The sequence below is a fragment of the Strix aluco genome, chromosome 8, assembly GCF_031877795.1.
Source record: "Strix aluco isolate bStrAlu1 chromosome 8, bStrAlu1.hap1, whole genome shotgun sequence".
Lineage (NCBI taxonomy): Eukaryota > Metazoa > Chordata > Aves > Strigiformes > Strigidae > Strix > Strix aluco.
The window spans coordinates 3392501-3450212 of NC_133938.1; the positions used below are offsets into that span (position 1 = coordinate 3392501).

Here is a 57712-nt window from a genome sequence, read left to right on the forward strand (position 1 = left end):
GAGTGATACAGATATATTTGTGAGAAGTAGCTAACAGCCATGTATATTCGAATGGTAGTAATAGGAGGGAGGACCCACTGGACACAGAGCTAGGATGATCCCTGTCTGTCCAGCTGTCTCAATAGGAGAGGAAATACTGTCAGTCCCATTTTACAGATTGAAAAGTGAGATTTAGATTAAGTGTCTTGCTGAAATTCACAAAGGCAATCTTTGATACCACTTTGGGTCTTGCATCCTATTTCAGTCTCTTAACATAACTACTCTTCCCTTCAGTTATTATAAGTCCTTCATCCATTTATTTGACTTTTCTGAATATTGCAAAATTACTCGCTTCACAACTGAAGGGAATTCCTGGGGTTAAATGGCCCCAGTACCTTCTGCTATTCCAACATCTAAACTAAAAAAATACATCTCTTCACACTCATCAAATATTTTGTTATGATATTATATATTGGATCCAAGAAATGTCAGAATACAGTGAATGTACTGGTAATCTCAATGGGCATGCTCATCTGAGATGCATAATTCCAAAATCTTCTTGAGTAGCATGGTCAGGTAATGTTTTTGCAGTATAATTCTTTTAGCGATGCAGCAATCTATAAAATGACATTAAATCAAAAATATCCCAGGGTGGAAAAAGGAGAAAATGCTGATGCATGACCAGGGTGTGCTTTGCTGGAAGATACATAGCTTTTCTGCTATGAGGAAATAGGTACGACTATTCCATATTTTTCTAGATTTTTATCTATAATCAGGTCTGTTGAGTCTCAAATTTCTTTTTTATTGAGGGATCAGCTTCAAAGGACACTCGAATTCAAGGTAAACATTTATATTTTTCTCTTTTAAAAAAGAGGTATTATGAAATCTGTTATTTTGCATTTATTTAAATTATTTTGTCATTTAAATAATCACCAAAGTATGATAATGCTTTACAGACTGCTATGAATATAGGACTTCCCTCTGAGGTTTACATTTTACATGTGAGGTCTGGGATGAATGATACTGTTCTCATGACATTTGAAAAAATCAAAATCAGTGAAATGTCTGCTCTGAGTGTGTAAGAAAGATACAGAGACTAAGACATTACTCTGCATCGTTTTAGAACTAAAGAGAAAAGTGTCAGTCCTAGTAGTCCAGAGCCAAAAATAAAAATAAGCAGAAATAAAGGCAGAGCTGATCAGTCTCATTTAGCTGTCTAAAATTAGTGAAACGCAAACAATAAATTAGATGCAGGGTTTAAAGGAAACCATATTTTAAAAATTCTATTCAGTGCCAAAAACTATGGGTTATTAGTAATAAAACAAGCAAGATAATAAATTATTTCGGCATAACGTAAAATCGCACTGTTAGCCTTAGACCCAAGGAGGAAAATACAAATAATCTACCCAGCTTCATATGTTGGATAAGGAAATGAAACCCCCTAACTGTACTATTTATTTTTGTACAGAGATTCACGTGATGTACATATTCTTTGTGATCCCTTCAAATTGCAGTGCTGCTCTCTGGACTAGGAAAATGCAGTAACAAGTCGTACTGCTGATATTCTTTGCTCTCGTTTTTTTTTTTTTTTAAACACCTAAATGTTTTAGCAAATGTTACAACTGAGTATTCTGTGACCAAAACTGCTGTGCACAGGAAAAAAAAAAAGGCACAGTCAAGTCCGTATTGCTTCCATGTTAATTTGCGTTTATGTGGTTGGTTTACATATTATTAAAGCCACCCATCTGATCTATAATGGCAGCCCTGCTGACACTGTCTGACCCAGTTTGACAATCTGGATAGAAATTGTAGGGCTGGCTGTTCAATGTCTGTGACTTTAACAGCATTGCTTTGGGCCTGGAATCAATTCTCTCTGTTTACAGACCATTTCACAGCCCTTTACCTGCAACATCACTTGTGTCAGTCCCATAAATACTTTGGTGTATATAATGCTTGAATTAGCATAATGGTTTAGGCACAGAGCTTTAAGCACAAAGAAGGACATGTCAACATGTTCTCTTCACTTAAGCAATTAAGAGCCATTATGCTGCTTCAGTGGAAATATCATCAAGGTTAAAGACAATCCCAAACACCCCTCTAACCTTTTTATTCTAAGTCTAATAAATGAGGCATAGAAATTGAAATGTTAGTAAACAGTGCTACTTGCAAGCTCTTTTTGTATCATGTTTAATCAGACCTCTCATTCACCGCTTGTGAAATGTAAAGAAATGTGCATGTTAACCATGGTCACAAGTTAAAAGGATTATTTCTCTTTTTGCAAAAGTTCACCTCTCTGCAAAGGTTTGTTTTACGTCTAATGTCAAGTTTTTGATACTTTGACGTGGCAGCATAAAAAAAATAAACGTATGCATAGGTAACACACAGACTGGGTCACACATAGTAATCTTGCCAAAATCTTTCTCTGTATGTTTAGCTGCATATCATCTGATATTTTTTTTTGGTGTTTACTCCAGGCTTTGTGTTTTTCTCTCCATGTTACTTAGGAAAATGACCCCATGGAAATTTGTTATTATAATGGCTTTATTTTTATTTTAAGCTGGCAAGAATCAGCCAAGCCCAGAACTAAGCTGCAGTTGCTCTTCCGTAATTCTGATGAGATGCAGCACGGAGGAACCTAGGCACTGAATTTTCATGGCTTGATTTTGATGTGTGTGGTGGTTTGTTTGGGTGGGGTTTTTTTTAAAAATTCATTCATAATACTCAGTCCCTTGATTCCGAAGGCTTTGAAAAGTCTTAGGAAAAAGTGGGAACCAAAGTGACCAGCTGTAGCAGAGAGAGAGAGAGAGAAACCTTTGGTGGGGAAAGGCCCAAACAGTGCAGAGAGGACAGACGCCCCAGCAGCACGCTGCCCGCAGACAGCAGAGCAGCATGGCAAAGAAGTAATTTCCCTCAGAATCATCATGTTTTCAGGGGTTACCTTGGTTCCACCATACTTTGAAGTGGTTATTCTGTTGTCCTCTGGCACAACAGCAGTATCGGAGTGAAAGGATTCCCTTGGAAAGGTTGAGCAGCACCACAGACCCCAGAGGCTGTATCCCCCCTCCTGCAGCAGCACGTGCAGCCCACAGCATATCATTATATTAACTAGGCAGCCCAGCACCAGCTTTTGCACCTCATAAGGCTCATTTTTAACCAAAAGGGTCTAATTTGGTGGTCAAAAGAGCCACTCAGTCTCCAAGTTCAGTAGACTTGAGTTGGTAACACTCCGAATGGGGTTACCTCTGTGCTTTCCTAGACTATTTCTATCTACCAAGCACCCTTCTAGGCTAAATCTTTCTTTTCCTACTGCAGTATTTGAAGTATTTCGTGTTTGGAAAATACTTGAGCTCTGTTGTAGGTTAACATGAACGTTGGAGATGTAACAACTTTCTTTTATTAATGCCTTGATTAATTTTTAATTTTTTTATTAATGCTTTTATTAAATTTTTAACTAATGTTTTGAGTAATTTCCCCAAATCTTTTGCAAAAAGAGAGTGAGTGGGCAGTGTGGGCTACCTCAGTTGTTTAAAGGCTGTGACAATTATATGTCAAGCACGTGTGGTGGCTAAAAGCCAGGCTTCTCGGGCATTCATTGCAGTAGTCGCTCTCTAACAATCACATGCTTCCTGCCTGCACCTGTGTAAGCTGTATGTCTGTTAGCTTTCCTATCAGGAATCTCGCTGGACATCTTGGCTAGTAGAAGCAACACTGTTGAGTGCCCAAAGGACCAGCAGTCAGTGGCAGCTCCCTTCCTATTACCCTCTGGAACAGGGCAACGACCCTGGGCTGTCTAGCTGGGGCTGTGCTTAGCCCTCTCAGTGGCTTTATGGGCACAACAGAGTTTGCAGAGTCTCACCTCCATTCTTAGAGCTTTTCTAAAATTTGTTTTCCCCTAAAACATGATTCTTATGTGCTCCAAAGAGGACAGCTTGGATCACTCCAATTTCAGGTTTCAAGAACCTCACCATCCTCCAGGAGAACATGCTGAGTTTTTGTATGGATGATCTCATTGAGCCTGCACCTAAACTCCATCCCCCCTCCCTACTGCCACTCCATGCTGAGATATGGCAGCAGCTGGAAATGGCTGTTTCACTCCAGAAGAGGTTTAAACAAATCTCACCTTCATTTCAATACCATCAGCTTAAGCTGCAAACCCAGAAGCCTGATGGAAGTGAATTGCCTTCTTATTTTATGCTACCCCCTCAGGACCATCCGGAGAAGATTGCCAAATTACAGCAGAGATTTCCTCAGAACGAGGCAGAGCTGAAATTAAGTTAGGCTCACTTTTGAAGAGATCCAGCTATGGTAACTTTATAATTGAGCCGTTTTGTTCTGCTCTCAATCAGCTTCAAATCAAAGGACAAATTGCTTAGATTAGCACAGGTTGCAGTTTGAAAACTGACAATAATAAGCAAACATTACAGTCTGATTTGAGCTGCTCTCACTCCAGTGTAATAACTTTCTTTGAAGGTTGGTTTGAGATACATGGTAATGCCTGGAGGCCAAGAACTTGATTTTGTTCTTCTTACAAGTTCTGTGCGCTTGCAATCTCTGTACTATATATCAGAGGATGCTTGGCAGCTTCTCTTGACTAACCATGAGTGTCATCCACATTCTTCAGGTGAGAGAACCACAGAGCATAGCCAAGCTGCGCTGAGGCATCAGTGTGTAGCCATCCATATTTCATAAATCAGATGGTTTGATAAAAAGCTTCAGATTGCACATTCAGGGTGTACAGGAGCACCAGGGAAGCTCCTGTAACAGGATTTCTGTTCCATGTTCAGATCTGATGAGGCGAGTTGTGCTCCTTCCCATAAAGTAATGTTCGTCTTCCATTGCAAGTGTGCTCCGCTGTTTCCTGAAGAAAATAGGCTGGAGGAGAGTCATTTGGTAGTGTTTGGAGCTTGGATGGGAAAACTCTTTTACAGAGATGAGAGTCATACAGAAGGGTCATTGCAGAAAGGTCTCTGCTTTCAGGAATAGAGGCAGTACATTACACACTCACCCTGTGCACTTCATACAGCACCTTCCAAACTGACAGCTACTTAATAGTCCCTTTCCTCTTCTATGTTTAGAGCTACAAAGATTGTTTTTAGTATATAGTAACACTTTAGCACCTTTTGAGGATCTCAAAGCAGATATTAATTAAGCTTCCTAGCACCTATGGGAAAGAAGTAAATAGCCCAATTGCCACTTTATAGAAAGGAAATGACTAGCCAAGGTCATCCACTGAGGCAGAGCCAGGAATAGCATGTAGGCGATAAAACAAGAATTACACAGCTGCCTTTTCTCCAAAGAAAGATGGCCCAAAATAAGAGCTCATCTGAAATTTTACTCAAATTTTGGGGAAAAAAATGTGCAAAACAATTCATAAGAATTTTCCCATCTACACCACGAAATCTCTGTTACATTTTCCAGCCCTAAATCTGAATGCTCTCACTCCATCTGATTCGGGATCTGTGCTTGATGAATGAATACAGCAGATATTATGCTTCTGCTAGGAGTCTTTGATAAATAATTTTATTTTTTATTTTTCTAAATTTTTTTCTTTTTCCTAAACGTATGGAGACATGAAGATAATGTTAATTCTGGTATGTTTTCTTTAACTAAGTATTAGTCTCATTTACCTGTTACAACAGCCTGCAGTAGATCCAAAATTATGAGTCTACAATATTCCTAGAAATTTCCTGGTTGAAGAAAAATAAGTCAATCGCAAAGGATTACGACTACAACTGAGGATAAATGAAAAGAAGGACTTCTGAAATGTATTATATTGCAAGTCCTTTCGGGACCCAATCAATGTTGACCCATCCCCTGGAAGTTACAAAGATACAACTGTATTTGCTTCCACCCAGCTGCTAGGATCAAAACTCCCTGGTAAAAATAAGAATCAGAGCAGTCTCTGCAGCACTGTGGGAACTGTTTCTTCGTCTTGGGCTGGCAGTAGTTTGGTAGTTACTTTTCAGGAATGTTCTCAGCAACGGGAATTGAGAACTAGAAACAGAATCCAGAAAACATTTTGAGCAACACAGCAGATCTTTGGCCATTGGAAACTTCCTTGTTAAAGCTCCAGAACAGCAGTTGTAACTGAGATCACGTCTTCACCTTCTGAAGCCTAAATACCTGCTGCTTACATCCAGGTAGATTTACCATCATCTGTTGTCCATGTGGGACCTACCACAAGAAGTCATTCCACCCAGAAAGAAAGAGCAAACACAGCCACTAACATTCTCGTTATTTTATATCTATCGTTTGTCATGCAAACATCCCTGTACACCTTATAAAAGAAATTGTAATTGAAAGCAAGCATCAGTTCGTATGTTTGAGGCTAGAGTGACTCTGTGATCATTTAGCTTTATCCAGACTTTAACAAATGCTGCCACAGATGCTTATTCCACTTTTTTTCTGCATAAAGAAATAAAGAGCACTTGTACAAATGACATGTATGTCAATCTTTAGGTCACAATACTTCCTGCAGTTGCATCCCAAGTAGGAGACATCAAGCTGAAGGCATTTAAGAATTAACAGTCTGTACCCAAGACAGGAAATGGAGTTTATAAAACAGGTGGATGAAGACCAGTATTCACTTGCATTACATTAAAGCAAATCCATTTATATTTTATTTCCTATATACTGACTTGAATGTGCATTTTTACCATAATCAGACTCTGCAGTTCTGTAGGATATGTGATATTTGCAGGTGGATTGGTATGGCCTGGTAGACCTTCCCTGTAAGAAATGGTCCATCGGGCGTGAAGAGGGAGACCCTGTCCAGGCAATTCTGTAGTCATCCACCAACTGCACCAGCCTAGGCTTTGGCTTTCTACCCTGAATCCGCACATAGATCATCGGATTCTTCTGTAATGCCATAAGTTGTACTTAAATACAGGGAAAAGTTAGCACCCCGTCTCTGGGCAGCGACAGTTCTCTAGATTTTTGTACAACTGCTCACTTATATTGGTATTGCTATCCTGGGTGCATATTAACCATGATTGAAACAACGCCCATTGGAAGTCTTAAAACCTTAACCACCAGTTTTACTTCTAAAATAAAGTAAACTGCCAAAAGTTCTGATAAAAGTGACAATTTATATTTTTAAGTAGTACATCCGGAATTTTCCTATAGCTGTAGACAAAGGAATTCTTACCCAGATAAGTATAAGAGCACCAATAAATTTAAGGTAGCTTATGCAAGTTAGGCACTAATGAATGTCATCTTCTGTTTTGTCATGAAAAAAGATCTTTCTGCTGCTAAAGGAGACTGATTTAGATTATGAATAGCTGTAGTGATTTGCAAAAATGGCTCCAGAGAGATAGACTGAGATTCCATATACTCATGGCACTTGAGGTTTCTGCCCTTTTTGTTGAAAATTAATTTGTCCTGTGGGTTATTGGATTCTAGCTCAGCCAATGTATATTGCTCAGTCATCACAAATTTACTTAAAATTTAGTGTAGCTGAAGTTCATTCAACAAGACAAAAGTCTACAGTTGAAAGCTTCTAAAAATCTTTTTAAAAAACTGGCTAACGGTGTAATTGAATGTGCCGGAATCAAAGTAGATTTACAAAATGTTTTGCAGGTATCAATATACGGTTTATTATATTAACTGGAGTCTTCAGTTTCCTCTTCTGATGGGGGAAACAAATAGGTGGTTTAACTGTCCCCTTGATGCTTCTAGTGTGTGGCCCCATGACTCAAGCCCAAAACTTAAATTCCTAAAATGAGAAAAGGCGCTTTGTAACGTATTCTACAGCTTCCTACACTGCTTCTTTAATTTGACACATATTCTTTTTTATGGAATAGGGAGAGAAACTCTGGTTATAAAATGTCAAATGCCACCCCTTACATACTACCTCTTTTCTTTTTTTTCCTTTCCTTTGTTTTTTTCCTTCTTTTCTTTGTTTACCTTTGATGCATGAGTAGAAATTTTGTTTGTATTCTTGGAATCCTCATCCAGTTAGCACATTTATTTTTTAGGATAAAACATGGTTGATGCTTGTAAATTCGATGTCCCAAAGACAAATAGATTAAGGTTAAAAAAAATAATCTAATTCTGTTCAAATCAGCAAGCTTCTTGTTTAAATTAAAAGGCTGTAACTAATTTGATTGATGGGTCCAAGTCATCTGTTGGCCTCCATGTTGGTGAATCTGACTGCTGAACCACCACCAACAGGGACCCGGAGGTAAAGGTTAGCAGAAATAACACCATACAAAGGTAGCTGTGGTGCAAAAACTAACACGGGCAATGATATAAGGAGGGATGATTAAAAAATAAGCAGATCTTAAACATTCGCAGGAGAGTGGTTTTTCATTAACTATAAAGGATAAAAATCTTCTTGAAGAGAAATAATTCTCCTTATTTTAAGCTTTATCGGAAACAGTTTCATGTCTCATTTAAATGATGGGGATTTTTAAAAAGAAAAATATAAAGGCAGATAGAACTGATGGCATATGGGGAAAGCTCATTTTGAGCACAACTACTGTGCATGGTTCCCAAGTAGTAAGTCTATAAACAGTTTGTTTGTGTTCCTTCTACCAGGAATTATGCTTTAAAAAGACAAACAAGAATTAAATTCAGTTTAAATTTAATAATAAAATCACTTCATACACATCTTAGTAAAATAAGAGAAAACCTTCTGAATAAAAATTCATACACAGTCCAAATCTCTCTTCAGCTGGCTATTTTTTATGTTTCAATTTTATTTTTTTTCCCTAGCTCTAGTGATATATCTGAATACAACTGATCAAGTTTAAGCTATGAGGCTCTCATCTCTTTGCTTGATACACAAGGCTTATACAATTGCAAGAAATGAGATACAGTGCGATAACCAAATCATGACACAATGGACTGGAAATTTTAGATTAATAAACCTCTTTCGGAAGAGAACTAAATAACTTTTACAGTTTTATCTATGGCTATTTGTTTCTTTGAAGATTTATGGTCCTTGCAACAGATATGCATCTTATCTTTCACTCTTCAGATTAAGGGAAGATGATTTTAAACAGGCTTCTGACTGGCATAATCTGGAATTGCAGATGATCTTCCTTTAAAAAAATGCTAAAAGTGAACTTGCAAGTCAAATGAGAATATCATTACATATGTCAGAGGGGTCTGAGAAAAAAAATCTGCATACAGCTAAACAAGATCTAATCCTTATTATCGCGACCCGGTATCCTCAGGCAGCACTTTATCAGCCAGGTGCAATCCATAATGCTTAACAAGGAATTAAAACTTTTCATGCTGCTGCTGCTTTAATTGATTGATGCTAAAAGTTTAGAAACTAAAATCTAACCAGCTATTACAAAGCTCCTTTAACCAAGCCTTCTCCTTTGAAAGCGGGATCCTCAATTGAAACTGGCAGCCCACATTTTTAGGTTTCAAGCAGCTCTGTCATTCTAGGAGGAATGTGTCTGCCACTTCACACGATAGCTTGAGCTGAAAGACATGTACTTTGAATCAGAGAATCAATAGAACACTTAATGGACAATTAGGAGAACAGCTGTAGGACTGTCAAAGGCCCATCTGTACACAGCTCAAACAGCCTCCGCCTGGACAGGGCACGGAAAACACAGCTTACTGCCCCAGGGCACCCGCTCCCATTACAAAATCCCCCTTTCATTTCACATTTAATGTTAATATAGTATTCTTTTTTCATTACAAATTTTAACACGTGTAGAAAATTATGGAAATTGCTCGGGCCATTTGTCAACTTATATCATGTGAATTGATCAATAAATTTCACCACTTTGTTGTTAATGTAGATAAATTTTGGCATTTAATTAAGCTACAGCGAAAATGTGGCCACTTTTAATTTCAGCAGATGCTACCTTTTCATCTGTAATACAGGAATACATTGGAAAATACAATCCAGTCGCTAAATATTTATAGACAACATGACAATTCCTAAAAGAGTTATCATCAATGATTTTGGTTCCGAAACAATTAACATTGTTCAAAAGAGCTCATGTGGAAAGCTGAAATAAATTCTGAACAGCAGATTAAGTTATGGCTACACAGACACATTGCACATATATAAAGCACATAGATCTGTACATGTTATAAACACATATGCCCACACTGATTATTACGGGAATACTGTCTATGGCATCTATGTGCACAAACATATGTAAATTCTGATAAACTGAGGTACAGATTCCCATATGCATAAGTACTCGTGCACTGCACATACATCTTTACAGATATCTCTATGAATTAGACCTGTATAGTGATATTTATCTTTAATGGAGCTGCTTTGCAAAAGTGTAATGAGAGAGATTGATCTCAGGAATTAACATCACAGAAGGAAACATTTTGTATATAAACAGTTTATGTAGAATAACTAAGAGCTGACAAAGGCATTGCTGTTTATGATAATAAATGTATTTAACTTTTTTTAAAAACAAGTAAATTTCTAAAACACAATAATCAGGGATTAGCCTTTAAACTTCCGGATATTTTTTAAGCACACAGAGATTTGGCCAGACAATAAGAAACATAAATGAACATTTTAGGCTTTCTATATGGCCTTAGGGACCCCAAGATGAAATCCTGCCTCTGACAGCCAGAGGCCCTAGACACAGCACTCAGCAGCAAGGCTTGACATGATAAACTGCTGTATCTCATTTGAGTGGGTAGGGGGAGGAGGTTGCCTGGTGGTGATATTGCCAGTGCCTCTGGGGTAGGAAAAGTCTTGAAATCCCCCTGACCAAGCAGGCTCCCACCCTGACCTGCAATTTTTGCTAAAGAACTTGCTTATCATTTAGAGGACAACCGTGCTGGCAGCATGAACTGTGTACGGGAGAAAGCACGGAACAGGGAAACCAGTGGTGGTCACACCCCCCCTAATCCTTATGAAGGACTCTCGGTAACTCGAGTGGACAGGTTCAGCATCTTCCCACACTCAGGCAACAAAACAATCGTATATTCAAGCACCAGGCAGACATGCAGCATCCCATAGGTAGAATCTCTTTTGTTTGACTTTCTCAGTTTTCACTGCTAGGTAAAATCATCTAACTTGATAAGAAGGAAAAAAAAAAAGAAAAAGAAAAAAAAGAAAAGAGACCCACTCAGACACACCAATCATTTTTAAAGTGGAAGTTCTGGTTTTGTGGATTTGTCACCACTGCAGCATGTTTTATTTTCAGGTTTTCAGAGCAACTGGTCAGCAGATTTCTTGAAGTTGTTGGGGAGTGCAGGGAAGAGGACTGGAATACTGTTCAAACTGAGACTAACTGGCTTTCAGCCAAGGATTTGCAATTCACACAGAGAGGACAGGGAATCCAAATGCAGTAACTGGTTTATGTATGGTATTTGAACCACAGGAAAATATCTGGACAGTACAGACTATACTCAATAAATATGGAACATTCTAACCAAATCTTGAGTCATTTAAATTATCTCATTGGCCTTTCCTCTTAAACAGAAGGCTTTGTCTCAGCTTACCAAGGCTTTTTTTGCATTTCACAGCATAGGCATTTACTCCTCCTGGACTGGATCAACACATGAGTTCATCAGGAATGCCTGTGATTGCTGTTCCTGCCCGCGCCGTGATGCAGAATCTCCTCCTGCTGAGGAGGAGCGCTGCTACAGAGGAGTTCTCATGGCCAGGCTCTCACTGCGGCTCCTGCAGCATGCCACCCAGCCTACCTGCGCACAGACAGGCTCTCCGGACGTGGCTACACTCCCAACACCCTCCAAAGAGCCTCTGCATACGTACGTGCAAACACTCACTCGTACACAGGTACATGAGGAGAGCGGTTCCAGTGGAGGATGATCCAAAGCAACGGTGATGGATCTCCACAGCTTCGGCCCAGAAGTTGTAACTTCTGCATGGTATGACAAAGTGGGCTCTGGTCAGTGGAAAGAGGCAGGTTGAGATGGTCTGTGAGTTACTTTTTTACCTTTTTCATGGCCTGGCATGGTTGCCCATGCATTTCATGACTTTTTTTCCTGTGGAATCAGAAAAACTTTGAAAGTAAAGGTTGTTTTTTTTTAAAAAAAGATAGTTTATAGGTCTAAAAATCTCAGTGCCATCTGCTGCAGTTAAATTTCATATGCACCCACAGTGGATCAGTGGTGATACCCACTATGGAGCTGTTCTAACACTTACCCTTTCTCCCCATTTCTGTAGCAGAAGCAGTGAGCAGAGTGTGAAGGGACCCGTCCCAGCCAGCGACACAGAACCAAACCCCTGAACCCCGACCTGGCAGCTACAGCTCCCATGCCGGGCAAGCTGGCCATGCTGTAGTGTCTTCTTCAGTGAAGTGAAAAATGCTTGACAGCTTATGACAGCAGCGCTCGTTTCTCAGCCTGATGGCACTATGAGGAATATTTACTAAGTTTTTAACGGTGAAGACGTAAACTCTAGATAGGAGGGGATTACGCTAGAATGAGCAACAATAAAGTCTATTAAACAATCTTTGTTTTTAAAAGATCTCAATAACACAAATCCATTTTTCTCTTTCACCAGTAGGGCATTTTTGTGGGAGATCCCTATTTATCTGATTTATTAGAAATGCTCCACTGAGACAAAAAGCATTTTTCTAATAAACCTAGAGGTTAGCACTATTGTTTTCAGTACAGCTGACCCTTGGATTTGCTGTAAAACCAGAATCATTAGAAATGCTCCATTGGTTATATTGGAGCATTTCTAATGAATCAGAGGGTCAGCTCTATTGAAATAATGTAAAATATCTAGATTCATGAGAAAAACTCCATTGAAATGCATGGAGCGTTTCTAATAAATCCAGATTTTAGTGGAGCTCAACCCTGAATCCATTAAAACGTTATGAAAAAATAGTTACTGAGCATGCACCTTAAGTACTTTTTTCTGTGTTAATCTCTCATTTATTTTAAAATGCGTTGTAAAAATAGCAAAAGGCATCAGCGAAAATTTGTTATTTAAAGTCTGCCATTTCCTCTACTTACAGATGAGCAGAGACCCACTGTTGCCACCAGAAAGACAGCCCCTGGTACCTCATAACTCGTGCTCGGCTCGCGTTGCGCTCAGCAGCTTCCAGGAAGGGGGATGCCCATGCACAGCCGGGGCCGGGAGCACATCACACCGCACTGGGTGCACGTACAGCCCTGGGCTGGCCGTCGTCTCCCCCCCATTAGGCACACACCAAATGGGAGTGGGTGTTGCGAGAGTTCCAGAGCTTCAGGTTGCACCTGTCTGGAGAGGAGCCATTTGCTGAGAGCTCTCAGGTATCCCAGACTTTTCTCGATGCGGAACTTCGCTGCAGGAGGGATCACGGTTTTCTCTGCAGCCACGTAACAGAGATTGGAGCAATGCTGGTGCCAGTTCCCAGGAGAAAGCTTCCCCGCGGCAGGCTGCTCTCCGTGGGATCCCCTTGTTCAGGGATTGCTCTGAAGGGAAGGTCCAGTTCTTTAGCTGGATATTTAAAGCCAGTTGTTTACAGCAGTTGGTGGCAGATAATGATCATAAGCAGCAGGTTCCTGGGCACTCTCCTTCCAGTAGTATATTGTTCCTGACTTTGCAAAGGGCCAGCTCACTAAGAATAAGAAAAATGCACCTAGGATGGAGTCAGAAGTGTTTGGCTTGTGTATCCTATGAAAGAAGCTGAGCCTGAAGTGTCTTACCGTTTACTGAATGATAGATGTAGAAGAGGATCTCTCTACGGCTTTGGGAAGGGGCATCTTAAATAAAAGCCTCAGTACCAGATAGAGGTGTGATGCACATAGGACACATGTCTCAGGATGAGTTGCCAGGTACCTTGAGGCTCCCACAGTTCACTGGTGTAATTACTGACGAAGACATTATGTTGTCTATATTTCCAGAGAAATCCCAGCCTGCTTTCCTCTGCAATTTAGATGTTTATTCTTAATTTACCGTCACAAGGCCAGCAATAGAATGAGATTTTTTTATTACTGCCAAACTGAATTGGCTTTTTCTACCATTTTTACTGTACAACACTATTCAAAGCCTGGCAGACTTTCAAGTTTACCTAAAGGCAGATTCAACAGCTGTAATCTTCTAAGAGTGTGGGTCCTAAAGATGAGATGGTTTTGGCTTAATGCAATTTCAGACTTTGTTCTTGCCATACAGCTAAATGACATATCCATGGCAGGTGACATCTTTAACCTATTTGTCTATTCAACATTGTCAGCTTGATAACTCCCTGAAAACTGAGGCCTATGGTAATAAAAATTAGTTATTAATAGTAGCATGTTACGGGCCAGAACACAAAATAACAAACAAGAAGTCTTTCTAATTTATTGTTTCACAACATAACAACAAGAAGTAAACACTGGCAAATTTATTTTAAGGGCATGCATGAGTCAGTCCCTCAGTGCCTCTCTTGGGTGGTCAAACCCCTCCTCAGAACAGAGTTGAAGCTAAATTTATCAATTTTGCAGATAAACTTCATGTGAAAGTTGCTGTGGTAAGTTTTCATGACAATGATGATAATGTCCATTTTTCTCTTTTTTCAAAGCTAGTGCTTTATTATTGCACCTCTTCTCTTCCAGAACACTACTGCTAAAGTACACCTGCCGTAGGGATGGTGCTGCACGTACCAGCCAGGTACAGCACTGAGGAAGAGTTTGAAGAAGGGTTAGGACAGGAAGGTTCCTCTGACAACCCCCTGCTCTCAGGTAACACATCTCAAAAGCTCTGAAAACAGAGGCAAAAGGGATGCTTGTATTTATGGGCTCAGCCAGTAGACCCTGAGTGTGTGGCATGGGGCTCTATTCCTGATGCAGCAGGTGAAAGAGCTGGTTTGATTGGGCCAGAATTGAGTAGACTGGTGTTATGTTAGGCTACTTTCTCCCCTGTGATGCCTGTCTGAAGGCAGGTCAAGAAAGCACCTGGAGGTTTGGACATCACTGCTCTGTAATCCATGGAGCTCTCTAGCCCAGGTCCCAGTTTCAAAGCAGTTGGAAGACGTTGCAAGAAGCTTCTTTTTAGTTCAAGGGCAAGCCACGTGCCACTGAAAAACAGCAAACCAGTTTTGCACAAAGGAGAATCTCCTCTGTGCTGTGTAACACTGGAACCTCCTATACTGCATATTCCTGGTTAAGGGGTCACGACGACAGCCACAGCAGAGCGGTGTGCGGCAGGGCTGTGAGGTCCTCCAGCAACTTCTCACTTTTGCAGCTTTACAGCCTGCCTTAAATTTATTTTGGAATAGTTTGCTTAAAATTAAGCACAGGAAGACAATACATTCATCACATCCCCTTTACAAGGCTGTTCAAGGAACTAGGCTTGTGTGTGTCGTAGCGTTTTATAGCAACGGTCTTTCTATAGGTCCCCATGCTTTCAGCAAATAACAGAGAAGCTGGCTTACCTCAGATGCAGGCTAGGTTCTGTTTATTTTATGAATACATACAGTCTGCAGTTTGTCAGCTTATGGTGCTGCTCGTTTACCTGCTTTGTACCTATGCACACACACATACATAAAATGTATGTGAAAAGTATATTAATATAATTCTATCTCAACAGATTTAATTCTTAAATGCTACATATACTTGTTTAATCTCTCATTTTAGAAGTAGGAAAGGTTAGATTATAACATCAGGTTAGCTCTCTTAGAAGCAGGTAATAATTAAGTTGATTCACTGTTGCAATTACTGTCAAATCCCCCTTAATTACCACGGATTTTATAGCAGCTTCATTATACGTCTGCTGTAATGCATTGTGGCCCAAAGGAGAAGTGTTGCAGGAAATTCTGCATAGCATGTATAATTCTAACCTGCAGTTAAAGCTTCTAGTGAAAGCCTCTGCACTAAATTTATCTTTTTTTGACATTTTTCCCCCTATTATTTAAAGCAGTTGAACTGGAGTAATGCCACTAAAATATACACCTAACTTCATAAGTGAAAATTGATCTCTTCACAGGTATTAGGAATAAAAATGGAGAAATGATAAAATTAGCAGAGAATTATTCTTGGGAAACTGCTCAGCAAAAATGAAGAACACTTCGGGTCTGGTGTCATGGAGGGGGGAGAAAACTTATGCCCCATCCTGCAAATCATATACCCCTGAACAGCCTCACCTCACGTGAGTAGTCCCACTCAATACAGTTTTTAAGGTGGTAAGAATTTTCTGATCAGTCTGCTATTCATCAATATTTTCATCCATTTTTCATTTTACATTTTATAAACTGCATTATCCAAATATAAGGCACATGCACAACCAATGGCTTTGACAGGTTTTATTTCACCTGTGTATTGAATATTATATTTCAGTATATTATAAAAACATTTGATGAAAATAGCAATTTGGACAGTGGTAACACCTATTTTATTATCAATCACGCAAGAATCTTTTAAGCGACTCTTCTTTAGAACTGACCTTCCAACTAACTTCTGTAACAACACGGCCTGATGAAACTGCTGCTTTATGGCGCATGTGTCACTGCTTGTTTCCACTGGAAAAATCTTTACAAATCAGGGTCTGTAAATTGAGCCTGCAACAGTTCAAAACAGATAACTGAATAATGTGTCCCATGGATTCTCTTGTAACGAAGGAATTTACTCCACAGAATATATTAGATGCAGAAAGGGCTTCAGTGTCAGTGACACTATTGGCAGCTGTGTTAACAGTTAAGGAGCTGGCTTTGTACAGCAGTACAGTTATTAAATTTCTCCAGAGACCATGACTCATTAATCAAATATTCATACATCTCTGTAAATACACACTGAACAGAGAATACCCTCAGACTTGAGCATCCCAGCACAAGTGCTCTTTCATGTAACACTGACAAAATCCTGAGAACATGCGGTCATGTTTTGCATTTCTAATGCTGTATGTACTCTTTAGTACCCCAATTCCTAAAAACAGAACACAAATGATCTTACTGATCGCAAGTGTTACACAGTCACAATTAAAATTGCTTCACTATTGCTTCATACCATCTTTTTAAAAGTGAAGACAGTGAATCAATTCTTCTGTTCTTTGTTTACCATCAGACAAGTAACTTTTTCCCATACAGATGGAGAAACCCAAGGCCATGCTCCTATTAATACAAGAATTTGTATTAGCATGAAAACAACAAACCACTGGTTGAACTGTGAAGGCCAAAGAACTTCATATATTTGCAAAGACATGAGCTTGTTGTATTTAACAAATACTGTATTTTGTGTTTCTGCGCCGCCATAAAACGACACGTCTCCTCACCTGCTCCAGGGGAGGCACAAACACGTCTGAACTGAAGTTTTGACCTTGGTCAGGTTGAGATCACGGTTCAGAGCTGAAGCATCTCTCTGTGATCAGCTGAAGCTCTTCTCTATAAGCCTTTGAAAAAATTCTGGTTTTTGTTTGAACTCTCCAACCTAATGCATTTGTATCTAGGACTTTGGTTTTGACTGTTTTGTTCTGATTTATACTTCTGATTCAGGCTTTCTGTGGATTGAAGTAGTCAGATACCTTTACACAGTGTTATTTGTAAATGATTATCGTGTTGCTGAACGTAGATTTTAAAAATTCTGTACTATTGGGCTCTGCTGAATTCAAGGGAACAGAAAGGAACGACCTGAGTCTTCAAGTCCAACCCCGGAAAGTGCGGCCAGCACAAAATCCCAAATGATCTCGATGAAGAGAAGGGAGATTTACAGCTAAATCCTGGAGAGAGATAAGTCTCAAATTATATTCCTTCATAGTTTTTAGAGGCAGGGACATAGAATTCACCCCTGGCACCAGTCCCTAACTGCAGATTTTGAAGGGAAATCTGCAAACTTGCGTAACATCCTTATATTCTGTAACTAACTTGCAAATGGCCCCATTTAAGGATTGAACTCTGATCAGAAAATACTTCCTTTTTTAGTTCTAATAAATATGGATACTCTAGCTTAAGCTCCTCCACAGTTCCCACCACATTAACTTCAGCACATTTTAATTTTCTTTAGCAAGGCTTGACATTTACATTTTAAAAAGAAAATCCTTTCCTATTTTAATTAGGGCACTGATTGAGACGGGGTGGCAATAACCTCCCACACTTCTTTCGTGCGAGGTGAAACCCACAGCACCTTGCTCCACGCGTCAGCATGCGCCAGGCTGTAGGTAGCTGCTGTGTGCCACGCAGAAAACAGCACGAGGCTGTGGTTACAACACCCCTTGCCTCTTGTCCACCTAAGTCTCAGTCCTGGGCATCCTACGTGTGATCCCACTACCCTGCATGACCTCATCCACTGACCCAGCAAGCTGCTGGATGTGGATAAATACCTAAACCATTGACTTTAATAATGTTCCCTTGGGGCACAGGGATTCACTGGGAGCATCAGAGTGTAGGAAAGGAGGAGATGGAAAATAAGGATAACGTGTTAATGCTGAGTGGAGAGCCCCCAAAGCCTTGGTTTTAACACATGCCTACACACTCACGAGAGCTAGGTGAAACCAGCAAACATTTATTTGCACATCTTCTTGCATAAATAAAACCCTGCTGATTTGCTTTGATGGCATTTATGACCACATTTATTCATAAACATTAGAGTGAGCAAGTTTTTATTTGCAGGAGCGTTCACAGAAAACAAAAGCGTCGTGAATTCTGGTGTGAATAAATACCAGAGAGCTCTCACACGAGAAGGGCTTCTGCAGTCATTAAGTAAAGCTCTTTTTACTATTCACGCTGTGGATTCAAACAATTACAGCTGCCCGTGAACTGCTTGCAAACAGGGAAGGGAACTGTTTATAAAGCTCAGTTCATCCAATTAGGCAACAGAAACCATCTCATGAAGATACACAATCATAGGGTCAAACGATGATCACTCAGGGCTCAATCCTGACTCCCTCAAACGCCTCTTTACATCTTTTGGGTGATGGAAATAAGTTACCAGCATTTTAAGACTCCTTTAGATAATGTTGGCATGGCCTAACCAAGACGGTGGGAGGCTGTAAGACCTTTGTGCTAGCAGGGGGCAGCTAGAGGCCAACAGAGGCTCCAGCAGCAAGGATTGCTAAGGAGCCTGAGCCTGAAATATGCTGCGTGTTCTACCTGACTGTGCTCCCCGGCCTTCTGCGCAGGGCTAGGGAGACACGCTCCAATGCAGCTACACTCCCATGGCAATCAGCTGCAGGGTGCTAAAGGGCCGTACAGCACCCCGGCATATTCTGCCCCCTTGGAGGCTCCTGGGAACGCAAGAAAGGCTGGTACTCCAGTCGCCCCGAAAAGCCGTTTCACCTGGGGTGAAATTATTGCATAAACCGAACGCGGGGCGGGCTGGATTTCAAATATGCTGTTTGTAGTCATTTGTGGCATTATTGACCTTTCATAACTCACTGACGGTTGCTTTTCATTCTATCATTCCAGTTAAGAGATTGTCAATAACTCTGGAAATAAATCAGGTCTCCCAAGTGAGTCCATTTTCTAACTGTAATTAACGGCAAACAGGAGATCCCTTCCCTGCCTCCCCAAATACCCTGTTGTGGCCTTCTAGCTGCATTGTGCATAACTGAATGGCTCGCCTGCTTCTCATTACCAACGCTTCTGGGTCTGGAGGGGTAAGTTAAAGAAAAAAAAACACAAAAGACTTTCCTTACAGTAAGACTTTTGTAAGTCAAGGGCAAAACCCAAGACTGGGGCCTGTTGTTGCCTCTCTAGCACAGCCAGGCAGTGGCAGACTCTGCCCCTGGCCGCTGCACAGCCAGGCAGCGCTCAGGGAGGAGGGGGATTCCTTCTTTTGCATCCACACTCCCCGTTTTCCACCTGCATTTTCATGCCCATTGCAGATAAATGAACCTGATGTTTAAGTGCCAGTTAATGTACGTAGAGCAACCACTTGTTTGCCGTTATTGCTTTAACTAAGGAGCATGTCACCATGCTAAATGTCAATTGGGTGTATTTACCACATCATTTTAAAAGTGCAAGGTCGTGTAGACTCCTCTGGGAGTGAACTCACCAGGAACAGATCCAGACTTGCACGGTCTTGCCTTGTACAGGAACCAGGGAAGAGCAGGTTCTGTTCAGAACATGGAGCCAGAGTTGGCTTTGACGGTCAGGCGAGGGGATGCGTGGCGTCACCTCAACACCAGTTGCCCCCACACCTGTAAGGAAATACAGCAGCTGCCTTTATGTAGTTCTTACAATTACCTACTCATGTTCTTGTCTATTAGGAGTGTCTCATTAATACTGTGGGAAAAATGTAACTGCCAAGAGAGACGTGCCTGGGGGGACCTGGTCTAGTGGAAGGTCTCCCTGCCCATGACAGGGGGGTTGGAACTAGCTGATCTTTAAGGTCCCATCCAACCCAAACCATACTATGATTTTGTGACTCCCACCTACCTGTTCTCACAGGAGTGGAGCTGCTTGGAGACCTTCAGGAACAAATTAGTATAGCCCCAGTTTTACAGCTCTGCTGAAGCAAGGGAAACTGGCAAGAGGGAAAAGAAGTCTTTAAAGAAAGGCATCACAGACAGGCAATTCTGGTAGCCACAGATGGGCACTAACTTAGTAATGACCCTGAGTATCTGTTTCTAGGCCTTGTGGAAGTCGGTCTGCAATTCTGCAGGCTCTGTTTCTCTCTGAGGTCAGTTGTCTCTACCAACATTAGTAAATAACCCCGTCTCCTAAGTGGCCACTTTAGAAATTACTGCTTCATGAGTCATTATGGGGCAAAACCAGCCTTCCAGTTCAATCTTTCCCAAGAGCCATCCCTGAGGGTCTGCTGGCTTGTTCCCTGTGGAGTTAAACCAGCACGCTGGGTTTCTCCACCAGTTTCCAGCCCAGCCTAAGACCTCGGGTTGGAAAGTTGTCAAAAATCAGCCGCTGCCTTTTGTGATTGCTTGCAGGGAAGGTGGGTGCTGGCCAAAGGCGTTTTTAAAGGCCAGGAGTTTGACTTGAGCTGCCAGTGGCCACCAAGACAATGGAAAAGGGATGTGGTGGCTGGTGGGTTTTTCCCATGGAGGAACTTCACTGCCAGGTCACACAGACACCTCCTGGGTCCCCTGAGCTCCCTGTCCCAGCTCCAGCACTGCTGGGGAGGGACAGACACCCACACCTTCACCATCAGCTCGGAGTGTGAGGGGCTTTGGTCACTGGCCAGGTAGAGACATGTCAAAGAGGACTCCGAGGTCTCACATTAGTATGAAAAATGAAGCCAATATCTTTGCTAGAAGGGGAAGGCAAAGTCCCAGCTAATCATTTAGAGTCCTTAGGTTGTGTCAAGCTAGTATTAGATATTATAAACACACAAAGAAATGTTCCTTCTAAGAAAAAAGGAAATAGTAGAAAAGAAAAAAAGAAAAGGTTATTAGGCGGTTAAAAAACTCAGACTTTGAAAAGAGCTACTATTTGCCACCTTCTGTGGTACGTGCAGTCTGGTTCCGTCAGGCAAGCGAGTAATCAGCCAGTGATTTGTGGAAGTCCTTTAAGAAAATAGGCCACTGCTGGGTGTGTGAGTAACTAATGCTCATTTGGTTTGTGTTTGAAGGCAGCAGCAGCAACAGTGATGACACAAATTAATTGCACGGTTTTCAGGAGATAATGCAGATGAGGTAAAGAGAATTACTATGCGATTAACATAGTTTCCAATTAAAGTCCCCTGTAGTTACCGAAAAACATTAATTTCTAGTAACTTGGTAATTTAACTTGTGTCACCACTGTACACGAGCGCACCAGGGCAACTTACGGGCTTGTCTATGCTTAAGCCTTGTATGAAAAACATGAAAAAAAACCCTGAAAATAGGCGTTAGTTTTTAATGACTACTTATAGCAGGTGTCAAATAAAATACCACTGTGGTAAACTAAAGGATTTACTAACAGATCAAAGGGCCAAAAACCAGCTGCTGTTCCAGTACTAAAGTCTTTCTTGCCCTTAGTCAAGAAGGGGGGAAAAAAATGCACTATTTAAATAAATTCAGCAAAGGTGTTTCAACCTTTACGTTTCTTCATCAACAAGTTGCAGAAAGACTGAGATAAATGAAATATTTTGCCCTTCCAGAGAAGTTTGCTGTTGGGATGGCAGAACTACATTTTTTCTTTTTAACACTTACATACTTCTTTATTTCCATTTGAGCATTTCTATTACACAAATACCAAGCCAAAGGTCTTTTGGATAGCAGCTCGTTTCTGGAGATGCAGCTAGCTGAGGTGGGCTTTTAAGGTACCTGAGCTTCAGGAAGAAAGAAAATCCACCCTTCAGCTCCCATCTCAGGTACAGCCGTGGGACGGAGCAGCCCAGCGTGTACGTCTAAGGGCGCAGCAGACCAACAAGTTCAAAGGCCTGAACAAGGAAAAATTGCAGAATTATCAGGCCTGAACAGTTTGTTTCAGTCTGATGACAAATTGCAATCACCAAGTAGTGTCATTATTATTTTTATCATGTGCATGTCCAAAGACATCCTTGTTTTCAGCCTGCCTGTTTCAAAATGTAAGTGCACGTGGCAAGCAGTATGGGAAGAGTTGTTCCTCTGACGTCCTCCCAGTGGCTAGGCTTGTTCCCAGTAACGACATGAAGGCTGAACTCTGCAGTGGGGTGGGATGGATAAAGTCTTTCAAGAGATGTGGGTATTTGTCTATATGACTTGAGATATCTGTCAGTGTTGTACAGTAACTTTAAAAAAATATACCACATAATCAGGGAAAAAAGTCCACTGTAGAGCTGCGTGGTTTAGTTTCACCTAACTTGGCACCACTTCCAACTTCGCTACAGATATTGCAGACTCCTGTGCATTAAAGCTTCTGAAGCTTATTACATTTTATTATTATTACTACAACAACAGAAGCTGTAAATGGCAAAGACGTTATTGATTCAACTAATCCGCTGAATGCAGATTGTTCTTCACAGTGCTTTGTTAGCCTTTGGGCCAGTCTGGTTTTTAACAGCCTTACACAGCAAGGCTTTCAACACGTCTGGGTGAGAATATTACACGGCCTTGTATTCCCCTGCAGAAAGCTTTTCCTTGAGCATCCTCCCCTTCCCCAAACATGCCCGTCCTTTTACCAGGCCCCCCAACTCCTCTCTCCCTTAGCAGTGCACACACACTCCAGATTTGTAAAGGGTTGTTGCTTCCCTCCCTCCGCTCACTCTTCAGCTCTAGAGTAACAAAGCCACATAGCTGCAAGTTAATCTTCCTTAAATCCATCCCTGCAGGCTCCTGATCATTTTTCTTGTTCTTCTGTGCACTTTAATTAGTTAATGCCTTCCTCAAGGAAAGGTAAGCAGAAAGGAGAGCATCAGTGAAACCAGATTATACCAATTATATCCCCCTGCTCTGTGACAGAAGCTTTTAATGACACAGCATAGGATTGCATTTTTTTTAAATGTGAAAGCAAAGTACAACTTCATGTCCAATTTCCTGTCCGCTGTTACCCAAAGGAACCACTCAGTGGTTTTGCATTATTTTTGCTAAAGCTACATTAACTTGTGCTTCACTAAACAGGAATCTTCTATTTTCTAGCTCTCAATGACATTCACAATTCTCCTCATTTTGACATCTAAATTCCATAAATATGTTGTTTACTCCCTCTTCTGGGCTATTAATGAAAAATATTAAGTAAGATCAAGCCAAACATCCTCACATATCCGCAGCATCTAGAAGTAATATCATGCCAATTATTAGTAGGATTCAACAGTGCAGAGGTTACTAATTTAGACAAATGATGTGTGGGTTGTTTTTTTTTTTTTCCTGAAAACAAGTGAACGCAATCTCATTTTGGCTTTTTGGAATATTAACTCAATTAACACATGCAAGTGCACACTCCAGCCCTGACACATTCACATACCTGATCTAGTTCTGCCTGAAACCTATCTATTAGTCACTTCTTTCTCATAAAAAAAAAAAAGAAAGAAGTGCTTTAATGAATACACGTGATGCTTATCATTTGGATCGGCAACATTTGTGCCTTCTGTGCCTGAACGGCACTTAGAATAGGTTAACATTTGGTTTACAACACAACAGTAAAATTTGCCTTTATTGCAAATAAACAGAGTATTCACACCTTACAATATTGTTTTAGATGCAGGATTACATTCACTTTTAGAGGATCTAATATTAATAAAAAAGGCACATGCATTTACTGTTTTCACACCTTCTTTATTTTCCAAGCAGTGTTAATACGTATTTTAAATATTGCATTTACTTTGTTAAAACATGAAACTATTTATGTACATTTGTTTGCAATCTGAGAACACACACTGTCAAGTAATCATTTGTACAGTAATAACATGTATCAAAAAAAAAAATAATCACAGCCCAGAATTTTTAACATCCACTCCCCCATTTGCTTTGATTTAAAAGCTGCACTAATAGGAGAGAAGCCTCAACATTATAGCAGTTGAAACAGGAAACAAACACTGCTCTCTTTTAATAATTGTCTTTAGCTGCTTTGATTGGTTGCAGTTAATATTAATAGTATAACCTTTAAAAATTGTGGGGAAAGGTGATACTTTATCTTCACTCCTCATATTAAGGCTCCAAAGCAAGCTTAATGAGAAACCATTATAAAATCATACTGCTAAATAGTATCTTAACTCACAATTCAGCCTATATAATTATGTCAGTATTGCAACTGACAATTACTACTGATATATCAAACTTACCTTTCTCACACTGTGCTGCTCAGGATGTGTGTCACGATTACAGCATTAACTATTATTTGGGCTTACGTAGCAAGACAGATGAGAGCTCTACCCTTACCACAACAATACAGAACTCAAATTTTGCTTACAAACAAAAATAACATGGTCTCAAAACCTATGGATATGTATCCATGACACAAAACCCACACATACCTGGCAACCTCTGCTCAGGATTTGTCCCGGATTGACACGACATTAGGGCCACTAGTCAGGCTTTAGGGACTGGCCAAGCTTTTTAAGAGGGCAAGACCAGGACGTAGGCACATTTCAGCATCCCTGGCTCTAAACAATGCCTGTCTTCACTAGCACAATGTGACATTAAACTCATCCAACTAGTAGTGAACAAAAAAATTGGTAAGCACATTTATAAATGACATTTTAAAGACTATTAACATATAAAACATTATAATCTTTATGAAAATAGACCCCTTTCAGCATAAGCTTGCCTTTCTGGGGGAGGGGGACACATACATTTTTTCTTTTTTATTTTTTAAAAGGCAAGTGTTCTCCTGGACAGCTGCCAATAATCTTGTGTAAAATGTCCTTAAAGCAAGACAAACTCCTCTGTACTAAATCTTTTTAATCTTTTCTTTTCATCCTCAGAGAAAAGGTCATTTTCTTCACGGAGTGGACTGGAAGCAAAGTCATAGTCTCTAGAATGACCCTTTACAAAAGTAAACAAGGGATATTTCTCCTTAGATGAAGATTTCAGCATCTACAATGTAAAACACATACCCGATAAAGCGTTAATTGGAAATGAAGAAACACAGTAAGTAGTGATATTTATCTGATGATGACTGCAAAGTAAAAAATGCATTTTTCATTTTTATTATCAGCATCACATTAAAACAAAAGCATTGCACAATCTAAACATCCCCTCCTCCCATTAAACAAACATTTGCTTCCATTTCTTCTTCAGGTAGCTGCTGATTTTATGTCTAACCCTGCATCTTGTTCCATACAGATCACCTCTATATGCTGTTTGTTTCAGTGCAGCTGGAGCTCTTTGTAGGAAGATAAAAAACTCTACAAAATAGTTAATGGCCTTCTCAAGCACAGGTATGAATTCTGTGGCAACTAAGCATTTTGGAGAGATATTTTTATTGCAGCATCAGCTTGTACAATAATCAATGTTTTTATTAAAAGTTTAAACACAGACACCTATGTAAATAAGCCAATCAAGAGCACCTGGTTAAAAGGAGGTTGACAACAGTAACAGGCTGTGGTAATGAGGGTGCCAAAAATCTACATTTATAAATCAGAAGACTGAGCATAGAAAAAGCTGGTGGTGGAGAATGATAAATACTAAAACAGATCAGCAAAATGCCTTTAATAGCAGATAAAAATCCACCTTTCAGGCTGTTTTAGACACTTAATTGTTTACTGATTTTTTTTTCCCCTCATTTTTTTTTTTATTTCTTACCTGCTTTGAAAAAACAGCACAGTGATGCAGTGACATGCAGAACTACATTAGCCTAGAGGTATACACTGTGTGGAACTAAAATCACTAAACGTAATTTCATAAGAACAATTAATCTAGAACAGTAAAAAACCTAAATAGATCTTTTAACAGAACTATTTAAAAAAAGACAGTCAGGGGCTGAGGGGGGGGCTTAAAAAAACATAAAATCACACAGTAAAATCCTTGATTTTTACTGTGGTCTGAAATTTTCCACTTTATTCTTGTCTATTGTAATTGCATTTGGCTATTTTAATGTGAAACCTGGGTAAAAGAGTGAGGAGATACAGGAGACATGCACACAGTAATAAGCAAAAGAAGAGTAACAAATGAGCCTTAGAAGGAAAAAAAGTTTGTAAGACATACAAATGCTTTGTTTCTTGAGAAGACTAGATAATTGGATACAAACCCTTTCATCTCTAGGGGCTGAATACAAGCTGGTTTAGTAGAAACAGGAATTGATAGCCACACGATGGCTGTTTGCTGGTCTGTGAAGGGGATGGGTGGACTCTGGCCAGCTCCTAATTGCAAGTTTGCAACAGAAAACTCCTCCGAATAGCTCAGCTCTGGGACCAACCGACCACCGCGCCTTTAAAGCTGGTCCCTCCAAATCAGGACAGGAATACACCTGCAGTTCCACTGCCGCTGCCTGTGTTCAGCTTTCCCTGAAAGCTCCTCTCTGCAGGTACCTGTGACGCCTCTCTCCGTGTACTAAGGGAGGTGATGAAATACTAAATACAGAACATAAATGCCTAAACAAGAGTCAAGTGGAACTTGGCTAAAATTACCGCAATTACTGTTAAGCTACATCTCACTCAGTGATCACAGAGAATTTGAAACTCTAAAGAACTTGCAAGTTCTTTGGATGCCACCGTGACAATTTCTATAGAGAAGTTTATTGATAAACTTCAATATGTTTTAGTATTTCAGTGTTAGACTCAGACTGCCACTGCAACAATTAATTCTTTGTGCTGCACTGCGTCCAAGTTCAACGCTCAATCAGTCCAGTTCTTCAGAGGACTCCTCGTTTCTACCAAGAACCTGGGCTACAAACAGGCAAATGCAGTTGTAGCCCAAGTGGATTATTTATTTGCTGCCATGGGTTTTGATAGGGAAACAATTCACTGCCTTAGCAGAAAGAGAAGCCTGCTACCAGTTAAGTAACAAAGTAAAGTAGCAGCAGAGGCTGCGGCCAGGAAAAATCAGAGCAGCCCCAGGTGCTGGGCAAGGCCAGAGCTTCTTGCTGACCTCCTGGATCTGCCACACAGCGTTGGGAAGCCCGGCTGGAACCGCTGTGCCGGCTCCGTAGCTCTGCTGGAAGTGCAAGACAGAAGTAAGACCACAGCCAGTCGGCAAGTCCATCCTTCTCAAGTCCAGATGTGTTTCCAGGAATCCTTAATCTATCAGTTATTTAATTCCAGGTATTATTAAACTACTTAACAATAGCTGCCTAACTAGCAGAAACGGAAAGAAAGAGTAACCTGACTGTGATTTGGAGTCTCACCAATCGCTCCATTTGGGCCCTTGATTTCAATGCCCTAATTTCTCTATCACTGAATATATGGCTCATAAGGTTTATCCTCAAGTAATAAAAGCTAAATCTTTTCTCCCACTTCTTATTGCCCAGAAAAGTAGCAAGAACCTGAATTTTCCAGTCTAGCCTACACAGGGCACACTGGGAGCATACTATGCTTTATAGTTCAAGAGTTACCGCACTCAAATTGCAAACAAAAGGGAAAAATAACAGAAGAACAGGAAAAAACAAAGGATGTGAAGGAAGGAAAGATCATAGACTGTTTCCCACATTGTATTTGTACCCAAACTTTCCTCTGTTTTCAAACTTACTGTGCCTGAAATATTTATATAAAATAATGTCAGTAATATTGAAGAACTTTTATCTGATACACCAGGATAATAGCTCCCAGACTTGTATCAGCCATGACTATCTTCACAACGTATGTTCAGAAAAAGAAATGTACTTAATCCCAAACTTGAAAGAAAAGAATGAAAAACAAGAAAGAAAACTTTCAATGCAACCAATTTTGTAATTAGATTTTTTTTTTTTTTAAACCATGGTATTACATTCTTTCTTCTACATCACAGAACAGGAAAACATGGAAGAATAGAAACTTCACTATTTAAACTTTCCATATATCTGTTGCTTAGGAACTTCTACTTCTTTAGATCTATTTTCTACCTCTCTGTGTAAGAATCAACTTCAGCATCAACCAGTATCTACTATATACAGTATTAAGTTTAAAAATGCTTTTTTGGCTGTAATATTAATACCACTTAACAGCACACTCAGAATGCTGTACAAACATTAATTCTTTGTGCTGTTGTGATAACTACTGTGGGTAGAATATTAATATTGTGACCATCTTCTGCTGCCACTGCATCCTTTTATAGACTACTTTTTAAAAATCGCAAAACAGTAATTTGTTACCACAGCTAATAGAACATATTAATAATGCTGCATTTCGTACACTCAATCAAGGAAAAAAACTCAATTACATTTGGACCTAAATGAACCTATAGTACTGCTTTTCAAGTGGAAGGATGCGACCAGAGAGGTTTGCTGGGTGATACCTGCTCCACAGACTTCAAAACATTGTTACTGAATCATAAACACACTTAAAAATGCCATGAGAAAAAGCACTTAGGCTAACAAGAAATAATAGGCAATTCAGGTTTGCTCGAAGGCTCCTGTGCACCAGAGCATCACGCTGGGGGCTGCTGCCTGCAGCCGCCCCTGCCACGGCCAGGGCACGGTGGGGCTGGCCACGGTGAGGGTATGGGGTGGCGGGGGCACAGTGGGGTGGCGGGGCTGGCCATGGCAGGGGCACAGTGGGGCTGGCCATGGTGGGGGCACAGTGGGGGTATGGGGTGGTGAGGCTGGCCATGGCGGGGGCACGGTGGGGTGGCGGGGCTGGCCACAGTGGGGGTACGGGGTGGCAGGGCTGGCCACAGTGGGGGTACAGGGTGGCGGTGCTGGCCATGGCCACATTCCCACCTCACGAGTGCCACCTCGTGGGGCCACCAGCCCGCTCTGCCACAGCCCGCCCCTGACAACACAGCCCGGGTTTTACCCATCGGTAAAACTGCATGAAATGAAAAACAAGCTGGATTTTGGATGATTATAAAAGCGGCAATAAATATCAAGAAAAAAATGATGTCTACTTAGCAGAGCGAAGCTGATTCTCTCCCCTTATCCGTACACAGCACACACACGCCGCTCTGGCTGAGGCATCGATCTGCTAACTCCGACACCCACCTTCGTTATTTCTTCAGAAGCCTTCTCAAAGTCCTGCACAGTTCTACAATAAAATCCTATTGTGCAGCTCGGATCCATTTTTTTGAATGACATCTTTTTGGGAGAAGGACAGTGGAATGACTGCAAAGTTCAAGATTAAAAAACATGAAATACATGGTTAAGGTTGAGAATGGCACAGACCAATGCATTTACTTTTTTTTCCACCAACAGCTTTAACATACAATCCCCGGTATGACTTGATTTAAAACCCAGAACACACTTTTGAAGTTCTCTCTTCCAAGTCCCCCCAAAGGTTCAAGTGATTCCACTCTTCTCCACATGTATCAAACCTCCTGCTGTTTATGCTGCATTCACCAAACTTGCACAGAACATCATGTTAGTTTGAAATCTGTCAAAGGTCTGCCGCTCTGAGCAGTACTTTATGAATATTCCCAAGGCAGAGGAGGTGAATGCTCTTCTGCAAATTGAATTTGTAACAGCTTTTGCACTATCTTACAATTACTGCTTTACTACCACCACCCATTGCCCCGTTCCCTCCCCCAGCCTCTATAAAAGAGACATAATGGAATAAACCAACCTCATGCATTTTCCTTTAGTAAATGAAATGGGTTAAAAACCCCACAAAAACCACAAAAGCAAAACCGTATTACAATAATTCACAAGGAGAAAAAAACCAAACAACATGCCCTGCTTTATAAATGTTTTTTTCCTAACGTGAAATCTCTTTTCATGACAGATGATGCTCTGACAGTGCTGTGAACTGATACCATCAGCAGCCATGCTTAAAGAAAGAAAAACCAAACAAATACAAAATCCCCTTCCCCACACTCCTCATGCTCCGTTTACGAGAGAAAAGAGAAGTATATGCTGTTTATTTAATATGGGAACTGTAGTTTTGGTGAAGCTCATAATAACTGAAATGATTTCGCCACCACTGGCTGTCTCTCAAAGGGAGTCCTCTTTATGCTGCTCCTAACACGCAGGACTACCTCTAGTAAATCACTAGCAATCCTGCTACAGCTGCTCAGTAACAAATGCTAACGCACCACGGCTGCACCACACTGCAACGGAGATACCACTGGACTCAAACACAGATTTTGTTTTTCCCTAACTTGCCCTGACGATTGATATTCTCCAGTGAATATCCTGTGCTGTTTCCCTTCCCGTTCGCACGTGAGCTGCTCTGGCACAGCGCGGGTCAGCACAGCACCAGGACAGCTGACTGACACAATGCTAACACCCGGACACGGCAAGGCAGGAGATTTCTTACCAACACCACTCTCTTTCCTCTATAAAAGAAAACTAACAATGGTTACAATCTAATTTGACTACAGCAACAGCAACCCCTGACAGCTAACATCAAGCAGTCTGTACGTTAGAAACCCATTTTATCCTTTTTTGCCAATCAGAAAAGTCAATCTACAGAAGACAACAGCACCAGGTACCTAATCAGAGTGTATCTGTCAGTGTAATACTTTTACATATTGAAGTATATTCTTCTTTACTTCTGATTACAAACCTAAGAGAGGTATTTCTATTAAACCTCTGCTAAAAACCAGCAAAGTGAGAAGCACTATTTCTACAAGATTGATTTTAGTCACTGTTTTTTCTCCTAATTCTGTTCAAATTGTATACGAAGAAACTGTACTTTGAATATTCATTCCTGAGTCATCAAATACATAAATCGAACCCTGCCTTACCTATTTCAGCAACACTGTAACTTCAGTTGTGCTGTGCTGTTCAGGGCAGAAGTCTTAATGCTACACAAATCACTGTACAACAAAGAGAAGTGGGTAGGCTTTTTTTTTTTTTCCTTCACTCCTCCAAACAAATGGATTCTGGAAGCCAATACAGAGTGGATTGATCTCCAACTTATTCTGGACAATTTGTCAATTTTGAAAATACTCCCTACAGATAAATCTAACAAGGAACTATCCACACTAAGAAAGCAATTTCTGTTTACTTTTGACATTTCTGGACAAAGATATAATACTATTAAATGCACTAAGCATTAAATTGCAATATATTTTCCGTCTGCAGAAAAGCATTAGGATGCGATCAAGCCAAGCTGGCAGCTCGTGTACCTTCAAAATACATTTTAAAACATTATTATTATTATTATTTGGAAATTCATACTAATGCCAGGCTGCAGCGCAGTCTGGAGGATTAGTCGTGGGAACTGAAACCAGAAAGATATGTATTTTTTGTAGCTTGGCAACTGAGCTACGATGTGACCTTAAGGAAGTCACTTCAGCTCTGCTTCTTTGTGCTCTTCCCATCTTTTGTCTGGCTTACCCAATTAAACTGTAAAATCTTCAGAGAAGGCACTGTATTTTACTACAGTTATTAGCATAAAGGGGCAAGGATCTTTGTTCTAATCTGTGGCTGCTGCCACAATACAAATAGGTAGAGCTGGAACTCACCAACTCTTCTTCCAAATAGCTCAACAGGGTAAATCTAAACGCATCTCTAAAAATAACAGAAGCTTCTGTCTAGGGTATTTTCTTTTTTGCTGCTGTTTTCCTTTTTTTTTGAGTTCAGAATCTTCTCATTCTCTAGAGAATCTTATACTTCTGTATTATACGTCACACTAATTAAAGCATCTTGTTAAGCATAAATACTGAAAAATATACGGTGTTTGCCTTAGGTTGGCCCTAGGATTTGGCAACAGCCCTGTGTATGTCCTTTGATATACATGAGTACTATTTGATGGTATTTTGCTTAAGGCATTGTGATCAACTTCAACCTACATTAACAGATCTTTCTTTTCATGATAACAATAGACAGGACCACTTCAGCTCACTCCACTGTTCTCAGTTTAAGTTAACTCTTAGCTGCCACACAAAACAGAAGCTGTGAAGATATATAACTTCATTACACACCACTTGACTTACATTCAAAGTGTAAACAGTCAATTTAAGATCCACCTACTCAGTTCCTTGGGTGTGAGTTTAAGAGTTGTGCCTGACTCACTTCACTGTTTACAGAACTTTACTGCAAACCTTTAACAATTCTACACTAAGTAGCTACTATTGTAGAGGTGGTGGAGACTAATCCATATTCCTCTTTCTTATTTAAACGCAGTATGTTGTTTCTGAAGCTGTGTTTCCATGTTTAGGAGTACTTAACTTTACAGAACTCAGCGGCATGAGGAACTACTACTCTTAATCAACTCTTGTTCTAGAGCAGTTGATGCTGTCCTAGGCAGTGGATACACCCAGAGAGTGTTTCTACACTGAACGAAGAGTTGCTCCGAAGATGCTGGAAGTTCATGTGGAAGCTGGACCCAAGATCAAGAAGGAGAGTTCGTACAGATTGCACCGAGTACTTCTGCTGTGAGTACTGTGGCTATTGAACACTTACTTCTGCAACTGATAATGTTTTCTCATGGTACTTGTAAATTGAGTCCTTTAATAACCTCCTTTAGCTCTATCTATTTTCAGTACAAATTATTTGGCAAGAGGTTAAAGAAAAGGGAAAACAGTATTGTAAAAAAAACAAGCATGATTTTTAAGACCAAGGCATAGCCTGAAAAGACGCAGTCACTACATCTAGATGAACCCAGAAAGTCATGGCCTAGAAAGGGGTTAGGGGGGAAAGAAAGACCAAACGCAGTACCTACACCTTCAGACCTGTCAGCTTCTGGGAAAGCACTATTTCATAAAAATAGCTTGATTAAAAATAATAATAAAACGTGTTAAAAGAAACGGTTCAGAAGACTTGAATAAAATTCATCTAGTCAACCACAAACCTCACTGATAAGCCTCAAAAATTTCCATTTGTATGAAGCTAAAAAAGTGACCTGCAAAGCTGTTAGCAGCAAAAGTTACATTTAAAATGTTAACCACCTACTCCAGTATAGAAATAGTATGAATTCCTAGATAAAGCAGCAGCAGGTAAACCCATAGGAACTCTGGTTCCCAACCGACAACAGACTCCTACTATTGAATACTACAGTAATTCTCTCCATGATGTTGACTGAAAATTGAATTTAGAATAAAATAAAATTGACCAAAAAGACAAACTAACAAAAAATCCAAATAACTCAGGTTTAAGATCTCCAAACACTGTCTATTTTCTTTGGTGGAAAATTACTTAAATGATCATCTATTATGAGGTTTTCTGATGATTAAAAAGAAACAGATGAAGATTAATGAAGTAAAAATTAAAACCCCATCTTGAGTTGTTAACCTCTGGTCATTTTTGTTGATTATAGGCCTATAAAGGAGGGCAGAACTTTGATAAATAACATGTAACTGTAAAACCATAAAGATGCAGCTAGCTAGAACATCTCTAAATAATTAGTGTTTGATTCATACGGGAAGAAAACAGTGCCAGGTCTATATCCATACTACCTCAAGAGGGAAATCCTTTATGCTGACATCTACAAAAGATTGGCAGTAATGAGGATCCATGTAAATCAAACTGTCATCTACAAGGACAAAACAGAAGACAAGTAATTCAAAAAACACCTTATTATTACACTGCTTACAATCCAATTTCTATGCAGAACAGCTGAAAAAAAAGCCAGCAAGTAACTGCTTGCCAGGCTGATATTCATTGACTGAAGCATAGGTTTTTGCAGGACAGATTAACTTTTGCATAATCAAATATGCTTGTATAAGCAGAATTTTTATAAAGTGATGAGACTGTCATTTAATTTTTGGTGATAAAATTACTTTTACAAACACACAATTATATTCTGGAGTTTGCATATGAAAAATGCATTGTGCTACTTCATTCTGACAGGAAGAATATATTGCTTGTCATTTAAGCATCAACTAACACCACTTAAACTAGTAAAAAGTAAATACGTAAATAAGAACTGCCAGATAGTAACAGCAGACGTTCCTGAAGTTTTGTGAAACAGATAAATTATGCCTTGTTTATGCAACAACGGAAATTAAATGTACATTTTACAGAATCCAATTACTCTGTGGGGTAAATGACAAATGACTGGACTTGGGTAGATATGATGAATTAATAAGGTACTCATTTTGCTATTTTAATCATGCTATTTCCCACTGGTTTGATATTAACTTCCTAACTCTTAAAGAAAAATATTGAAGAGACATAACATATTAAAACACTAACCTTGAAATCCAGCAAAGTAATACGACTGCTTGGGTTTGCCACCAATAATACCAACACAATACTCAAGGCTTAAAATTCCCTACAACACAAGAACATTAAATAATTAGGACAGCATTAAACAGAGTAAGTATTGAACTGAATTAAACTCTTTGCTCTTTCTTTACTGCTTTTAGGCAAATAGCTTTTTTTTTTTTTTTTAAAGACTGACTTCATGACTTTCTGGGGCTTGACTCAATTTTTAGAAGCTTAGAACTGACCAAAGTGAAAACATTCCACCAGATATTCCAGAGAAAGTCCTCCCTTTTCATGAGATGTCCATACATTGAGAGAATTGACAGTATCATTTTTGGGGAGGAGACAAAACACGTCATACAAGTTGAGCACAGGTTGCTTAGTCAAAAAAATATCCAAGTATTCAGATTTACAGAGTTCATAGACATTTACATTCTGTGGCCCTGGGGGCTCTGTTCTTTTTGCATTCAAATGTCTAGAGTATGAACTTTTACATCATAGGGAGAAATGCCAGTTGAAGCAAGAGTAATTACAAGATACAGCTCTAAAAACAGAAGCCCAAAATAAGGGAGGAGAGCGAGACACACAACAGACAAGCCCCATAAATCTTACTGGATGTTGGCTGTGAGGGTAGAGGAATCAGAGCCATCAGTATGTAGCAACTTTGAGAAAGAGCCATTACAAATACACCGTATGGGACTTCAAGAGGGAGAGGGGGTGAGATACAGAAATCATTTCAGTCTGGAGGCGGAAAGAAAGAATCTACTCCTCCAGCCAGGGCAAAGCGAGGAGCCACTATGGGCAGAAAGAGTTGGGAGACCAGCTGTGTGCTACAGTCACACCAGCACTGCCAGGGCATCTCTGTTCATTCAGGTTGAAGAGTTGGGTTCTGTAATCCACGTGTCTGTGCCAGCACACAAACCTAGCAGACTTATCACTACATCATCAAATGTTGATTTTCTGGATATATCTCCTGGTATTAGGGAGAAGGATTTACCTGTATACACGCAATTTTGCCAAGGTGAGAACAGTGCAGTAGCTTAGCTGACTGAAATTCCTCTATCACCCACAAGCTCTGGATGCAGTCACAGACAATGGACACCAAAGAAATCACCCTTGATCATTTTCTATTAAAAGAAGTGCCTAGCAAAGGAGTGGAAGAAGGTACAGAGGACTTTCCTCCCTCTCCCTTCAACATATTTCTACTCTTTTTGCTTTCATGGGGTTCTGTTTCTCACCAGAGCTCATTAGGATTTTTGTGAATATTCAGTCTTGGCTTAACACAGTTCTCCATTAGTTATCCCACCAACTCCAGTGGGAGCTGAATTTTGCCAACTTGAGCACTTTGGAAAGCTGAGCCCAACTGTTCTAATGAAACTGAAGCCCAAGACCATTAAATACTCTGAAAACTGAACAGCCTTTAAATGTCCATAAATCACAGTGGTTTTCTTGTGGCACTAGACAAGTGTTGGGTCCAAAGACTTGGATGCTGGCCCAAACTGGGACAGCAATCCAGAAGACTATCAGTTGAGCTAAAGTGAAATCTCCATTATCTGGCAGTTATATCTATATCCTCTCCTCTAAGAGACCAACGATTAAAAGTATAACTGTTACATTATCATTGTGTAAGTAGGGAAAATTTCTCTCAACAAAATTATTGATATTTCATGTACTAATAAAACCAAAGCTTCTTGAGATAAAACTTTCTCTGCTTAGACAATGACAAAGTAATGCAACATAGCAAAAACTACTGTACTCCTCACCTGAGATGCTAATAAAGTCAACTTCAGCATGATTTATAAGGGTTAAGAGAAAGGCTGCTTATTTAAAATATGAATGAGAAGGCTTTTTTACAAAATGCTCCTCGATGGCTGAGCATTACAGAGCACTTAGGCAGAGCAGAGGCAAAGGCTGAAACACCTAAGGAGGACACATCCTCTGCCAGTGAAACAGAAAGGGAGCAAAGCTTCTTAGAGTTATGAATAACTGTTTAATCTATGGGAATTTTCTTGTAAAAGTGAATGATAAAAAATTTATCAATTTTCATCCATAAATATAAAATCCTTTGTAAAAATTACCTCTTGTACTACATTCTAAAATCTGCATTTTTAACTTAAATCCAGAGCCCAAGAAATTTAGTCGCTTCTTGTGAAGTCAAGCTAGAGATTGGAGTGACTAATATATGCAATTGAAAGCCCTCTTATCACAGTCTCCATTATCACAGACTGCAAAGGGCAGCACCAGGCTTGGTAAATGAGCGGCAGAAATCCCAGTAAAGCCAGTTGTACCAAGATTGCAAGCCAAGATAACGTGACTGTGCTACAAAACCCAGTGCCATCAGACTTATTTTACTCTGGCAAAAGAGTGTTTTTGAGAGCTAAATTGAGCCATAGATAGACGTCAATAATAAAAGCCAGTATTAAAGAACTGGAGTCACTTTTCTTTCGCTAAAAAAGCCTTATGAAAGTTGCAGAAGCAACTGTTTGCTAGCTTACAAGCAAAGGCACCGTGTGTCTTCCTGGACCTGACTCATTCAAAGGCTTTTTTGCAGTTAACGTTGAAAGATGTCTAAGACCACAGGCTTAACCGTGTCAGAATTAATCAGGAAAGAATTAAAACTTTTCCAAAATCAACTGTCTGAAAATACAAGGAAAAGAATCAGGAAAGAAAAACAATTTAATAGTATATCATTTAAATAAAAGGCTTCATCACTCAGTCTCCCCATGCCATTAAAAACCAAATGTTTTCCTAAAATTTTACGGAGACAGTTGCCCCCCCCCCCCCCCCCAAAAAAAAAAAGATGTTAATAGACTCTCAGATTTTGTTCATGCTACTACATTATGGTCTTTTAAAAATTAAAGACAGATAAACAGCAGCATGGAAAATGATAAAGCAGCAGGGCTAGGAGAACAGTCTCTCCCCTAAGAGAAGTATTCTAGTGCTCAAGAGGCAGGATTACAGTAATTACAGTAACATCTTCAGGTGCTAGCACCATGTGCAGAACCTCTGCTGAAAACACAGAGGACAGCATAGACCCTCCTCCCCTCTGCTTTACTTTTTTCCAGTTTGTTTTCATCTGTGGTGACTGCTTGCTACTCCTGCATCACTGTCCTCAGAAACATTCATCCTAATATCCAGATAGTGAAAACACACCTGAAGTAGAAACTAAAGATACCAAAAATTTCTATCCCCTAAGGGGAAGAAAAAGACAAAAGAAAATGAGAAGAACAGACAAAAGCAACAACCTTAAACCACTTGACATTTAAGAAAAAAAGAAACAGAATAAGGAATTTGGTATATTTATATTTTAAAATGCTGACTGATACTTAATATAGCACAACTCTTAATAGCATATGTAACTAAATTACCATTTGTAATTTGAGCCGCTGCATTAATGTCTTTTCAGGTAGCTACTTTAGGAGTAAGACAGTTATCACAGCTTTACCAAGGGACATCATGTGCTCTGCAATTACGTCTGATCTTGTAATAGGGAAATTTAAAATCTGTAAAGTCAAACTTTACAACCTTCAACTGTAAAATCACCACCACACATTTAATAGGTAGAAGATTACCATCATGAAGTCGCTTTTCATATCACCTAGTGCTACTATTTGAAAAATGGTTGAACTCTCATTTCGTACCTTTACAAACTCCAAGTAGTCCATGTTTGTTCTCTCTCCACCGAGTCTCACAGGAACTAAAATAATTACAGCTTTTGTGTCTGCTTTTCCAGAATCCATAAAAGAAGACTGTCTGTCAATAACATCTGAACTGTAGACTGCAAGGAGACACACAGAAATATTCATATTTAAAATATAACTGCTAGCTCTTACAAAGACACACCTACAACATGTCATCACTTAGTTTGACAAATTAAAACTGCAGTCCTTCAAAATCTCACTGTCCTCCTGAAATACAACTCCTGAGTGACTCTGACGAAAAACAGTGTTATGCCTCCTTATTTTCAGCAGTATTTTGTAGAATGGTAATCTGCTGCTGCTGAGATAAGATACATTGCCAAGGAAATGCAGAAGGGGTAGGCTAGGAGAAAGCCAATAAATATTTATTCACTTCATATAAACTACTTCTAAAAGGAGTAATTTAAAACTTGAAAGCCTACAACTAACAGAAACGTCCACATGTTAAAGGAAAAAAGACAATAATTGATTTTAATAAATACTCAGGTTCACTGTCTAAAGTTAACACAGTCATTGAAAATGAGTGAAAAAAATTAATGTAGTATTATTGCTTATTCCCTCCAAACTGAGAGATGCGAAAATCATCACCAGAACAAACAAGTGAAAAATTAATAGAATTTTAAGTTTCCACTGTCATTGTAAGTCAGGTGAAACTGGTTTGCAGTGTATGATTAAACAGTGTCTCTTTAAAACCAGTTTGATTGATTACCCAGGGATGTCGGTCTCGTCTGTCCTATCCCAAGATCAGTTATGACATAACTAAAATTTCTGGCAGCTAAACATGGCTACTGAAGTAATACATTGTGCTTAGATTTGAAAGACTATAGTCATTAGTGTAAAGTTTCACTGCACGTTTAGTTTATCTTGTCATCATTTTCTGCTCCTGAACATCCAGAGCTCTAAGCTCCTCTGCCCATTATTGATTATTTAAAATGCCACGTTGGAGCAGAGGAAAGGTTACCACTGTCTGGGGTTCACTATCCTGCTCACATCTTTGAACTCCAAGCGAAACTGACTTCTTACTAGTCTAAGAGACTGGTGCAATGGTTTTTTTCCACTAGAAAAATCGGTAAAAGGGAATCCTGTGATGCAAAAGACAAATAAAACGTAACTAACAAATCTAACTGCAGTATTTTTTGGTTGTTTGGTTAGTTTTGGGGGGTTATTTTTAGTAAGATAATGAAAGTTCTTACTAGCTTATTGAACAACATTGATGTGAGTACAAAACAGGTTATTAACTGATTTAAATCCAAAATAAAAAGTTACAATGGGCAGACTGTAAGGAAAGGTTATCTGGCTGGATTTGGATTTCCACTATAAGATACCACACAAGCAATGTACAAAGCTTTCAAGTCGTGATGTCTGATCTCAAAGAGAACAAACATCTGTATATATCGAGAACCCCTTTGTCTACATAATCTCAATTTTGTGGATCCATTTTTCAGTTTATTTTTTTTCCTTTAGAGCTCTATTGTTAAGTGCTTACTGAAAGGCATAAAAAGCATCTAAAATGTTTGTAAAAATCTACATAATCACAACATTTACCTGTACAATCCTGAGCAACATAGACTGTTACTCCTTGTAGCTCAGGGTCTCTCGCTTCTTCAACAGCTTTTCTAAGTACAAACACAAAACTATTTAACTCATCTCTGATTTTAAAGAAATTAACAGTAAATAAACATAAGTTATTTGATTTTTAGAAACAGGTTGGTTTTAATTGTTTGTTGTTAGGGTTTTTTGTTCTGTTTTGGAGGGAGCTTTTGTTCTTTTTTTAAAATTCAAGACACCTTCCATTCCTGATAAATACAGATGGGGGAGTTTTTTTGTTTGTTTGTTTTTAAACACTGGATACTAAGATCCAGTGTATATGGCAACATGTTTTTTCCAAGCAAAGATGACAGTGTCTGGCTATTTAGAAGAAACAATGAAAACCACAAAAAAAAGCCCAAAGAAGCACATTGACATACCATGAAATTCATATTCACTACCTAATTTCTTTCTGTTTACAGCAATTTTCTGTCATGTATATTGGCATAATAAAGGCTACATTTGCTGATAAAAATCCTGTTTTCAACTCAATAGATCTCTTTGGTTGACCTCAGTTCACATAGCCACAGTTCAACTAGCCACAAATTATCACCTCATGTCTATGGAAATAAAGGCGAGGGCATAGAAAGCTGTAAGGTTTCACCAAAACTTTCAAAAAGATAATTGCAATATTTGGCTATCCTCAAAAGAGTAAGAGTAATGGACCTAAAAACTAAAAAGAAAATATATGTCGGTAGTCTGAAGCATAATCGTCAATCAAGGACAACATTTGTAAAGAAATTAAACTGTTCAAAATAGAAGATTAGCCTTTGACTTCAATACACGCTTGCATTAAATGGTCACTATCCCTTTATTTCACAATATATTCTGAGGAATCATTTAATACAGTCATTCTCAAGTTATGAGAGAGCTATACATTGTTAGTACTGCTGTAAGAGAGAAAGGAGATCTCGGAAAGGAAACCTTTGCAGTGTTGGAAATCACCCGTAGGTTTGTGTTGAATGTAATTCTTGACCACTACCACCACCCCCCCCCCCAGCTCCCATTATGTAAACAGGCTACTGCAATTTAAAGCAAGCAAAAAGAATTCTGACAGTTTCTATCATCAGAAAAAAACAGAACACATAAATAATGCTAACTTCTCACATCACTGTATGCATTTGCATGTATGCACACATATACACCTGATTATTTCAGCACAGATTCACTTAACATTAATATACTTTTATACTAAATATCAGATTCTTTTATACTAAATATCAAATTCTCCTATTCACATAGATAAACATATGAACTTCGGCTTCTGCTGCTTAAATGACTTGTTAGTGATTCAGCTTACAGGTAAACTGGAATCCACTAAGAACATGAGCATGTAATATGGCTATTAAAAAAAGACAAAACAAAATCTGTAATATTCCAAGAAATGGCATATAAAGGCACATAGTATGGAGAAATTTGACTTTCGACTTTTTTTTAACCACACTGAATGTCACAGACCCTTTACTTTTACTGTGATATAATTATAATATTAATAGTCCCATACATTTACAGTTTCACAAGAATTTGATGTGTGCAAAGAAATGCTGAAAACATCAATTTTAGCTCTGACATTTCATTACACTATCAGTACATTACAGCCCCCAGGTTACAGTATAAAAAAAAAAAAAATCTATAATGTTATGCATGTTCCAAGGTTGAAAGAGTGGTTAGTTTTTAGAACATTTCATTAAATGCAGCTCTACTTAAAAGCCTAGGTTTGGGAGAGATACTTGGGACTTCTACTGCCCAAAGTACAGGAAAACAGGAATGTCTTTTTTTTCCTGAAATAAGATTGAACAAAAGCTCAGAGTCAGTTCCTGCACCTACTGCTATCTCCCTTCCTGCCTCTGAAAAATCTCTAGAATTGCTACCAATACGGACATTTTACAAAGCCAATCATGAACAGTTAGATGCTCACTTAAGCTGAAGTAATCTCATGACACTTTGAAATGCTTCTCCTGTAATGTGTAAGGCACGGTAACAACAAAGAATAAAGGTATTTTTACCTTAAAATGTGTGCAACAACTGCAGGCCCATACCAATCTCCAGCAATTTTCCCAGACTTCTTTCCATATTCTATTAGCTGGTGTAAGCCAAAAGCTGCCAGCGGAGAGTCGCCAAACCAAGAAATTATTTTTCTATGATAAACTTCATTTCTCATTTCATTGTCATCACAGTTTCTCTTTAATGTTCCCTGATGATGATTTGACAGGATCTTGGGTTCTCTCTCTGCTGTAAGCGATGCTTCGAATGATGCTGTCAGCTTTTTCACTGTATGGACTGTCCATGATTCAGAATCTGAATTGTCAATGTCCAACGCGTCTGGCCAGACCCAGGCTGCAGCAAGAAATTTTAAGATGCATATTAGGCTTAATATTAACTTTTTGGTGTAATTCGCAAAGCACATTAATTTCTCCCCAATGTTCCTTAAACTAATAGTATGTACTTTACATACTGAGATGCAGACGTCAGTGTTAAAATTTAAACAAAGAATTCGAGTGGAGTATGATTTGCTTTGATTTTCTGCTGAATGATAGGTGAAACAAAATACTACTAATGGTACATTTGTTAACAATGTATGCTATCTGAGAGAGAGGTCAGCCTCCATGATCCCAGTCAGTTAAATACACAAGATATACCTGATTACAAGGCACAGGTTAGAACTATCTTACATATTAAAAATATGAAAACTGGCTATTTATTACCATCTAAAAAGTTTTACCACGTCAAACAAGAAGTTTCAAAAGCTGTTTTTAATTCTTCTGATTTGTCAGTTATTAAAAAAAAAAAGCAAACCTGAGGAATTATTCATGTAAAAACAAACACTTGTTCCTGGCAAAATGTCAAAGCAGATCAGCAGAAAAACAGACAAGATTTCTTTATTTACTAAATTTGTGAATTCTTTACATAAATTATGAGACAAACTTGTTGAAATATTATTCAGCACAGTCCTACAGTCTGCATTTCTAGCTAAAGGTTTCTCCAAGCGTTCTCCACCCAGCGTTCCCCTTCAGCGTAACGGTGGTTCAGCACATCTAGGGAACAGTAACGCTGCCCTTGTCAGATGACTGAGTCTCTCCCACAAGTTCAAACAACAACTTGCAACACAGAGCGTGTGAGGAAAGCTCTGAAACACAGCGAGCACACTGCTAGATCAGAACATAGCCTGAAGGCCCCAAATGAACCTGCCGGAAGGCTGCCACGTGCAAGCAGGAACAAACCCTACAGATGAGGTGCTTTTGCTCAGCGAGCCAGGTCTGGGTAAACTCCAGGAAGTTCAGAAAACCACCATGACAGCAGCCAGAGGAACCTTTTCTGACAGAGAGCAAGAACTGCAGCCTTCCTCAGAATTGCTACTGAAGTACCTATGTAAAAGTCTTTGAGAAACAAAGGAGAAGCACAGAGGCAACTATATTTTAATTCTAAAACCTCATTCAGAGCTCCAGTAATGTCACAAGTATTGCTGGTAACGGCCATAATCCATGTCACCCACTCTTTAGCGCAACAACCACCCCGCATCAATGGCTCTTACCACGAGTGGCACCTCTCTGTGAAACCTCAGGCCAGTTTTTCATTGCAGACCCAGGCAGATGCATGCGTAAGCTCAATGTAGCATCACAGGCCTTGCTATTCCTCTACTGTGAGCTTCAAATTTAAGTCAGTGTCTTAAGCACCGGCATTTCAAAGTAAAACTTAACCCGTCCCTTAATATTTAAAATAAAAACTCATTTACAACATCATTCAGCAGTATCTGGAACATTCCACATAGCAGTGGAAGTGTAAGTATTCCAGCTAGTAGACTGCAGTCAAGTTTTGCTTTGTAACAGAAACAATACCATTAAACCATAATGAAAACATCCCTGGGAAAAGAGTAAACAGCGATGAAAAACTTCATGTAAACACTTAAATATGTTTCAAAAGCTACCCAGACCTCATAAAAAGCTTTTCAAAAGATAATTCACCAGCTGTCAGAAGACAAGGTGATGAGAAAAGTAGTCCAGAAAGACCATCCACATTCTGTTTTTCTATGCATTTGGATTGCCACAGAAACACTAGCGCTCTGGAATCACCAAATCACTTTCCAAATTAGGATGCATGGGGGACAGTGCAAGGAATTCTTTGTAACCACGGATTTTAAAGATAGAAACCTGAGGCTTTTTTGTTTGGGGTTACTGCAGAATGAGCTGTTATGCATTCCTACTCACAGTTAGTCTTCTGATCAGATTTTTTTTTTAAATGTACGTATTACAAAAGTTATATTTAAGGGATTTGTGTTCTCAGCAGAAGTATTTTCATAGGTTTTAATATCTGCAGTCAGTTGAAAGGGATAATGCATGTTTTATGACTTAAATATCTACACCAAAAGGAACATTCAGTAAGCCAATCTGACGGTTCGGCCATGACACTGCCAAGAAAGATGACTTTGTGATGCAGCTGGTTTGGGACTATGTTCACAGTTTACATCATATTTGCACAGTAAGTACAAACTATTATCAAAACAGGCTTTCACAACTATCTTCTACGAAAGTATTCCTGGGCTCCAGCAAATGGCTGAGTAAACAATACGCTGTATTCTCTCTAACTAACATGTCTGGGTGGCTTCAGGCCCATGTCTTGGATCATTCTGACAACAAGCAGTGGTGACAGAGGACATGAGCAACTGTTTGAAAGGAGCAATGTGGTAGATTATGAAAGGGATTGAGAAGAAGAGGGGGTAAACTATGACAACCAAAAATACCTCTACGCAGGACATGGCTGAACTTGGAAGAACAGAGAGGATTTGCACTCTTAGCCTGTGAAAGCGGATAGTGTTCCCAGGCTCCTAAAGCTGCTTCTTTCAAACAGCTGTGACTGAGGATATTTTGAGATAGACAGTGATAAGAAAAAAAGGGAAGTTCCTCTGTAAGTACATGGGGGGAAGGGAGGAAATGAAATGGTGAAAATTTCAACAGAAAGAATGATGCATGGAAGTTAGATTAGAATCCTTCTATTAACTCAATATATTAATACTAGAAGAAATTGAATAATGTACAACTTCAAAACTGATAAAAGAACATCACTTTTGCCATAGCTCACAGCTACGGCTGTGGAACTCATTTCCATATCTTGAGTTGAAGAAACAAGCAAGTTTCAAGAGAACTGGCCACCTGCATGGATAATAACAATACCCAGGTATGGGATCACAAATTTTTGTGGTATTTTACTTCACAGTTACCTTCTGTGGAGTTGCCAGTATCTCCCTTTGACAGACTTTGGTATTGCCTTTTTCAGAAATGGAGGAGTAGGACAGCTAGATCGCTGCTCTGACGCAGTATAACAATTCCAATATTAATGAGGAGTCCAGAATCAAAACCAGCTTGCACTTTTGATGTGGGCTACATAAAGAGCATCACACTCCCTACAGAACGCCCATGCCAGATAGAGATCTTCTCTCATAACTTACCTCTACCAAGAAAGTGAAGCATAAGACCTTGAGCCAGCAGCATCTGACCCGTTCTCAGTGTGCAACCCCAACCACAGTCTGTTGTTAACGCAGACCCCTTTATCTGAGGGAACTCCTCTCTGTAAGTCAGCCATATTCTAGAAATAAAATCTTTACGAAACTCCTCAACATTTCCTGAAATCTCTGTGTTGATTTTATCAAAATTGGACCCATCTGTAGAGAGTTCACCAGATTCTGCAAGGCAAAGCACAATTTCATTTGTAACTTGGTATGGCACTTCTGTTATTAGAAGGAAAGTAAAAAAAAATACAACTATTCTATTAGAAAAACAGGGCAAACTTGCAGAAAGTAACAATCACTTCAAATACAAGAAATGAAAATTGGAAGGCAAGCATAAAAAATGTGCCAGCTGGGGGGAAAGAAAAAAAAATGCAGCCAACATTACTGTGCCAATGGAATCACTGACTTGCAACTGCTTAATTCACCTAAATGTAAATGGCCAAATAGAGAGAGATTCTTAGAAAACTGCATTCTGCAAAACGATAACAAAAGTCTTGGCGTAGTGACTCTTTGTACAGGTGGTGTTGGACATTTAAACGAGTATTTTCTAAGCTTTTCGTATTTACATTTTGAATTCAGTAATTGTTAATGATGGTCTTTCTAGAAGATTATATCCACAGAGCTCCTGCCGAATAAGACTGGAATGAGTGAACTGCTACGTACATACCGTCAGTTTTGAAGTGGTAACATTTTCCCAGCAGAAAGACTGGAGAGTTTCTACTGAAGTAAGTTTTTGTTTTCAACACCCAACCTAAAATAGATGCAAAACAAATACAAATTTGTGACTGAAGTATTCCAAAAGGGAATTGCTAATAGCATCTGGTTAATAGCTCTACAAAACACAAGAGTTCTGGTTTAAAAGTAACGTTGTTACCCATATATGAGTGTTTGAACCCTAATACAATGGTACTACTCTGCAGAAATTGTTAGGATTAATTAAACATACTTCATCAAAAAATTAAATTGCAGCTTTCAGACACAAAAGGGGTAGTATAATATGCTGTACAAATTCAAAGGGCCAGAATTCAGTTTTTAGGTTTTGACAGTGTCCCCAGACAGTAGCTTTTTCACTTAAGTCTTAATCCTACAGTCTTTTATATCCTAAATCCACAGAGTTTCTTGAACTTTTCCTATCACATATAGGGTGTAATGACTACTATTCCCCTTCAACCACATGGTAGCCTTAAAGAAAGGAGAAGAAAAGCATCTTTTCATCTTGCCAGACATCTCCAAGGTTCAGTTATTAGAATTAACAAAATTTATCAGAAATCTGGTGGTAAATCTGAGTGACCTCAGTCTTAGAAGGAAAGAAGGAAAATTAAGGTTCAGGACAGATTAGTAAAGGGCACACTTGAAAATGTGGTTGCTTATAAACAAATTACTGACGTTCAACTGAGGAAAAGTATGTTACTCAAGTGTGTGAAGTGCACTCTTCAGTGCAGTTTGTATTTCACACACCATCCTAATTTTTCCAGAAAAGTACATTAAAAAAAAAATAATCTTTGTGCAGATGATTCCTTATTATCCTTATTTTAAAGTCTATGCAAATCTAGTGTCATTTACGTAATGTATTTACTGTTTTCAAAATAACTAGTTTTAAAAGGAATTATGCAAACTTGTTTGAAAAATGAAAAGCTACAGGAGTTTGTTTACTTGGGCTGTTTATAGTATCAAAGTAAAAATGGTTTCAAGTGCCATCTTGCATTTTTATTATTAATATTATTTAAGTTTCTGAATCATGATCCCATTCATGTTAACAAGAAACATTCCATTCATTTCAGTGGAGACAGGATCTTACCATCCACTGTTTCACTTACTGTATTTCATGTTGTGCCATGCAGACATAAACTTTGATTTTATCTTTTCTACTTCATCTGTCCCCGTGGCCTCCATATTCAAATTCTAGAGAAAAAGCCATCGCTGTCTTGTAAGACATTCAGTTCTGCTACTGTAAAAACAAAAATACAAACATATCCATGGGCACTGAGAACACAAGGTATAGTATCACAACCAGCCCACCTGGGTACTTAAGCCTAACATGACCAGAAACAGCAATAAACTTGCAGAATCTTTCACTACCAGGGACTGAGAAGCAATCACATGTTCCATGAATAAGTAATAAAATAATTTAATTCCAAATATACACCAATAAAATTACTACACAAAGCGAAATAAAATATAATGTTCTCCAACAGCTCTCTATTGCCCAACAAACTGATCTAGAGCGTATAACCTGCGCTGGCATACTCATTCTAATTGGCAGTGAAACGAAGAGCTATGATGCATTTCACTAAACAGAATAGATGCTATTCTTTTCTGCTGAATAGAATACAATAAGCACTTTTTTTCCCCCCACATCAGGGGTTTTGAGCACCAATAAACAAATCTTGGTTTTAAAAACAGCAGTAGCTTCAGACTTCTAATCAAGAATTTTCTAAGCCAAAGTTTACAGGCACTGGAGGAATTGAAAAACAAAGTGCAAGATGTTTTGTTGTCTGTGTGCAAGGCAGAAAATGTGTAGTACTGAAGGTGTGCATAGTAACAGTGACATAATTTTGTACAGAATTAACTTACTAGAGGTAACATCAGAAGATGACTAGAATATTGTCATTAAATCCATGTTTACTTTACATCTAATTATCACTTGCAGTGCAAAAAAGGCTCCCTTCCGATTTGATCATGTTGTCTACAGTATTCCAGCTGTATTGTAAGAATAAGAGTTGTAAAATGGTGGTAAAAACCAATACAATGCAGATTAATTTTGCAAAAAAATGGTTATAAATTTTCCAAGGTGGGGGTGGGAGGGAATGCACTTTTACTGACACAAGATGGACTTGACCTTAAAAGCAACCTAAACTGGTAATAATACAGAAAGAATATATACTACCTTTATCCTGTTTCTGAGAAATCTGAGAAAATGGGACGCAACTCCCTTCATAGTCCACCTGCACCATTTGTAACAGGAAGTGTGCTATTAATTGAGCTTCCTTCACTGCATGTATTCTGTTAATGGTTAACTTTAAAATAGTTCAGACAGGAGATTTTGTTGATGATATTTAGTAGCCCAAACCCTTGCATAGATAGCTGAAAAATTAAGAGCTGCTGCTTCAAGGAGCTCTTGTGGGACATCAACAGTTGATCAAAAGTGGTACACCACTGCAACCTTCACTGAATTGTTAGCTAAATTGTGATAACATCAGATGGTGACGTGAACAAAAGTAAACTATCTCATTTAATTGATAAACTTGGACCAGGAGCACACACCACAACTGATGTTATACATAACCACAGAATCACAGAATTGTCTAGGTTGGAAAAGACTTTGAAGATCATCCAGTCCAACCATCAACCCAAAACCTCCTTACTTTAAAAGGAGAATCTACAACCATATTCACCTTTCCACATGTTGTTGTCCACTGAGTTGGGATCAAAAGCAGGACAAAGACTAAACCATGTTACTTCTCTCCACTGGGAGCGTATTTTAAGTAAAGCCTAACCACTGGTAGTGTTAACTGAAGACAGTGTGAAGATGTTGGGGTGACAGAGTTTTCAGAGCCTGAGGGGACTCACATTGTTTCTGGGATCAGTACATAGGGCAAGGAAAACAGCAGTCTGCTGCCCAAGCCACCCCTAGCATGTTTTTCCACTATTCCATTGTATTATTTCTTAAAAGTCTGTCAACAGCTTTTTGATGGAACAAGAGGCAACACAACCTCACAAACATGCAGGAAGACTGACTTTTTTTTGCTAGTGAAAATAACTAATAGCCACAACTCTACTATGATTAGCCTTGTGTTAAGCTGGGGTTTTGTAGGGGAAGAGAAAGACAATTTAAGGTTGGGTTTTAATTTCCCACCTTTTTTCCCCCCCTCTTTTTTCTTTAGGAAAAAAAAGGAGAGACTGTATCACTGACTCTAGATGGCAAAGTTGGTAAGATGAACTTCTTCAGGAGATGTGTTTGGTCCAGCCTGCCCTCACATGATCAGTCAGCAGTGTGCATTTATGCAGAGGCCACTTACTGCCTAAAAGCCAATATCTATAAAAGCTCCCTCTGGCTAAAATTAGAAATGAAACAAACTCTACTGCTCCAAAAGGGCCTGGAGGAAAAATTATTGAAATGAGAGAGCAGCTCATTTTCCTTTAAAAGACAATGGTCATCGCAACACATTTTTCTTTCATCCAGTGACATTTCTTCCCTAGCATTATGCTAAAGATGTGGAAAGACTTCTAAGAAGAATGCTAACACAAAGCAGGCACATTTATTCCACTGGAAAAATGCCGGCTCTTCCCATCAATGTAAGAAGGCATCAGTAATTGTTCCACTGAAATTAATGGAACAGCATCAGGAGAAGGTCACAGGGAATACAGATTCAAGCCCAACAGGCACAATGCAACCCCCATTATTAAATCAAAAGCTAATGGTTTTATAGTGAAGTTGTCTCACTTAAGAAGTTATCTAGAACATATATTACTAGTGTGTTACTTTACAGAGTGACAAGACACACCTCTTAATGAAAAGTGAAGTCCTGCCCCTCAGAGCCCCCATTACTCGGCCTCTGAGGGGGGATGATTGCAGTGAGGTGGCTTTTGTTAATAGTGATGAAAAAACCCCCAACAACCTAACAGAATTTGTTTTCATTAACAACAGAAAAGCAAAATAACCTGCTGATGCAACCACAGAGAAAAGGCAGGAATGAAATCTAAATGTGACTATTAATTAAGTATGAAGACCCCCTTCACCTTTTTTCTACCTGGGAAGAAACTGAATCAGCTGCGACGACAGTCAGCAAAACCCACACAGAAGTCCCTGACAGAGAATAATACAAGAGGTCATTTTTAAGGAGTTACCCCTTTCCAGTTGCAAACACGTATCAAGACAGTTAGAAATGATACTTGGTAAAGGGCAGATGAAGAAAAACAGAGGGTTTTTTGAAATCCTGTAGCAAAGAGCGAACATTTTACCCATCCCGGATTTAAAGCCAAGTAGGAGCTGTTCGCAGAGAAGCCGCCTCCCTACTCGCCAGTTACTACTCCGGCTCTCCACAGCCGGGGCAGGCGGGTCTTTGTATCCTCACGATGACTCCCGCGGGCTTTGTCAGCAGACGGCGGATGGAGGGGGGGGATCCCGAACCGCCTCCCGGCGGGAAGCGAAGGCGGCCCCGGTTACCCCCCGACCCGCGGCCGCAGCGCGGCTCCCACAGCGGCCCGCCGGCGGGACGAGCAGACGCTGGCCCACACCCCGCTCCCCGGGAAAGGGGCTCCCGAGCGCGCTCCTCACCCTGCGAGACACGCACAAACGGGCTGGCCGGCAGCGCAGCCCCGGGCCTGGGACGCCGCCCGGTAGCGGCCGCCTCCTCGCCGCCCCCACTGAGGCGTTTCATCCCGCCCGGCGCCACGGGCCGCGCTCCCGTTCCGGCCAGCGCTTCCCCCCAATCCCACCCCGCCCCGCCCCGCCCCGCGTCCCTCCGCCGGCCGCGACCCGCTCACCCCTCCCGGAGCCGCCGCCGGTGCGGGGCGGCGGACGGTTAACGCGCGATCGCCGCGGCCCTCCGCGGCCGCCGTAAAGGGGGCGGAGGAGCCGCTCGCACGGTCAGCCGCCGCTCAGCCGCCGGAAAGCGGTGGGGCCGCCGCTTACCCGCCCGGTGAGCTCCGTGGCGCAGCGGGCCGGGGAGCGGCCTCCCGGGGCTTCAGCCGCGGGGGGAACGGGGCGGAACTACAGCTCCCGGCGGGCGCGGCGGCGGGAGGGCGGCGGGCGCGGCGGCGGGCCCGCGCGGGGCATGCTGGGAGCTGTAGGCCGGCGGGAGACCGCCGCCTGAGGAGAAGGAGGGAGGGGCGCAGCGGGAGGCGGCGAGGCGGGCTGAGGAGGAGGAGGAGGGCGGTGGGGGGCCTGGCTGCCGCGGGCGGGCCGGGCTGCGGCTGGAGACGAGCCCCCGGAAAGGCGGGCGCAGGGCGGGAGGTCCGGAGGCTTTGCGCGGGAAGTCCAGCCCCGCCGTCAGGCCTCGCCCGCGCCATCACGGGTGGCTGCAGCGCTCTTACCCCTCACGGCCTCTCCAGCTGTCGCTTCAAGGTGTTCTGCTTTTTTTAAAAAATTATGTTATCATTTTAAAAATTTTTGTGTCTTTTGACTCCACTGCAGCAAAATGGTTCCCAAATCTCCCAAGTTCTCTGGGGGCCGGTAGTACTTAAATCTCCAGCCTAAACACATACGTGTTTGTTCACATGCCAACAGTGTTTCCCAGTTCAACTTCCTTTATTTCTTTTCTAGAAATACATCAGAGTAACTGCATCGCCTCTCAAATCTCCTAGGCTAGACGTGCTGAGGGGTTTTGGGGGTTTTTTAGTCTTTGTGAAGTAGGTTCTTCATTATTCTGTCTTAAGCTGCTTAACAATAATGATTAGCCGTATCAGGAACCAAGGGTTTTTTTAAACAACACAGGATTTGGGAAGGATGTGACTTGAATTTCTTGAATGTCTGGAACTGGCGTTTCTGCTCAACATCCCCATAGAAGGATGCTGTCCTTGCATTCTCCGTGTACTCAGGGCTCAACAGCACAAGTTAGGGTTCATGAAGAAAGTTAGGTGGTTTTTTTCCATTTTGTGATTTTACTGCCTTCTGCTGGTCAAAAGATGATCAGACTGAGTTTAATTTTTTATAATCAGCACATGATTATGACATGGGATCTAAAATTAAGCTTCAGGACAAATACCAACAATAGACGTTTCCTGTATTTCATGTTGGGGTTTGTTACATAATCTCATGGATATATTTCACGTAGTAGGGTCAATCAGTAAAGAGGATCGTAGGTATTAATGTGCAAAGCAGATGACATCTTGTTTCAAAGGTCTAGCTAATGGCTTGAGGTGGGGATGCAGGAGATGACCTTTCTAATCCTGCCTTTCATCTCACTGCTTGCCCTTGCTAACAGCACTTCATTTCTGTGTTTCTATGAATTAATGATCACAATCCTCATCTCTTGTAGGAATCCTTCAGACTAGGAGCAAGCATCTCTGTATGGCAGAGTTATAGTAGCAACACTACTGTGATAAAATTTTAAAAATCCTGAAGAATGGTCGCATGTAGTTACTATTGCTTTTCAAAACTGGAAAGGAGAGGTAATACGCAGAAAGTGGCACACACACACCATATATGTCTTTATATTCCAAGCAAAGATAAAGATTTAAAAATAAAAACCATGCTGCTGTTTGTCCTAAACTCATGAAAGACTGTGGCACCACAATAGTGGGTAATCTGTCAGCGCAGAAGGAAACAGGCCTCCTGCCTTCAGAATTTTATGACCTGTTTAAGGAATAATAGTTCTTTAAAGTTTCATCTTTGCTTTTATTCTCAAAGACAAAGATGAATGTGCTTGTCTGTTTGCGTATGGTCTCGAATATTGAGAGCTGAGTAGCTAATGTGGCTTGGATTTGGCTAAATGTTGAACAAAGAATTATTCAGTTGATCAGATGAAATGGCTATTCCCTTGCCTGAAATTAGTTGCCTGCACCTTCCTGCTCTGAAATTTAATAACCATGCCCTGATTTGATAGGCCACACAATATGCCATCTGGATATACATTGTAAATCCCTCAGGCAATCAGGTTATGAGAATGAAGATATTTATTTTCTGCTTTTTGCATCAGTCAGATCATGCAAAACAAAGCTTTGATTGCAAAATAATTACTCAGGCAACCATAAATAACTATGTGTAAAGAGGTAGTTTTCTTCACATTCACTAATTCCTGTTTCTGTAGGACAGATTTGCAGAGGGAGTGGGAGAGAACATACTGCATTCAGCGAACTTCTAACAAATGTCACTGAGTTTACACTTTCCACATTTTAATGGCATAAAGGCCATGCAAACCATCTTTGAGCTCTATTTGTGCTAAATTAAATTAGTACTAGTAAGGAAATACTTAAAATCTGTGTTCTTGGAAAATATAATTCGTCTTTGCTTTTTTTTAATCAGTAAACCAAGCAGGTAACGCCAAGAGGCAGCATCAAGAAGACTGAAAATTAGGGAAGATACTCTCTGCTTTATGGATCTTAGAGATACCATGGTTACACAACATTTACCCACCAAATACTGCAGAATGGTAAAATAGCATCGAATTGATGAGCAGTCAGGGGAATGAAGCTTCTACTCCCGTATCTGCCACTAGCCTGCTAGATCACCTCTGGGAAGTCATCTAAGCATTCATCAATAATCTGCAATATATTTAGGAAAGCCCATTAAACATTTGGCCGACAGTATGTGCTTTCCAAAACACCCGTTTGTCTGTTGTTTAAACAGAGCAGACCTTGGGTCAAGGAGCTGTAGAGAAGGGAATTTTTCCTTGTTTATTTTTAGTTTCATTTCCTAGGGAAGTTAGCCATCTGTGATCTGTTTCCCTCTGGAAAGTTTTGAAACCGCTCTACAATTTTATCAAGTTTGCAGAGCCTCAGAGAAACTAAATACCTCCAGTTTTTGCAGAAATAGCTGCTCGGGTAAAGAGACTCTGGAATAGGATAAAGGGAAGACGCTGTGTTATTTCTGCTGCTCACAGAACTACTTGTTAAAGTAGGTTACAACAAGGTTGCTCCCACCCATTTAAGAACAAAACATTTCAGAGTTTCTGTGGAAGGGTTGAATGCGCTTAGCAACACTACTGGAAATGGAAGGGTTAGATAAATGATGCAGAGCTTTATAAAGATGAGAAGCATTATTGATTAAAACCTAAAAGCTATGACAACTATTTCATCTCTGCAGCAGACTCATTACTCCAGAACATCACGGGTTTCGCAAAGAAGTCGGGATCTTCAAGGTTAACAGTCAATGCATGCGCGCTGTAAAGCAAGAAAGCAGCATGGAAGCTTGAGGAATTCTTTCAGAGGACAAAGGATTCTCCCAAGTTGCTTCTTGAGATGTTCCCACCTGCACCTGACTATGCTGTCTGCTGAGGTCCTTCTCCAGACTAGCCTCACCTATTCACACCAGGCATCAATCCACTCAGCTGTGCCTGTGGAAGCACCCATGCAGTCATTTGTGCACCATCCTTTCAAGTAGTAACCAGGATGAAAGAGGCAGAGGGAGCATACCACCTCACTGGATTGCTGTTGAGGTGTTTGTCTCCCCTCATTTAGCCAGCAGGCTTCTGCTCCTACCACTCACTCCACGCAAAACCAGATTTTCTTAGTCTATCCCAGGACTGGGCTAGAGAAGAGGAGGCTCCAGTAGGATACCTGTAAGAATCTGCCACTGCTACCCTTAAGAGCTTAGTTAAATATCTGGAAGAGAAACTAAAGAGCCCATTAGTGGCATTTACAAAGTATTAAACTGGGAGAGATTGAAAGCTGAAAGCTGTGTTCAGGGTAGAAACATAAACTACCTGAAAACGGTAAACATGATCAGAAATTAATGGGAGCTCAGTTGGGAAGACTGTGAGTCCTTCTCTGAGAAGATTTAAGTTCATGAACCCACCTACTAAAATGAAGAAATCGGAAGGTTATAATGCCAAGAGACAAAGAATAAAGGCAAAAATGAAGCAGACATCAAATAGTGGCATATGAAGAAGGCTGCAGAAAGGCTAGTGCAGTTGAGGATTTGAATTTCCATTTCTCCCTCAAAAGGACCTTTTCCTGCTGTAGAAGCATGAGTCTGGCCAGCATTCCTGCTGCAGTGTCCGCTGGCCTGCCCAGCTGCTCCACCTAACATAGAGGAGGTACGTCCAGGAGAAAGGGGGGAACCAGACACCGCTGCTGCTTCCCCCATCTTCAAATAGCAGCGGTGCCTGGAACTGCTGTGCTTCTCCCTGGGAGAGGAAGCGGAATCCTCCCACAGGTCAGGCTCATGGGCTGGGAGATTCTGCTCAAGGCAGAATGTTTTACACACAGCTGGTTTGCTCCGTGCAGCAGTTGATATGATTTGATTTGGTCTCCAGAACTACAAAGTATCTCCCTTGCTTTGCTGCAGGGATCCCTTGTCATCTTCTGATGTCAGGGATGAACACCACCGTTCCCTATCAAAAGGGTTTTTGAAATGCTGCACTCAGGGCACCTTGGCTCTGCTTCCAGCTCCATTGTCATTAGCTTTTGCTATGCCTGGCTTGAGCCAGCTATAAAAGAAATAACATGGATGTGAGGGATGTCGTAAAGGCTGCAGGCACTCAGAGAGTTCTTCCTCCTTTGCTCTCCTAGTTTCTCATTTCACCCAGCAGAATCTGGGCACTGGGCAAACGAGGCTGCTTCTTCTTGCTCTGAGAACACCAGCATCTTCACTCTTGCCATACATGTTTTGAGAAGATAGTTATGCTTGTACAGTTTACATTACATCTTTAAAGAAATTTGCCAAGAGAGGCAGAGATTTGGCCCCTAATGAATTCAGTTCGTTTCACTCAGCTGCCAGTAGATGGCTCTCTGAATTTGCAGTCCCTTATTTACTACGTTGTTTATTGAATTATGTTGGACACATTTTCAGTGGAAAATGTTTTCAGCGTGTTTGCTTTGAGGAAGTTTACGTAAGAAGAACAAGGAAGCAATGGATTGGGTAAATAGACTGCTAGCAAACAACACACAGGAGCCGTTCGCTTTTTGCAAAATGTTTTATGGCTACGATCTGAAAGATTTTTCTTGTGCAGGACCTAATCTTATGATTATCAAGCTTGATGAGTTACATATGTATTCACAGGTTACATTTATCCAATTTAATTATAACCGAGTAAAATTAATTCTCAGTCATGTATTTTAAAGGATACATGTGGTTTACAGACAGGTACCCTAGTGAAGCGATCGAAACGCTCCTTCGTTCACACCCCTTCAGTGGGAGACATGTTGTTTCACAGCTGGATGTGTGTTAATAGAGCACCATGTCTAGGCCATGAATTTTAGATGGGTGCTTAGCCCAAATACAGCTCGCAGAGGGAGACTCAGCTATTCATTCCTCACCTTTTTGTTACGTGGTTTATCAGAGAAGACTAAAAGGTGACTTTCAATGTGACAGTCCATGTTTTGATAAATTGCTGGGCTTTTCCCCCCTGTCAGAAGGGAGATGCAGTAGCTATAGTGGAGACGCATCCCCTTTCATAGTGTCCCTCAATTCCTGGTGTAGTACACACTCCATCTTTGCCCTGGTGAGTACTAATGCGTCCAGGACAAGTGAGGATCACCCCCCAGCTTCTCAGAGACCACCTACCTGGAGCAGCAGATGCTTAGTGATGGTGTCTGCAGAAATGGGCTAACTCCTTGTGGGAGATAGCAATGCCTTTCAAAGGCTGATGCATTCTACCGTTGGAATCCAGTGTAGAACAAGCTAGGTTCTTTCTCCAGTTTCTAAAACATGATGTAGAATTACGATGTGTTAAGGCAGAGTTAACTATTCAGTACCCTCATAATGCCGATAAAGTTCCAGGTTTTAAATTGGTTACTAGAAGTATGTAACCTATATCCAAACATTAATTTAAATTAAGTTGGGCTGTATGGAGCTAGTAATTGCAGCGTACACAGTCCCTCCACTGAAGTTAGTCTCGATTTGTCTTCACCCTCATTCAGAGATACCAGTCACCCTTGAGGACAATACATAGGCACAAACAACTTTATGAAAAATAAGCAGCCTAACACTCCAAATACATCATCAATTGCATACAATTTCACCCTATTTTAAAATAAAAGAGTTCCATTTTCTACCGCAGGCAAAATTTGCCACACAACAGTTGTTTTTTATCAGAGGAAGCTGCTAGCTCCTGAAGAGATGCCTGGAGAAATTTTTTTTGCAGACTGAAATTACATGTAACAGGTCTGTGTGTCCAATGGGTCATATTCTCCTCTTTGCAAAGCATGAGTTTGTTTCTTCAGACAAAATGTTTCCTTCAATTAATTCTCTTCACTTTTAAGATGAGAAAACAAGAGGCAGAAAGGTTATGTGACTCACAGTGCCTGTCAGTGGCAGCACTCACCTTAGTACTGGAAATAACACAGTGACGCCACAACATCAATCATACTGACTTGCCAGCGATATGGAGGCAGGATTTGTTGATACCGTGAATTTTAGTGTTTGGCGTTACTGGATTTATAATGGCAAAGGACTGCATTTTTTTTCCCCTTGTATTTCTTCGCTTCTTCCTTGACTTCTTTTGGTTGATGCTCCATACACTGCAAAATTTAGAGTTGATCTACAGAAGCTCTTGGTTCCCTTTACAAGGTCGTGTGTACATTTCTACCCACCTCAGTGATCTCTTACTATTTAAAGTCATTGGCATGGACTTTGTAGACTTTTGCTGGGCTGTTACTATCTGAAAAGTAGTGAGGAATCTTTGTTATTTTTCTGAAATTTACTTGTTGATGTTGACTCTTAAATGAACAGAGGGATTTTGTTCATATTTAGACCAACTATATGGAGAAAGCCTATTCATCTGCCAAGCAATACCCTCCCATTGAGAGCACATAATGTATACTGTATTTGATAGAGAGCTATTTTATACCCATTTTGTATCTTTGAATTGGAAATAATTGTATTTTTTCTTTTTGTATATACATGTTCCACATTAGATAGGGTGGAGTTATGGGTTTTTTTCATCTCTGTTGATACTTCTGTACAT

The 57712-nt window shown here is 40.2% G+C and overlaps 1 protein-coding gene and 1 long non-coding RNA gene across 8 annotated transcripts; both read right to left on the reverse strand.

Annotated features, from left to right (window-relative positions):
- Positions 1-14202: 14202 nt before the first annotated feature.
- LOC141926321 (uncharacterized) lies at positions 14203-22340 on the reverse strand. 2 transcript variants are annotated; one of them, XR_012624097.1, is made up of 6 exons: positions 22043-22340; positions 20220-20307; positions 19837-19981; positions 17120-17236; positions 16295-16958; positions 14203-15378 (listed from the first exon to the last, which is right to left on the reverse strand). It is a non-coding gene; the product is annotated as an uncharacterized LOC141926321 (long non-coding RNA). The 2 variants fall into 2 exon arrangements; XR_012624096.1 differs by having other exon boundaries at positions 16295-17236.
- Positions 22341-23950: 1610 nt separating this feature from the next.
- On the reverse strand, positions 23951-50858 carry ATG4C (autophagy related 4C cysteine peptidase). 6 transcript variants are annotated; one of them, XM_074831851.1, is made up of 12 exons: positions 50631-50845; positions 49884-49950; positions 46961-47091; positions 45811-45894; positions 45084-45317; positions 41647-41977; positions 39599-39669; positions 37997-38133; positions 34344-34422; positions 33605-33681; positions 29250-29369; positions 23951-25231 (listed from the first exon to the last, which is right to left on the reverse strand). In XM_074831851.1, the coding sequence occupies exons 3-12, from the start codon at positions 47034-47036 to the stop codon at positions 25061-25063; spliced, it is 1380 nt and encodes a 459-aa protein (XP_074687952.1). In that variant the 5' UTR covers positions 47037-47091; positions 49884-49950; positions 50631-50845; the 3' UTR covers positions 23951-25060. The 6 variants fall into 6 exon arrangements, with proteins under 6 accessions (XP_074687952.1, XP_074687955.1, XP_074687953.1 ...); XM_074831854.1 differs by having other exon boundaries at positions 50779-50844; XM_074831852.1 differs by lacking the exon at positions 49884-49950 and having other exon boundaries at positions 50779-50858.
- Between the last annotated feature and the right edge of the window lie 6854 nt (positions 50859-57712).

Bases quoted from the DNA above. Each gene is read 5' to 3' on its own strand.
- ATG4C (XM_074831852.1), bottom strand. From the start codon at position 47,036: ATGGAGGCCACGGGGACAGATGAAGTAGAAAAGATAAAATCAAAGTTT. The intron at 38,134-39,598 runs GTAAATGTTGTG...GTCTCCTTGCAG, and splicing joins TGTTGCTCAGGATTGTACAG to TCTACAGTTCAGATGTTATT. The intron at 25,232-29,249 runs GTGGGTGTCGGA...TTTACATTGTAG, and splicing joins CTTCTGAAGAAATAACGAAG to ATGCTGAAATCTTCATCTAA.